Genomic DNA, 72089 nt, shown 5'->3' on the forward strand with positions numbered 1-72089 from the left:
ACTCTACAAATGATATAAGCCCATTAAATTGTGGTGACCTTTGAGTTAGAGGATCAAGTGGATAAATGCACCTATCAACCCAAAGATCGACATTTTCTTCTCTACATTTCTTTCTTGTTGCGTCCTATATCTTATTGCATCATCCCTTTCCACAATTCTTTTGAATAGTGATGCATATTCATCCTCTAATTGGAAGTGAATATCTCTCTTTCTTTTAATGTGTCTTGTACATGCATTATGCAAAGAAAAATGTTTGACAATTTTAATTTGGATTAGCATTCAAATCACACAATTATATCCCTTTGATTCACTATATCTATATTATTATTTACCCAATTGGATCTTGACTCTTTCTCTTGATTTTAGTTATGATGGACTCTAATAAATCCCTATTTAGTCTCTAATCTTAGCTTTAATCAACCCCTAATTAGCCTCTAATCTTATCTTCTATTCTATCCAAAATATGCTTTCTCTTTCTCTCTCTTTCAATAAGAATTGGTCAAAGATGATTAAGCACATTTATACAAAAGCTTGGATAGTGAAACACAATAACATCATCTTATCTTCTATCCAAATTTACTCTCTATCACTCTATTACTTAATTTTTGAGTTCATCTCACACAGTCAAATTCTCTCTCTCTCTCTCTCTCTCTCTCTCTCTCTCTCTCTCTCTCTCTCTAACCATCCCCATAATGGAGATTAATCCCACATGCATACCTAGGCCACTTAGACCTTTCGTAACCCACCCACCAATGAGCAATGCCCCATTCCACTACATGGAGGAGCCAAACGATGAGGAAGCATACGTGAGCCCTTGCGTCTGATATGATGAAGAGGGCAGTCCTATTATCATGGACTATCAACCAGTGCCAGTGATGGCATTAGGTAAGGTAGGGGTAGAAGCCTAGGAGGATAGCCCCAATAGTGATTACATGTTGGACTTGTGGTCACCCATGGCATATTTCTTCACATTGTCTCGAGAGGAGCAAGACAATTGAGAGAAGGTTGACCTTAGATGCCCAGAGTGCAGAATCACCCACCTATTTGCTGATTGCCCTAGAGGGAACCACCCTCTAGTTCAGCAATCATACCATCAGTACCATTGGGGTTGTTGAAAGTTGAGACACTCGATGAAGAGGCCATGTCTACGCGAAGGAGGAAGAGAATCAAAGCAAAGATCACACAGACAGCGCCACAATACTAACCATTGGGAAAAAGGTCACAAACACAAAAGCAGAAACATGTGCTCTCCGAAGACTGTGGAAAAGGGGAGTGCCAAGGTTGGGAGTATCCCAACACAAAGTGCCAACTTGAAGCCATAGATAAGATCAAGGAGTGGGTGAGAGAAGCCTGAGAGCACTTGAAGGATGTTGATCCAATCCTGGAAGATGAAATTGATGAGCTCTTTGGTGTGAGCATGTTGGTTTCACCTACGCAACTAAAGTCAAGAGACACATTTGCGCCTCGATTAGTCCCATATAGACAAAGCTTAAGTGCCTCGGACCATTGGTCAAGAGGCATGGAATTAGGAGGGAAGCAAGCAGCTGACGACCTTCTTGCAACACTAGTGACAACTCTTGTGACTTTGCACTTAGGATCTGCTTAGGTAGCTCCCGATGTTATGGCAAGAGTTGAAGCAGTGGGTGGAAGGACCAATCGAGCAAGGGTTAGGTGATCTGCATGACCAAGATGCAATGACTCAAATACCTAGCTTGACGTTGCACTCAATGCCCAAGTCCTTACATGTTAATGCCTTCTAGGAGGGCGCAGAGATACATGCAGTCATGCCAATCTTAGTGCTAGGAGACACCACGAGGAGAGGAATTGTGGACACAAGAGAGCTCGAGTCAGTGTACTTAGCCACATGGTCTTCCAAGCTTGGGGTAACCCTCCTATCGAAAATGCTAGGTTCAATGTCACACTAGCCAATGGGATGAAAGTTAGGTGTAGCTAAAAGATAATGTCAAAATTTCTTCACAACAAATACCATGGCCAGACCTTCTCTCTCAATTGTGGAATAGTTCATATTGGTGTCCGTGAGTTGTTTGCTAGCAAAGCTCACTGAATAGTCTAGGTTGTGTTCACCATGCTAGCACAAAATAGCTCCCATGGCAAACTTCAAGGCATCAATATGTACGTGGAAGGTTATGGTCCAGTTTGGGTCTCTTAAGATTGGTGTAGTTGACAGAGTCTTCTTTAACTCTTTGTATGCACATTATAATTCCTCGATCCATTTGAATACTATCAGCAATTTGTAGAGTGGTCTAGCGATTAGTGCATAGTTCAACATGAATCACTCATAGTACCATGTATGCCCTACGAAGCACTGAACTCCCTTGTAGTTGGTTGGTGATGGAAGGTCGACAATAACCTTGAATTTTGAGAAGTCGGTGGCAATGCCATTCTTGGACACCATGTGCCCGAGGATGCATCCATGTTTCACCTAGAACTGGCCTTAAGGGGGCTCAATGAGAGACGATACAATCTGCATCATTCAAAGACTGTGCGGAGTTTGTCTAGGTGCTCCCTCCAACTTGAGTGCACACACAGATCGTCAACAAACACTACTAGCTCACGCCTAAGCATGTCCTTGAAGACATCACACATGAGTCGTTGGAACGTGGCTAGTGCGTTTGTCAGCCCGAAGGGCATGACTATGTACACAAAGATGCCCCATTTGGTAGCGAATGCAATCTTATGGGTATTGGGATGCACTTGAACTTGATTTTGTAACCTGAGAAGCCGTCTAGGAAACTGCAGGTTTCTTTGCTAGCCACTCTCTTGAGCGTATTCTCCATGTACGATAGTGGATAGTTGTCTCTCTTTGTAGCAACATTGACTTTCTTATATTTGATGCACACTTTGATTTTTTTGTTCTTTTTTAGGATGATTATAATGGGCGAGACCCAGTCCATGTGCTCAATTTCATAGATGAATCTAGCTCTTAATAGAGTGTCTGGATTGCATGAGGATGCTTGGGATTCATTGGATAGGGCCGCTACTTGTTGACCAATGTTGCATTTGGTGTTATGGGGATATTATGAGTCACCACACTTGGATCTACTCCCTTCAGTTCATTGAGGGACCAAGCAAATATGTCTATGTACTCTCGTAGGAGTGGCCTACGAGATTTACTTCTTCTTGCTCGGTCAAGTCATCAGCTACGAAGACAAGTTGGGGCTTCTCCCCTTTCTCGACCAAGACTACCTCCTTGACTTTGAGAGGCCCTTCTATGGGTTCATTTACTTGTCCTTGCTTCTTGGCACCCAGCAAGATCACTACCCTATCACCCTTCTTAAACTTCATGAATCGCTTTGGTAGATCTTATGGTTTTTTGTGCTCCTCAGCTTTCAACTCCCTAGGTTGTCTCTTTCTCTCCCTCCTGATCCATTTGTGTCTTAGGTGGATTGGTAGGTCTCCCTTGGTGTGCTTGGTCTCAAGTGGTTGGGGTATTTTAGAATCGCTATCTGAGCTTACTTTCAACTCGGAATTGAACTCTCCATCTTCGCTAGAAGAGGGAGTTTCTCCTAGTGGTTGTAGCTCTAAAAGGTGATTTTGTTCTAAAAATTGGTGCGGCACTTGGTTGGGTGAGTCCTTCTCATTCGTGATCAATTTTCCCTAAGTGTTCCAACCACGTGGGATCACACTCCATTCTCATGATTTCTCTCTCAATTTTAAGGGTATTTCCCTTCCATGGGTTGGAATCTACTCGTATTTGCTCAATCATGTGTCCATTAGTGTTGTACGCTATTGTGTTAATCTCTCCTTTACTCTCTTCACTAAGGGAACAACAGTCTTTGTGCTCATGATCTGAATTGTCCTCCTCTGATTGCTCGTCATCTCCTAAGTTTCCATGTTATTTTTCTTTCTTGTTTGTGATTAAGGCCCAATTGTACATCAAGTTTAGATCGTGTACATTGTTCCACTTCCACTTGGGTTTGTCCATGAGATCGTTGAGGGGTTTAAGGTTAGTGGTTGGGTTGCCAGCTAGGTTTTTCATTAAGTATTCTAAGATCTTGTGGAGCTCTAGCTTGTTGTTCAGGACATGGAACATGGCAAGTGTGGTCCGGTTACAAGAGCTTCTGGTCAGCATGCATAATGGTACCAAGGGCTCATTCGTGGAATCACTAGCTATCTTGATAGCTTTCTTGTATTCCTCCTCGTCATCCAAGGATGGTAGATTGATGGTGGCTAGCATGTGTATCCAATCTCTTGCTAATCCTCAGGGCTAGGGATATACTTCATTAGCGACCCATAAGATTTCCTAACTTGAGCATCACCCTTCAACACAATGGAGATAGCATTCAGGTTGACATTGGTGTTGTCTTCTAGGTGTCCATCTCCACCCTCACTGCCTCCATTGGGCTGCTCAAGAAGATTAGACCATCACCCCAGTCTTCTATAACTTGTTGCATTCTGCATCCAGGGTCGGCCTAGCAGGATGTCATAATTTGGGCTTCTAGTTCGGCCATTGTAACGAAGTTTTCAAACCAACGTTTTTCAAATTGACTTTGACTCTCTGATTGTCGCTTTAGTTGCTCTATCTCTAAGAGATTTGGTTGGTAGAGCACATCATTGAATGTGTGACAGTTAAGTGTAGTTCGTCGACTTCCTCGTCAGAGATGAGTCGCATACGTTCACACAGGAGCCTGTCATAGTGCTCGTCAAGATATTCTTGCTCTTCCCAGGATAGGGAAAATTGCAAGTATTCCCCAAGCTGCTTCTTGGGGAATGCACCCATGTCCGCAAGGACATAGACATGTGCGAATACTTTGAGTTTAGCATCCAACTTAGTCAAGCATTCTGCGGCACTTCTATGTTCAACGAGGGCTTTCTCGGTTGCTATCTCATGCAAGGTTCTAGGAGTTTCCCTAGGCTTTAGCATAGCTGGGGGCTTAGGCCTAGATGAGCAAGATTGATCAATGCTAGGATTGCTTATGCTCTCAGGGTTTCCATGTTTCTCCTGAGGCCTTGCTGCTATTATGTCATGGTTGTCCTTAGATGTGACTGATATAGTCTTGTCACCCTGTTGTGGCAGTGTTGTATCTACTCTTGATTGGTCAATGCGAGTTCTGTTGTCGGTGGATTGAGTGTTGCAAGCAACCGTTGATGGTAATGGTTGCTTTGATTTTTCAGAGCACATGGATGTGTCTGAGGTTTGACCGATGTTAGGAGATATGGCAATGGGTTCATTTGTGGGTGGACTCGATACTTTATTCCTTAGCTCTTCGGCACTCTTGATCTCAATCTTCTTGGGGTCTACAACCGCTTGCAACTATCGTTGTTGTTTTCGTTGTTTTCTCTTCTCTTTCTTAGGCAATCAAGGTGTATCCCTGGAAGACTCGGGACCTTGAACTAGGTCAGTCGATGTACTTGGTTGGGCCTCAACATTCTCTTTCTCTAGTGTGTCCTCATGGGACATAGCTGCGGCCTGCTGAACAGCCCTGCTAGGTTGTGAGGGTACAATTGCTTCTCTTTTTGGAGAGTCTAGCTCTTCAACTAATTCCCCTCTGGTTAGCTCCTCAAGCCTAGGCTATAGGTGCTTTGGAAGTGCTGGAGTTGTCAAGGACGTTGGTTGCGACACCTCCTCCACAGGTGAATGGCTAAGGTCACGTTCCGCAATGGACATTGTCACAGCTAAGGGCTGTGACTGCTGTGATCCCTAATTGGAAGTAGTAGCAGCTAGTTCAGTGGACTTGCTACTATTGGTGAATTGCAGTATCAAGTCCTTAGGTCAATTAGAAGTGGTCATGTCTTTTGTTGCCCTTAGAGCATTTACTTGTGTAAATTGAGCATCAGTTGAGCTAGCCATGGTGGATTGCACATGCATATCCTTAGGCTGAGAGCTAAGGGTGGTGTCATGTCCCGCCTCTTGGACATTTGGAAGCTCAGATGTAGGTAGAGATTGGGATTGAGTAGCCATACTTCATGACTTATGTTGCGCTTCCTGTGTCTGTTTACGAAAAGAGGGTGTAGGAGATCTGGAACTCTTAAGTGGACTTGACACTGGCTGGAAGATTTGCTCGTGGCTATTAGATGATTCTGCCATTTGCCTTGTTGAGCATTTAGCCTTGCTCTAAGCAATGTTGTGCCTATGATGCTTGTTATCCACTTGGGAAATCATAGGCTCCTTGGGCACTTGCAACTTTTGCGTATCCTCAACGATTACATCTGATATCTGCTTGTCAAGCATGCTAGGCTAAGGATCTACCCTTCGATTAGTCTCGTTTGGTTTCTTGATCTCGATCGTGAGGGGCTTGGTCACTCCAATGTTTTTGACTCAAGACTTGGCTTTTCGTTTAGACTTCCTCCTACGCTTCTTTGCTCTTGATACGTTCTGGCCTTCGGCCGACAAAGGAGGTTTAACAGAGGGTTTTGGTACCCAAATCCATCGGTTACTTGCACAATACCCTTGTGCACATAGCAATGCTTTGGATATCCATCGTGGCATTGTGCTAGCTCTCCATCTATACCTTCGTCTATAAGGCTTGGGCTTCTTCTTTGATCTTCTACGATATTTGTAAGTCCAAAGCCTATCCTTGGCATTGTCTCTTGACCTTCTTATTTCAAGCACGGCCTCGCTCACCGGTTCCTCTGTTCAACATGCACTTGTATCAACTCTCTCAACAAGTGCTTGCTCTCATTACTAGGCTTGCTTGTTATGTCAGCACCTTCCTTGCCTTTCCCTCGAGGTTCGATGAGGTCACCCTTCCTAAAGGTTGTGATTATCCTCACACCCGATAGTGTCAGGTGTATCCTCTATGCTACATAGTTAGCCTGACACTTGGTTGCCCTTTTGAAAGGTCTTCCCAAGAGGGTTTCCTTTCCGCAATTAGCACTATTTGAAGGAACATGAAATAGGATAGGCAAGCTTTCACTTTCAATTTTGTGAGGATTTTGCACTTCCCTATAAGTGCTTGTGGGTGTCCCCCGTAAGGACTAAGAGTTGCATTAGTCGGTGTGAGCTCTGGTTGGCCTAGTGGGTCCATGCTTCATAGGTCAAGATATTAAAATCTACTCCTTCATCAATCAGAGCATCAATAGTGTGCTCTCTTTTCACGGTGAGTTTGACCCTAAGATAAGCATGCGATACTATGTCTTCATCTTCCCAGTCTTGGCTTATAAATTTAAGCCTTCCGACAAATGCCCTTGAGTCCCCAACTGCACAACCAGATATGGATTATCCCCTGATGTCTTAGATCGTCTATGTAGTACTATTCAAGGTGCATCTATCGTTAGGACTGTCATATCTAGTCATCCTCGCAGTTGTAGCTTGATGTTGTTGCTTTCTAATTCGACTAGATGCAGTCTGAATGCAAAAACGTACGTGTTTTTGCAGTGTGAACTTTTTACCCTTTTTGGCTAGATTGGCCCATTGAGGTTTTAGGGTCTCTATTTGTCTTTATTCGGGTATGGGCTTTTGGTTGCTCTTTTGCAAGTGAGAATCCATACTTGTGTAGAGCCATTACTATACTAGGATCTAATTTGGAGGACCTATCACGGCTCACGTCTTCTCTCCAACCTATTACTTGGGGTAGGTGTAGAGGAGGCAGAGCCCCCTCTCCGAGGGTCCCCCCCAGCCCGCAAGGCCATTACGATAAACACCATGTGCGATTTGAAGGACCGTTCGTAGCCAAGTTTTGAACTACTTGCTCTAGATTTCAATCTAGTGTTAGGTCTATGATGTGCTTTCAGCTCTATATGGTCTCTCGGTCAGTTTCAGGATCTACAGGTTAAGATTAAAAAAAATCCAAATTCGGACCTATTATGCCCAATTTGGCCCATCCGAATGGCCAAGGGCTGAATAAGAAAGGGCCAAATGTAACTAGGCCGAATGTCAAATTCGACCAGTCCGAGTGCGCTTGGCCGAGGGCCGAGTGGCCGAGTCAAGTGCGCCGAGGGCCGAATGGTAACTAGTCCGAGTGGGGTTGGGCCGAGGACCCAAGTGGCCGAGTCAGATGGGCTGAGTGAAAGGCGTCCAAGTGTAGTTGGTCGAGTGGGCCGAGTGGTCTGAAGGCCGATTTTGGGACTCAACCCAGAATCACCGTCACTCGGACGGCTGAGCATGACCCGTTTTTTCGCCGAACTTCAAAGAATTCATTGTGCCTAGCGATTGAGGTCTTCCTACTAGTTGAGCACCTCCAGACCCAAGCTACTCATGTAGGAGAAGGTGTGGAATTACCTGGGCTGGGCAAATAACTCCTAGATGACCAAATCAAAGCACGTCCACGCGATGAAGCTCTCTCCCTCTCTCCTACTCTCTTGAAACCCTACAATTTAAAATATGGCCTTTCTTGCCACTCCTGGCCCCTTATCACCCTGCCCAGGCATGTACTCAACTTAGTCTTGCTTCCCTTACTAAGATTTAACCCAAATTTTTATTTTTTACCCTTATTTTCCCTGTTTCAGCCTGTTATACATCAACAGAAAACCCTACTGTGTCCTCCAATGTTTTGCTCCTATCCTTTCTAAATGCAAGAAAAAATCATAAAGGAAATACCTACACTACTCCATCATGCTTTCCCAAGTCCAAAACAACAAAAACATACTTGCCAAGGAGATTGAATACCTCTTCAAACTCCCTTGCTTCCTACATATCTATCTCAAGCACCGGTTCAGGGAAAACCCTACTTCAATGCTCGATTCGAAGCGTGCAAGCACTCAAGGTTGAATCCGTTTGTCCCAGCAATGGAACCAAAATGTGGGAGCCCTCGCTCAACCACCAAGACCCAGGACCGCTTATTGCTTCAAGCATTCCAAGCCGAGCACTAATGGCTACCTCTCACATAACCGACACGCTATCTATCCATGAGTATAGTGAGTTTACCTCTATGCCCGATCAAGTTACCTCCTCTCCCGCGCACTTCGGTAGCTCCATGATCCAAGTGCAAGCTTCAAGCAAGCTCCATTCCCAAGCTCCACGCTCCAAGAGCAAGACAAGAGAAGCGAAGAGAAGAGAAGAAGAGAGAAGAAGATGGAGAGCTTCTCCCCCCCAGTCCCTCACCCTCACACACTCACTCTCTCACACTCACACTCCCTCTCTCAAACACAAGCTCAAGCAAGCAAGAACAAGAAGAAGAATAAAAAGAGGAGAGCCACTTTTGGCCACACACAAGAATGAGCTTCTCATTCACTTTTCAACTTTATATACAAAACGCTAAATCCCTTTTGGGCGGTCATCCCCTTATCCCTTTTTTTACATGGCCGGCTGTGGCCTAAGCTCTTTTTTCCATTGTCCTCCTATCTTCCTAGCTTCCTTCCTACCGCCCATCTACCTTTACAAATTGCACGGGTGAGAGCCTGACGTTCTTTAAATTAAATCATGATGTGCTTGCGCTCTTTTACAAAAGTATTGACTTGCGCTTTTTCTTATGCACCTTTTTTCTTTATTTAGGACTTTTCTGCACTTCTTGTGTTTCCATATTTTTCATGGCATGCCTTCCTCTTCCGTTTACTTTTGCCTTGGCCTTTGTTTTCTGCTTTAGATTTTTCAGATTTTCCACCTTGTTCGTCTGAGGGTTAACATGCTAAGAAATGGTTTATTTTTTTATCTTCTCTTAATTTTGGTTATATTAAGCGGGTATTGCAAAAAATCTACTAGTTTTGCAGTGCGGTTTGTTGATTTTTTATTACAGTCACTTAACAATTAGTTGTTGTTTTACACAAATGGCTTCATCACCTACAATAGATAGGGAATTGTGTGACATCAAGAGATTTAATGGTACTTAAGTTCAATTTGTGGAAGGAAAAGATCCAAGATCTCCTAATTCAAAAGAAGTAGCTAAGGCCCATAAGAGGCATAGATGAAAAATCAATAGACATTTTTGACGATGAGCTTGATGCAGTGGCCAAATCCACTATTAGGATGCAAATGGCAGAATGTGTGTTCACACCAGCTAGTCTTGTGGTTCTAACCCTTTTGCATTTCCTGTCATTGGGCATCTAGTTTTGTGGCTAGATTTGGGGGTGACCTTTTTTTTTGTGCACACTTCATTATCTTCTTCTACAAAAGTGGAAAGCACACTTCAACTTTGGCCTCTTCTCCATCTTCGTTAGATTCAATACAAAGTTATCACTCCATTCTCTTCTCTATGTGCAATCTTTCGCTTTGCTTCTCTCTTGTTGTTCATGTTTCTCTTTCTATTACACACTCTCATAGTAGCTTCTTGCACCTCAACTTCTCCTTTCCCTTCTCCTTCATGTCCTTCTTCTTCTGTCTCTGTGTCCTTTTTGGGTGTATGCTACAGCCCATGCATGCACTACATGCAATAGGCAAGGGAAAATGCAAGTGCTGGCAAAGATAGGGCAATGATGGTGTAAATATGTTGGGCAACCTTTCCCTTTCACAGAAGTGATGGCAAAAATAGGGAAGCCCTAGCTTTCCTTCTCACCTCCTTTCTGCCCAAACACTTACATGATTTGGCCATGGGTGCAAACGAAACCGTGCTCGTTACATGATGTGGCCCATGCCATGCAATGGGATGAAGCGGGTGGCGTGCAATGTGGCAAAATTGCAAGCAAGCTTTAGCATCATCCTTAGGGTAGAAAGCAAGAGACCCTTATGATTACATTATTGTAAATAGGTGGGCCAATCTTTTGTTGATTAAAGGCCAAGAGTTTAACTATGGGGGCAAAACATCATAGAAGTTTTTAAATTTGAGTCTCATTGGGCGAAATCTTGGTGAATGTATCTAAATATTTATATTTGGGTGCAGTGGATTGAGTTTTTAAGCCCCAACGATTAGCCTAGTAACCGAAAATGCCTCTACAAAAAAAAAAAAAAAAAAACATGGGGCTAAGAATTTGTGCTCCCCTAACTATCACATTGTGTGAGTAATCCCGCATCAACTTTCTAGCTCTCCCAGACTTATTGTTTTGGCACACCGTGCAAAGGGCTTTGGCAAAATAGGAGACGAATGTCGGAGTGAGATGTGCTCTCACCAAATCACCTCTCTACTACAAAGGGTGAGTGTGTGTCTAGGGTCTAGGGGAGCTCAAAAGTTTATGTGATGTCTGGTCATTTTGTGAGGACCGGACGTTTGTATTCTTATGCATCTAAGAGAATGGGAAAGAAGAGGGATGCGCTACTCAACCTCTGTAGCCGTAGGGCATAGTCCCATTCCGGCCTCAGAAAACGACATGCTGGTTCTTTCCTAGGTTGACTTTCACACCATTGGGTTTTACGACGCGGGATTTTTCTGAGAATCCATTTCTGGTCGCGTTAAGGGTCCGAGTCTTCTGCAGCCTCCATCCAGCCAACCAACCAGCCAGCAAGCGAGCATGGGCATCATCCATCGTAAGTTCATCGTATCCTAACTCAATCTCTGTGTCTTCTGCTTCTGTCTCCACAAATTCTATCACAGATGACTGCCGTTCCGTGCGTCCTGTCGATCCGCAAGACATACCGTGACCATTGCATCCATCCATGGCCCTGAAACAGTGCATCGAGGAGTAGTTTAAGATCTTTTGATAGAATTTTTTGCATCGGGCCAACGGTTTACTGTCACAATAGCAGGCACGGACTCTCCTTTTAGACATCGATTTGGCAAGAATGCAAATGAGAACCAGCAAAAGGCGTCTTCATTTTTGCCATCCCATTGAATCTCAAGAAAGAGAGCGTTTACTATCAGATTACCAGGTTCATACTTCTTTCTTTTTAGACATCGATTCGGCAAGAATGCAAATGAGGAACAGGAAAAGGCATCCTCATCTTTTGCCATTCCATTGAACCTCACGAAAGACACCATTGGTTCACTGAGTCACGCTCAAATATTTACCTTCTGTGTTATCTGACTGTAACGTGACCTTACTCCAAATCAAATGCATTAGTCTGTATCTAGGAGTGATTCCTGGCACCTGCTGTCTTTGCACCTTGTGCATCATGAAGATAATTTTTTCTGTGCTGTCTTTGCATCATGTCATGAATATGAACTTTTCTCGGAATCTGAGTTCAAAATGCTTCTGTGCTCTTTTTTGCAGCAAAAGAGACACGTGATAAACACATCAGGCTCATTGTCGATCGAGTTTTTGACTACTTCACTGGTCATAGTGGAAAAGATTACATGACATTTCAAGAACTGTACACAGCTGTCCTTCTGGTTTACAAGTAATGGATTTGTCATCCTTGTGTGCTTTATGTTGTCATTATGTGCACTCTTCTGAGGGTTTTCATGGTTCTTCTTTTGAATGGACTGCAAGGTATGTGACTAACTGTGTTGGTTTTGACTCCAAATTGGCAGTGACATCAACAAGCATTTTCCAGGTCCACATTATGATCCTCCTACAAGGGAAGAAGTACTTGAGATGTTAAAGGTTTTCTGGCTTCCACTCATTTGTCCATTGTTATTATGTCATGATTTTGTATCGGCAAATCACTTCTAATGTTGTGGATAATTATGTGTCACTTTGCTCTATCATCATGCGGGCAAAGTGTTGGCATATTTATTGACCTCTCAGTTCATCTCTTTCATAGGAAATTGGGAAACTGGGGTGTGGGTGTGTGTGAATCCGAGGTGGTGGGGATCTTAGGTTATGCATTGAACCTTTGCTATTAATGCCCAGGCTTTGCAATAATTTTTGAGGGTTGCGGGATAGGGGCACTCAAAATAATGTCTTTATAATGCTGCTCACACAATTACAGCTCCTTAAAGTTTGAGACTTTTGGAGGGTTGTTTTTGGATATTTGCAGTGCATGGCCATATAGTTGCATTATGAAGCTTCGAAGTGTCATTTCCCATTTCTAACCAACATTTTCTGTGCACACATTTCTCATAGTGTGGACAGCCTCTCCTGACACCTGGCTACTCTCCCTGATGTGACCTACATATCTCCTTGAAAAGTCACCTTCTTTTTCACCTTTCTATATCTTTGTCCTCTATATTCAGGTTCAAGGATTGGTGTCCAACTAATCCTGCAAAGTTCTGAGTCCGAGCACATGAGCCTTGCCACTCTTAGGGTTGACATTGACTTTTGAAAATTTAGAACATCTCCCATGATACAATCTTTTGGTAACATTTCCTTTGGTGCATCTTGCAAGTTCCAAACTAGGGTTCCTGATGAAGGATAATTTCTTCACCCTTAATTTCTTGTAGTGCTTCAAGGAACTCTTAACATTAGTTTTAGGCTCTTGAAGCGTCTAAACTCACTCTTTCAAGTAGTAGAACTACTTATCCAAAGTCTTATCAACAAAACCTAGATATTTTAGTGTTTTTGTGGTGATCAAAGAAAACTAAATCACCATCAACCTTTTGAAAAGGTGTGAAACACCAGTTGGGGTGGAGGTCAAGTAGCTTAAAATTTAAGGTCGGTCCTTCAAAAGTATCTATGAGCAAGCAGTTCAAGAGGATAAAATTTAAAAAGGAGCATGAGAAAGGGATATCTTGTGGCAGTATTCATCCTTGTTTTGCATGGATAAATCGACTACTTTCATGTTGATATTCTAGAAGATGCTGGGCCTGTTCACAACCTAATCTTGTGGCAGTATTCATCCTTGTTTTGCATGGATAAATCGACTACTTTCATGTTGATATTCTAGAAGATGCTGGGCCTGTTCACAACCTAATCTGGTGTCTTTTTCTTTCTCTTTCATTTCCAATTCTTAGTTGCTGTAATCAGTCTCTAGGATAGAAGATGTTCCAATTCTCAGTTGCTGTTATCAGTATCTAGCATAGAAGATGTGTTGTGTTGTCTCTCTTTGACTGCCTTAAAGCAGAGTGAGACACATTTGTTTGCATTTTATAACCAATAGCTATTCTGCCACATGGTGCATGGTCATGTGCATCTGAAGTTGCGACATGGAGGCTTATGACTTGTTCTCTGTCTTTTACCTGCAGAACTTTGATACAAACAGAGATGATGTTTTGGACCGAGAAGAGTTTGCTTCGTTCATCCATCATTTTACTTCTGGAGTAGCAAAGAAAGTTGGCCGGAATCTTCTCATATTTGCTATTGCTGCCCCGGCTCTGGCATTTGCCACAAAAAGAGCTACTGAAAACATACCTCATGTGGGGAAAGTTGTGCGCAGAGTCCCAAATGCACTCTATGCAACCGTTGTGACTTCTGTGGTATTGCTGATTGAAAGAACAAGCCAGAAACACCCATGATTAACCAGTGCTTTGGGCAGCTCTTCTGAAACTGGGAATGACCTCCAGATTGTGGTTGACATGTTAGTATGTACAAATTCTTGGGTCAGTGTGGAGGCTCTGTAATTTCACATGATATATAGTGAAGTAGTTGTGTCTATCTGCTTGTGCAGTTCAAGCAATGCTGGACTTTGCAGCTGGATCTTGGGATACCCTATATTGATAGGCAATGTTGATTTAACTTGTTCTGTTGCAACATACTACAGAGTAAAGCTGGCAAAGTGCTACTTGTATTAAACCTTGATACAATATCAGTTGTAATTATATATTTTCCCCCTTGTTATTCATGGTTCAATTTACGTTTACCTCATTGATGTATGTAGATAAACTACATGCTTAGGTGCTAGCATGTCAGTGTGCCATATCTAAAACAGAGTTCAGAGTAACGAGTTCCTTCTAAGGGTGGTCCTTATCAGATTGGTTATGCAGTGGGAATATCCTGGCTGAATTGGCAAACGTGCTGACTACCATAGGTTTTGGAAGGACCAAGCCTAGCAATCAGTGCTAAAGCCAGGCTTAGCCTGTAAAACACTCGAAGGCCAAAAGTGATCCAAACGTGGTATTAAGAATAGAGCAAGAGATGAAAGTTAGGACAATGTGTACCATAAAGAAGTACAGAGCTTTCCTCCCAAGGGTTGGACGGAGCACTTGAATTGCCTCTGTAATGACACAATAAGCTTTTAGTGTCAGAGAAAATTAAGGCTCGTTCAACGATATCTCAGGCTGTAGTCATGCAGCCAATAACGCAAATCGGGCGACAGCCATTGTAATGCTGTCTTGCAGGTTCTGTGAGGAGTAAGGAATCAACACTGGAATTCCGTCAATCTCCTTGAGCATACTTCTCAGTCTAGAGTGATGTAACTACACTAGAAAGCTTCCTCATTGAAAGAGTGTGGTGACAAGGGCTTTTGCCTGCAGGAAGGGTTCACCTTGCCATCACAACGGCCTACCGGAAGTTGAATGAGGGGCGAATCTAAAAGTTTCAATACCTGAAAGAGTTTTGTGATGAATATCAAAGCTTTAGGTTAAAACAAGCTCCATCTAGCGAATTCATATATTTAGCCAATGTCACCATTGTTACAAAGTGTTAAACCTAATGTGAGAAGTGTGTCGTGTGGATTTTCTGACTATGGTTCACAACACAATTTATTGTCTCAAAGCCTGGGTTAATGTTTTTTCCTTTTTCTTTAGATACAAAAAGAGACCTTGAGAGTAGTACATATGCTTCAACTCCAATTGTAAATGAATGGTTTAATTGCACGTAAAGTAGAGGAGCAAAGCTTTTGGGCTAACACGAGAGATGTGAGTGTGAATCTCTCATCAATCCCAAAGATTAATGGACAAGAGGGATGCATATGATTATGAGAACAATATGAGCGGCTGCGGCTCCATAATAAATGCTTTAAACATTTAGTCACTAAGAGCTTGGATATGTTCTTATTTTGCCTTAACCACTAAGATTTTGGATTTAGCTTTAGAAGAGGGATACACTTAGTTTTAAATAATCATAAGAATGATAAGTGCAAAAATGCACGATTACTCTATAATGAATGCTTTAACATTTAGCCACCAAGGTTTTGAATATATTCTCATTTTACTTTTTTCAACATAACAATTTCCCCTTAGGAGTATCTCACCAAAGATAATAAATGCAAAGCCCTACCCGAAGGAGGTCTATAAAGAGTGGTTAAGTGGCATGGACTTTTTTCTAGTGATGTATTACTTTGGTGCACTATCTTCTATGCTTCATACCAACTAAGTTTAGATACTAGGCATTTCACATTGAGAGATGCTTTATTTATGAAATATTGAAATTGGGAATTCCAACATAAGTGATTCCTTTGCACAAATGAGCTTTGACGATTGACCATTTTAAACTCATAAAATATGAAGGCAGGTTTTGGGTGGGTCCTTACATTAGGCATGACCAAGTTGTATCAGTGTGCACAAATGATGTGCCTTGAAAATAGGCATGTTGGAGCATTTTGATTTCATTTTGATATGAAACATCGTAGGTAATATTGATCCATCGATTGGTAGGTTACATTATAAGTTTGCCAAGTGGCGTATAGGGTGTTGTCTTAGACGATTCCATGCTATGTAGGCTACCTCACAATGTAGTTTCAAACAAGAGGGAGGACCAACACTATTGTACTATCTTTTGAGAGTTTTATAAATTAGAATGCAATTTATCATTTTGTTTTTCATGGAGAAAAAATTAGAATGCATATTTAGAATTTTGTTATCAAAAGGGGTGTGTGTGTGTGTGTGTGTGTGTGTGTACCCTTGCTACCTTGAGGAAGCCATATGTGAGCTGAAATCTGAGTGGGGTTATGTTCAATCCAAACTCCATTGCCTTTGACAAGAGAATGCCTAGCTCAACTAGCAAATGGAGGATGTCATCACTCAGTGGTCATTGAGCAAACTACCAGCAATGGTGTAGTCTGAGTGAATATGCTTGAAGTAACCATGAAGCAGTTGTCAAGAATGCAGTCAAGATGGTACAAGGGCATATTGAGAAACATGCATCCTCTCTAGTGACATCAAATTCCATGGCATAGTTCGTCAAAAAACGTGAGCTTCGAAACAAATGAGTCACACGTCCAAGTTGGAGGCCTTTCTATAGGATGGCATGTAAGGAGAAACACACCCAAACTTATCACCTTAATACCAATATCGATGATGCCATTCAAAAAGTATGTCTTATTGTGCATCTTAAAGCCACGGGAAACCCATAAGAGAGGGGTGGTGAAACCTCAACTTTTTTATGTAAGGTAGCAAACTCAAGGGCACCAAGATGTGGGTTATGAACAAGCTCAATAGTCCTAAGGTGACACCAAAAGATATCACTAAGATGAAGGGGGCCCAAAAAGAAGGAAAGTGGGTATTATATTATGCAAGCAAGACTTTAATCCAAGAGTGTAAATGACCCCCAAGAGAGGGTCTATTTTGCTAGGGTTTGGTTATTTTGATTTGAATGTAGTTTTTAAGTTAATCCTCTATTTTTAGCACCCCAAAGTGGATTAATTTTGGATATTCAATGATCCATGGTGCTAGTCCTATATGCCTATGAGGCATCTTAAAGGACTTTAATGAAGCTTTTCTTTCCACCTTTCTTTATGTCTCTCTTTGTAATCCATCGTATATATCTTATGATGCATGGTGCTAGTCGTATACACATGTGATGCATCTTAAAGGACTTAGAGCTTTTCTTTCTTTTTGTATGTTGTAATTCATCATAAAGAGTAAGGACTCAAAACTGAAAAGGAATTAAAGGAAGGGTTGCAATCCAAGGATCATCATGCTCCTTAGTGAAGGTAGTAGGCCTCGTGAGCATTAAATATACCCTTCACTCCACTAATGACTTGAAAAATAAAGGCCTTTTGCATGATCCAATCATGCCCAATCTCCATCATTAGAGTATATCAAAGAGTAACCTGAAATTTGATGGATGTGGAGCAATAGAGAGCTATCAAAGAGTAACCTAAAATTTGATGGATGTTGAGCAAGAGGACCATAGAGGGCTATCAAAGAGTAACCTAAAATTTGATGGATGTGGAGCAAGGGGACCATCCAAAAAAACTCCATGCATAATCATTACTAGAAATTTGAGGCCAAAAGATGGCCTCATAAGGAAGTTTGACCGAAAGATTTCTTCAAAAAATGGGGGCATAGTAAAATTGTTTTGCTCGAAATAACCATATATGATGTACTATTGAGCATGACATAAATCTATGATGAAGAGACTCAATTATGTGAAAAAGAAGCATGTACCATCTGTTTTTCTTCATCAATGAAGAGCATCCCGAATAGGGAGACCACCCAACATAAATCTCCATATAAAAACCTTAGCTTTGAATGGTAATGGGAAGTGTCAATATTGTTGCTTTCAACCATAAGGTTGATGAATGTAAATGCCATGTTTTCTTAGACTTTTCATCCACCTAGTTATTATAAATGCTATTATTTAAAGTTGTGTCAATGTCAAAGCAACCTAAATGATGTCAAGCTACCTTGAGTCCACACCCAAAGAGCTTTGTATAACCAAACAAAAAGATAGCAATTTGTTCCTTATAACCAACACAATTGAGAGACTAACATCAAGTCTTGCCATGTGATTGAATTGCATATGCATGGAATGACTATGGAATCATTTTGTAGAATGTCATAATGGTGAGTTTCCATCTTGCTAATTTTCATGTGGTTTCTAGGAAGCCATTTGTAGTTCTTATCATGACTTAACTGACTCATTGAGCTTACAAAGTCTGAGAGCCAAAGTTTCAAATAAGTATTAACAACATGCCATTAAGAAGCTTGAACATGTGATGAATACCTAACCTTTCAATAAAGTGAATCCACCTATGGTTCCTTACCCTTACATTGGCTTGGAGCAAGGCCTATCCTCTAGCAAGCTACAAATGTGCATGTCACAAATGACAACATTGCACTGATCTTGAAACATAGATTCCCAAGCTATTGAGGTCAAAACAAATTTTTGGTTATTCTTCTAGTGCATGAAGCGAATGGACACAATGGCCTTTGATTGTGCCGTTTGCAAGACCATTGAAGTGAAAACACAAAACATGCTAATATAGGAAGCATAACGGACTAAGCAACCTTAAGGTGAACATACAAAGGCCACGCTAGGATTTCCAATATACAAATTTACTTGCCACCCCACTACAAATCTAGGTGATCAATTGATACGGTCTAACATCAATTCAAAATGGATGCATCACCAACAGGAACAATTCCAACTTGTCAACCTAGGTATAGAGATCTTGCTTAAGCACAACTAATCAAGGTCAATTTGCACATATTAACATATAATGTTGAGGTTGAAGCAAATAAAGCCCTTGGATGTCAAACAATAGAGAGCCATCCAAACACACTTTTTCTAAGAATGTATGCATAGCTACAATGGAAAACCTAGCCTTAAATGCACAATTAGCACCTTTCTTTCTGCGAGGTAATTAAATAGTCAACACCATGTGCATATTCTTGCCAAGATGAGTTCCCCCGTCTTTGTTACATTAGATGGTTATACATGAAAAGCACTTGCTTTGCAATATTAATAAGAAAAGGAATATACCAGAGCACATTCCCCGTCTTGAGGATGACATTTGCATTTAGGTTGGGGTAAAAATATGACAAAGGTTTTAACTTACCCCGAAGTGCTTGGTATTTAGTAGTGAAACTAATGTCTGCTTAAATTTGTTTTTAGTTGGTGTGAAAGTTTGAGGAAGGTTCGATTGATCCTCAAGTGCATGGTAGCGATGAAACTGATAGTCTTCCAAAAAACTCCCACATACACTAGAAAGATTAAAAACTGCAATGCACTCAACAAATAAGCCTTGATAAATAAGAAACTTTGATAACCTTGAGGCCCATGCACATGCACACAACATGCATGTGCAGACAGAGAGAGAGAGAGAGAGAGAGAGAGAGAGAGAGAAGAATGGCACTTGCTGTAAAGCTATAGGAATTATAGAAAGCAGCTGCGTGCCTATTTGATACAAAATCGCTTGAAACTACTAGTGCTCTTATCTCCCCTTGGCCCAGCTCTTCCGCCAAAGCAACCAATCCAGAACTATAAATATCTATGAATGGAGCAAACTCTTGAGTCGCGAGGCCTTCAACTTAAAGACCTCAATGCAAAAGAATGTGCCAACTTGCTTTATCAATTAATGTACACTGAATTTGAGGGGTTAATATGAGACACCATTTGCTTCTCCTTTTGATGGTGCAACATCGTAGAAGCGCCGATACAGGGAATCGACCTCTGTCAAATAAAAAGTGCCCGGTCGCAAATTATTTTGGTCGCTAACAGGCTTGAAGCCTTTTGCTCCATAGCGAGTTTCCATTAGCTTCATGTTTTCTTCAAACTCTTTCGGAGCAACCTGAACAAGCATAAGCTTATGAGTTAAATTAAGTTGAATTAAGGAGGCAGGCACTGGGTAAGAAAAATAGAGAATGCTCAGCCAGAAGCATACAGTAATGAAGGAGCTGATTTTGTTTGAGATGTCAAGGGCCGATGCAATGTTTGACAGTGAAAAGAGTCCTTCATTCTCTCTGAACCGAATTGAGAAGAGCGTTGAAGCCAGCCCACTTCCATATGAAAACATCAGACATCGTTTTCCATCCTGTGAATCAGGAAGGATGAGATTAGAATTACATAATTGTCAATATAGAATATAGAATCAACTTGAGAATGATAAGTAAAAGATAAAGCAGATCATGTACCAGATTGCCTGCTTTTTCATGAAGAAGTGAGGTAAGTCCTGCGTAAAGAGATGCACAGTACATATTGCCAATTTGTTTAGGCAACAATGTACCAGGTACAACCTTTGATGAATAGAATGCCTTTCCTACCTGCTGTGAGATCTGGAAAGGCCACAGACAAAACAATCTACCATGCATTAGAGCTGAACTCCATCTGTGTCAACATCTAAACTATTGAATGATTACCATGTAATGATACATGGAACTCAAGCAAGAGATCACCTTTTCTAGATCACGATTGCTGTAGCTTTCTTCCTCCGACAAAGACCTGAATGACTCCAAGCTGGCTGCCATTTCTTTTCCAAGAGAACTAGAAAGCAGAGCAATATGTGCTACTTATAAGCTTAGGTAAAACTCCAATTGCATTTAGAAGAAAAATGCACACTGTATTAGCAATAGATTATTTAGAGGTAATTCGCAAAGAGTCCTATGAATGCAACTAAAATTTCTACATCCTTCTCAAATATAAAACCCAATGTTGCATCTATAGTGGTAAAATGAAAATCCAATGGTGAGATCCATGACAGCATCAGTTTCTATCCCTTTTAGCACTGTACTTCTCAGGTTTATAAGAACAGATTCTTGGGCCTAAACTCGAGGATTTTTGTGGGGCCTTGTGAAGGAAACTTTCCGATGTGTTGCTAGAAACTGAATGTAATTGACATGGCTCAAGTTGCGTTTGTAGCTCACGACTTCATCTGTCCTAACACGGACGGTTGATCATAACCCTGTTTTTTGAGGATCATCTGCAAATGTTCATCCCCCAATTACAATAAAGAGACCAGAAGCTTGAGGCAGGCGAGGGCAACTAACTAGATGTTCCCCCCAGCTTTGAGTTTCTCACAGAATCAAGAGTGTTTGCATATTCCACTCACTAGCTTGAAAGCCAATCTTGCTACTAATTGTACTTGTGATATGAAACATCATCATACTGGCTCTGGTTATATTATTCTCAGCAATCAATTACTCTGTTAGAACAGATGAAATCATGGACTCCGCACACAAGTCCAGTAATGTCCCACTCCCTTAATGTTATTCGACACAATTCATGCACAAAGGGGTCTCTCACAGCAGTCTGCCTCTCACACAAATCCCTGCTAATACCTAGTTGCCCAGTTCAGGTAAATGCACTTTCAGGCAGCGTCCCCAAGTAAGCTGTCATAATGCAACCTATTACACCGACCTGGTTGGAGCTTGAGTTCATTCAATGCTTTCAGATCTCCCTCAGAGAGCTACTAACACAACTATTAAGCTCACACACATGAAAGCAGCATAGATATATCTAAATCCTAGTGTTCACCAATTCAATGCCGATATCTAAGAATTTAGAAATAGATAAACATTCATACAGAAGACTTTCACACTATTTCACCATGAGTTGTATAAACCAGTTTCAGTGAAATGACACTAACCTAGCTTGTCTCAGAAAGTCATTGTATATAAGTCGGCCAAAGCTTTTCTGCACCAGCTGCACATGCATTGGCAAAACATGTGAGCTATAGAAACACTGCATGTTGTACCTTCTTACAAACAACGAAATGCAACCATGGGATTAGATCATACCTTGTTGTAGGGAGCATGGCAAACAATGAAATCTGCATCTAGCAGAGAAAAGGATTTTCCCTCCACTTTCTCGAACCTGGGTAGCAGTAAATGTCACTGAGATTAAAGAAGACATAAGAAAACTAAGGAGTGCAATACAAAGCTTGCTCTTCTTCATGATTTTACTAAGAATCTTCTCATCGATCACATGAATAGCTGAGAAATTTTAGAAGAGCCCAAGCTCAAACAAGGGATTCATCTGTAGTTTGACTCTCTAAACTTATTAATGGATCATCATCATTGTCTTTCAGAGTTGTGCAGAAAAAACCATTCAAAAGGACATGGTTCTTTATTGAGTTAATCCAGACTTACTTCTCACAAAGACACCTATAGCACAAATCCAATGCCTTCAGATAGCATGTCTGGGATAATTTTCCATCAACAACCTGTATTATGTCATAAAAAGATTATTTGAATTGAATTCCGTCGAAGTTGAACCTTATAAACAGACTCTAGATTACCAATGACATAAAGGAGAGAGACGATTTTCTTTGAAGATTTAGTGTTCCTCTATTTAAAGTTCACTCCAACTCTGACAAAAATATTGACATGGTACTATAACACTGACTATATCCTTAGAAGTGCTTGTGAAGCATTGAAGCACATAAATTTGCATTAACCAAAATGGATCATGTCCAATTGGATGTCTACACCTCACAGAGACAAAATCTGGAACACTCAAGAATCTGTACTTTCAGTGGAACAAGTCCCATATAAATATTTATTCCTTGGATCATCTTGTTGTTTGCAATTCCAAATACTTAAGAACACGTGTTTTCTCCAGCACTTAAGACCTAACAGTAATGAGTTCTCCATATAATTCAGAGTAAAAGAACTGAAACTTGGTATCACTCAAGCAAAAAAGTCATAGTGAAAAACAAACCGGATACTCGCTCGCCAAATTTGGTTTGTAGAAGTCATAGGCATGGGCCATATGTGTTCCACTAAACTTCCGCTCAAGTGCAATTGGTGCATTTGGTCCAATCAGCATGGCAACAGCTCCAGCCCCTCCAGTTGGTCGTGCAGGTCCTTCTGCATAGACCTGGACATTTGAAAAAGCAGGACAAACGAGACAAAATTAAAACAAATATTTTAAACTCAATTGTATAAATTTGTTTGTGCTTAAAGATAAACCAGTCATTAATGATTAATCTGATTGGGATAGAAACACTATTCAGGCAAACAGAAACTATCATACCAAAGCAGAAAACCACTCAATTGCAAAAGGACAAATATACACGTATGATGGTCAGATACTAGCAACAATTACTTACCGCACTGTCTGCAGCAACCACAATGCCATATCTTCCATCCCAAGCACTACTTTCAACCCAATTGATGCAATTCAGCAATGCCGCAGTACCCCCATAGCAGGCATTTGTCGAATCCACACCTTCAATGTCTGTATTACCAGCCTTCTGCGCTTCAAACATTGTACACAGTAAGGTGCTTTCATATAAATTCCATAAATGTCAATCAGGAAAGGATCTTTAGCAAGTTAAGAAATCGTATTGTAAAGGTCCTAATGAGAGGAATGCAACTCATAAATGCACAATGAAGAAGCATTGCAACCCTATTCAGCTTCCTGGTGCTTTCATTTAGCAGCACAGCCTAATCAAAATTATTGTCGCACATAAACAACCCCACACACAATGTCCTTTGAGAATGGAACATTATTGAGAGGATAACACCTAATAAAATCTCACTTCTCTAAAGAAGAACGAGAGGACAACCCATTTATGCTATCCCCCTTAAACCAACTACCATCAAGGAGTTTCAAACTCCAACAAGTGCGTAGCTCAGTTGACAACACTCAGTCCACATGCATCATAAAAAGAACACGAAAGAAAAAGGGCACTATGAAATTCTGCAATTCTATCAATAGTTTATACCTCAAATGATGACAAGAAGTACCTGGAAAAGCTGCATAATCCAAGTCTTTATCGACTTGCTCTTGTCAATTACAGTTTCGCTACCCACTTCCAGTCTTCCAACTGACTCAGGAGAGATTTTGTACTTTCTTAGGAGTGATTCTACAACTGTCAGACTGCAAAATACACATTCAAAGTGTTAAGACTTTAGAAACTTGGCCATGCAACTGTGAGGATGCACAATGTGAACACTAAAAAGATGGCCTCCGAGCTTGCTAGCACACTAGAAAGAACCTCTGCATCTAAATGGAGCAATTATCTCACGAGCACATGATAGTGACAACTAAGCAAGCAAGTATAAAAAGACATATCTATGCATGAAAATAGAAGAAGAATCAAGATCATTATGGCCTATGGTGGTCCACACTGACGTCCAAAAAAATAAGAATCCTTCAAGCATGAAAGCTAAGTTCTGACAAGCAAAATTTTTATCGTGGCACAGATTCCCACAAATAATGATAAAAGTATGTATTAGGATGTCATTCAACTGGAACAACGTTTTCTTTTCTCACTAGGATCCATCTGAAAACCCTTAAGACAAACAATGGTTTTGTCTACTTAAGCAACACATCAAACAAACTGAGCAAGGTTCTGACAATCCTGGTCTTATAACCAGGTTTCTGATCATTAACATTCACGCATGCAGAATAATGCAAAAGCATGTCTGGTGAAGGACAAATGTTAAGGCATCTTCAAAAAATCAAAAGGTGCTCTCTCACTAATATGCATATTGTAACACATTACAAAAAGGCTGTCTATTAAGCCCACAATCAAATAGCATGAGTAACCAAAAAGGCATTAACAATACCAAAACTTCGACACAGCCAATTCATCCAGCTTCAAATCATCCGGCACTCACCTCATTGAAATCACATCTTCAAGGTCTGTACAAAAGGCCATGCGATCTTGACCTAGCCCAATTGTGTACTTTCCTTTGCTGGCCCCATCAAAAGCTTCTAGTTCATCCTGTTCAAAGAGAGTATTGACATTCAGCAGACAATTGCAAACTTCCTTGAAATCAAGTGTCACCAAACTTAAACTTCTATGAACAGTCCAGAAAACCGGATACACATCCAGTAATCTTTTTTGGAGACAAAGCAGCATCCTATGTTGTATGATTTTGCCAGCTATTGCTGCAACAGGTAGGACCAGATAAATTGTAACGTAGAGCCTGGCAGTTAGAACTTGCCTAGCATAGCATCAATGTGGATTCGGGACACACAGCACACACAATTCTACGACCATGCACAGATCACCTGGCCTCCAAAGCGATGTCAATGTGCGAGTTACAAAATGGCCGTGATATTGACAACAGTCATGTGGCCTGCAGAGTGCCTATTATTGCTATGCACATCCGCAGGGATGCAAGGCCCTCAGATCTGTCTGTTAGAAAGCAGCTGTAATGGAATAGCAGTAAGAGCCCATTACTGCAAAGCCACAAGGCAGGTCCATATGATCATGAAGGTCATATATCACGGCCGTAACCAAGCTCTGCTGAGGGCAAAAAGCCAGGCAAACTTGAAACAGGTAAACAATGTAAGATCTGCGTTTGAGTGATTTTCCCATAAAATCATGTCACTCCAGACAATAAAAAAGCTCTGAAATTTGCGTTTCTTTGATATGTGTATGATGATCCATGGCAGCAAAGAAGCCAAGGACGAAGGAGGAAGCTTTGTATCTGCTCAATAGAGATGATGAAATTACACCCAAAAAGCAGATTAGATCAGGCAAATTTGTGTCAGGAGATGCACACCTGCAAGACCGAGGTGGCAGGGAAGTAGACCTCCATAGCCAGGATGCCAACATTTTGGGGCCGGGCTGCCATATCGAATTTCCCCTACTGCTCTTCTTCTTCCTCCTGCTTTTCCTCTGTTTCTGGTCTGACGAAGAGAGCCCTCCTTCTCTGTTTCTGGTCTGAGAGAGAGAGAGAGAGAGCCCTTACAATGCAGTAGTGAATGGATGAATGGATGGAACTATCTTCAGCACAAGAGGAGTTAACTACCACTTTGACGAAGCAGTGCCCACATGTCCATGTGCCATGGTTTATATAAAAAAGCCAAAGGGTATCTACAGATCTCTCAAACACATGGCTTTAGCACACCACCCTGCAGAGTCTCTTGGGGGTCCCCCTCCATTCAACCCCATGGGCTTTCAAAGTCCAAATCTAGCTTAGCCTTTTCAAAGTGCATATTTGAAATAAAAGGGCCAACCCACAAGACTCGATTGCCCACCTTGTGCCTTAAATGTTCAAAAGGCCTTTATACCAAGTCCAAGAGTGGGTTGGCAACCCTTGTGTTACCAAGTCCCTCCCATAGTCAAACACATGCCCATTACAAGCCCACCCACCAAATCAATGTCGCACTTGTCCCCACTGTCCTCTGATGAACCTACCACATCGCATCAACACCCGATGACCTCACATATGTCGCCTCGTACAGGCAAAACATTATTTTTTCAAGGTTTGTATTGTTTCACACATAGAGCTATTGTGTTGGTGATAAGAACCGTGTCATTTTAACCTACCCTCTAGATTGATGGTTCCCTTCAAGTCAAGCTTCGAATGTTCATGTAACTCTCTAAGTATATCAGAGATTATCACATTATATACTGCATATAAGCATTATGATGCTCCCTTTGAAATGCATTGTTTTTTTTTCCCTTTTACGTGGGATGCCATAAGTAAACATCTTTGTACACTTTTGTAAACTTTGTTTCTCTACCTTACATAACTTTGATTTCCATCAAAACCTAAACCTTTCAAAGGACACTCCTTTTTAAGTGGGGGGGAAATGATCATCTAATGAAGATTTTACTCTAGACACGAAGCATCATGTCATTTTTGGTGATTTAACTTAGCTCAATTGTAGGAAAACTATGTAATTTTCACAAATGCATTGAGGTTTCATAAAGTATTGGGCATCCAGAATGCACTTGATTCACACCATTCCCACAATCTAAAGCTAAGACTTATCACTCAAGATACAAATTGTGTAGTTTATAAACTTCTCTTAGGAGATTTTCTAACCTCAAAACTCGAGTACAACCTATCCCAATCTTTGTGCTAAAGAAAGTTCGCACTTAGAGGTCACATGGTGACCAACCACTTGTCATAGTATGCTTTCAAGAGCTTTTATGTCATGTTATTCAAATTGTTTCCTTGCTCTCTTTTCCAAGTCATGTTGTCTCGCATTGTCTTAAAGGGCAATTTTTGCTAAAGCTTTATTCAATAGCTTACAATACAACTTTGAAGTACCTTTCCCTTTTTTCAGTGGATGTTCTACATACACTCCCAAGTATTGAGCTTGCAATAGATGTGCACTCTTTACATTCTCTCTCTCTCTCTCTCTCTCTCTCTCTCTCTCTCTCTCTCTCTCTCTCTCTCTCTCTCTCTCATATACAAGGGCAATGACAACAAACACATGATGACAACAATAACAACAACCACCCAAAGAGTATGCAAAAGTCCTCGTCTACAAAATTAAAGCATAAGTGATTGTGTGTTCATGCATAAAGACACAAAAGGGAGAGATTATTCAACACTCCAACTGTCATATCACCTTCAAATTTCACAAACTCCAATCATTATTTATGAATTTATGTCAAACCATAGTATCTCTAAACTTTTTATCTCAATCAAAGTTCTTGTTAGATTTGGATTGATCCTTACAAGTTTATACTAGTCTATCATTACTTGTAACAATTGAGTAGTTTACTTATTGTCATTTGTGGGGCATAGCATAGATGTGCTTAGAATCATGTTTATTGAAAACATTTTTTGAGTTCCTTAAGCTACCCCATGGTCCCCCTTTCTTAGTTGTGTTAGAAATGTTTTGTCCTTATCAACATGTTGCTTCAAGGGAGTATGACATGCATTGCTTCATGGGCTTATCACATGGTGGTAGTTTTATGGTTTATTTATTCCAACCATGGGTAGGTGATCATCTTATGTGGCATGCTTGAGATCTCGATCAACCCATCCAATACTTTGACTTTGGAGAGATTGTGGAAATTGGTGAAGCCAATATCACTTGATTTTCCATTCTGACATTTTATGACATGCATCTTAGGAAACGTATATAAGAGTGTATAAAGTTACGCTTCCCCAATGTTCCCCATTGTTTTGATTTAATTGTCCCACTTGTAGTATTGCTCAAGCTTTTTTCCTTACAAAAAGCTTACTCATTTCCCCTAACTTGTGCAAAGTTGTGTAGACTCGTAGTAATAGAAAAAACGTTTCTCAACATACAAATTTAATTAGACCTTAGGACTTTTAAAGTTGCAAAAAATCATATAATTAATCTACATAGATAGAATGACACCTTTCTTATCTAGGGTAGCTTTTTTGCATTAGTGACATTTGGTATAACTATTAAAAAGACTACACCACCATATCCCTTATGATCCTACATGGTAGCCTCCAAAATTTTCTCCCAAAAAGAAAGTTAAAATTCTCAAAAATTTAGCGGTGAATAAATATCTATATTTTCACACCACATGGCACCTCATGCCTCTTAGAACCTCTCTCTAGCTTTAAAAAGCTCTCTCTCCTAGTATCATATGGCATCCCTTTTTTTAAAAAATTTTGTAAACACATATTGGTGCACAGATTGGATGTTGTAAGCGCACGTAGTGAGCGTCAGAAGGTCCCCAAGAACAAAATAACTCTACTTTTTGCACACAAATCAATGTAGAAAGCTTGCACGACATCAACAAGAGACTAATTGGGTGCAATCTCCCCCCATGCCTTGTGTGAGCGCTCCACAAAGCATGTATTTTATATATTAATCATCTTCAAGCTCAAATAATAGTCCAAATTACAAAATAGCACGCTTTTGGCTTTTTTAGTTTGCTTTTGTGCCAAATAGAAATAAAGCTAATGGGCGCCCAAGAAGTCAGGCGTACCGAATACAATGTCCAAATACAAATATCTAAATCGTGCAGCCATGCGCATACAAAAATAATAAATAAATAACAAAACACCTTGATAAATAAGCACGGCAAAATATAGGCGCCATGCCTAAGGTATGTGCCCATCAAAATATTGACAATAACTCGAATACACGCTATCCTCCAATGCTTTCCACTGCCACCGCTGCTATCCCTACACATCAACAAATAAAGCATTCACAATCGTTAGTAAAATAATACAATTAAACCGACAAAAGTGAATACTTAGCAGTCTTCAGCTACATAAATAAATTGGTTAGAAATCAATCCTAACCTTAATTTATCAAGAGTGCGCACTCTAAACTCATAAACGTTTATTAATTTAAATATGTATTTTGCGGAATCACCCGCTATGGAATCACCCATGTACACACTAAATTAACAAAACGCCCGAAAAGGATAAGCGTCCCCATCGACTTCTCGCACAAAGAATCCACTTTATGTATGAGCCCCGGTAATAAAAGTTTACGGAATCCAACGTAAAACCTCACGGAATCCACCGTGGCACGGAATCCACCATGTAATATGCCTCCTGGCATCACATATGCACACACATGTGCACACACACACACACACACTCTCTCTCTCTCTCTCTCTCTCTCTCTCTCTCTCTCTCTCTCTATGTACACACACACACACACACCACTATGTGCATGGGTGCATGCGTGTGCATGTGTGTCTGTGTAATTGTCATGGCTTCCATCATGGAGAGGTCTAATATCTACTTAGGCCACATGAAGATCTTACACCCTTTATCATATATATGAGAGAGAGGATAACAATAGTCACCTATTAGGAAATGGCACATCCACTTAGATTATGATTGGAATGCACAATGTTTAAAGTAGAGTTCGTGTTTTAGAGTTAGAATGGTGACATTATGGTGATTTGTGTGGGTGTTTTGGGAGCAAGTGAAAGAGGGCATGATGAAGTATTTTTCGTGTGATGTGAAGTTTTGAACAACACAAGGGGTAAGATTCACATGTATATCTATATATGTATGCACTTGCATACTTGAGCTAAAGGGATGTAGCAATGCTTGAATGAGATTATGGTTTAATTACTATCAAATGTATGGTGCTAGATGAGACTTACTAAATTGACGTTTGTATGATAGCAAGCTTTGTAATTACACATGCTTAGGAGTTGTGCACATGCACATATATTCGATATAAGAGTGTGCATATATACAAACAAGTGAGATTACAGTGAATCCCTCCCCCCCCCCCCCCCCCAAAAAAAAAAACGCACACATGAAAAACAAAACCTTACACACACACACACACACACACACACACACACACACACACACACACACACACACACACACATGTGAGATGCACAAATGCAAGTGTGCATGTGTATGCATGAACACACACACAGACACATAGAGTCTATGTCTATGCACAAGTCAAGGTCTACAAAGAGAGAAAGAGAGAGGATAAAATTGCCTTAATTACACCTCTTCTTTGTTTTCATTAACAAAAGGTGCTCATATATTACTAAGGTACTCATAAAAAGGTGGCTCCACAAGCTAACATTGCTACTTATCACACTGCAAAGAAATTGGTCTTGATATGCACATCAATTGCTACTTACTAAGGTTACTATATTAATGCATATCTTATTGATATGCACAGGTCAAACTTGATGGAGTATAGATTACACTTGAGAAATGTGTCATCATATGGGGGTACCACTTCTATATTAGTGATGACCACCATCACAATGTACCATTATGAGAGTAGTGTATAGGGGCACCATCAATCCTTTTAGGCTAGACATTATTGAGACCATTCCTTTGGGAGTGGTTGTATCCCTTGTGTACTTCTTGGAGAACTATGCCTTTACGCTATAGTAAGAGATTTAATTAGAGTACTACACCTCCAAGCAAGAAAGCTAATTAATTGTATAGAAGCATTTTATTAATTATTTTTATTGACATGTCATATTCACTAATTTGACGTTCTTACTATGTGTTTATCCTCAAACGAACAAAGGTGGGAAATTTGGAAAACCTGAAGCAGAAGGCAAGGCCAAGGCAAAAGCAAAACGAAAGGTGAAGCCACGCCAAGAAGAATTTGGAAACACAAGAAGTGCAGAAAAGTCCTAAATCAAGGAAAAAGGCATACGAGAAAAAGTGCGAGTCCATACTTTTGTAAAAAAGCGCAAGGCACACCATGATTTTAAGAGCACCGGGGCTCTCACCCGTGCAATTTGTAAAGGTAGATGGGCGGTAGGAAGGAAGCTAGGAAGATATGAGGACAATGGGAAAAAGGGCCTAGGCCACGGCCGGCCATGTAAAAAAGGGGATAAAGGGATGACTGCCCAAAAGAGATTTAGGGTTTTGTATATAAAGTTGAAAAGTGAATGAGAAGCTCATTCTTGTGTGTGGCCAAAAGTGGCTCTCCTCTTCTTCTTCTTCTTTTTCTTGTTCTTGCTAGCTTCAGCTTGTGCTTGAGAGAGGGAGTGTGAGAGTGTGAGGGAGTGAGTGTGTGAGAGTGAGGGACCGGGGAGGAGAAGCTCTCCATCTTCTCCTCTCTTCTTCTCTTCTCTTCTTTTCTCTTGCCTCACTTGCGGCAATGGAGCATGGAGCGTGGAGCTTGAGGATGGAGCTTGCTTGAAGATTGCACTTAGATCATGGAGCTACCGGAGTGCGCGGGATCGAGGGATCGGCATTGAGGTAAGCTCACTACACCCGTAGATAGAAAGCGCATCGGTTATGTGAGAGGTAGCCATTAGTGCTCTGCTTGGAACACTTGAAACAATAAGCAATTCGTGGGGCCGTTGAGCGAGAGCTCCCGCATTTTGGTTCCATTGCCGAGACAACAGATTCAAGCCTTGAGCGCTTGCGTGCTTTGAATCGAGCATTGAAGTAGGGTTTTCCTCGAACTGGTGCTTGAGGTTGGTAGGTAGGAAGCGAGGGAGTTTGAAGAGGTATTCTATCTCCTTAGTAAGTAGGTTTTTGGTTTTCTGGATTTGGAAAATCATGTTGGAGTAGTGTAGGTGTTTTCTTTTTTATTTTTGTTGTATTAGGATAGGATTAGAACCAAGGAAACAGGGAAAACAGAAGGGTTTCTGTTGTTGAAAACAGACTGAAAACAAGGAGAAAGGGGCATAAAATTTAAATATTGAGTAGATGGGTGCAAGAGTGTAACGTATCCGCTTGTCCACTTGTGGGACACGTCTTAGCAGCCCATCGGGAGGGGAGTCTAGAAAGCGCCACCTGGCACTTGCAAGGAATGTCACAGGGTTTGCGATCTAGGTCTTCCCAAGTCTGGCCCGAAGCGGAAGTATCCGGCCGTTCTCGCTTAGGACCGACCTGAAGTCAAGGTTTCTTTCCTATCAGCCAAGTCTTTAGGAAGTAGCTAGCGTCGAGCTCCAGATGAACCACCTTTTTGCGTAGGAACAACAGAGTCGAAGCGGATTTATGCTGCACTTGGTTCATGGAGAATGGGAAACGAGAGGTATGCGAAGCTCAACCTTTCTACCCATAAGGCATAGTCCCATTCCGCTCCCCTAAAACAACATAAATCAGGATTCTAACTCTACTGACTCTAGGTCTTCACAGTTTCGTTATTACGTCTTTTGAGAAAAGTTCCCAACTAACCAGGACCACCCTTCCGTAGGACGAACCCAAGTCACATCCACCGCACTTTCCTCAATAGCTTTAGTTGTCTAATTAGGTCCTACCACATTTATGTACGACATTTAAAATCAGCTTCATTAATTAAGCCTTTTAGGGTACAGAGTTCGTTCACGTAACTTATAGCACATACACAAAAACAAAACAAGCAGTCCTTTTATCAAACAAGTTCCTTAACTTATCTTTAAGTTAATCTTTGTCACCTGCCCATATAGGAGAATTATGTATCCCTTCTGTCCAACAAAAATACCCGATCCAAATCTCATGGCATCGAAATTTCCATCCTTTATCTAGAATAGGATCTTCCAACGTCCCGGACATTGGGCTCATGGGGATCTCCAACTTCATTTTGGACAGGCAAGGGGTGTCCAGAGCTCCACCTGACCCACAAGCGGTCTAGGAGTGAGATGCCATTTTCGTGATTGGCCTTTTTACCACTCGAACATTGGCCTGTGAATCGAGCAGTGCCCTCTCGGGATAATCCGCGATGTGATCTTGGAGATGATCCACGTGTGCAAAATATCATTCCTTAACTAGTCCAATTGAAATTTAAGCACAATCAAAGCAATCAGCCCTAATATCATCTTCTAGAAAAATATTCCTTTATTCCCATGGCAACTTGTCATTACAGACCCTTGCCATTCATTTGTCATCAACACAAGCCTTGGAATATTTATCCAAATCACAATGTAACAATCCCTTGATTGAAAGAAAAACATTTAGGGTGCTGTTCAATCAACCAACAAAACTAATTATATTTTTTTCAAAAAATACAATAATTGACGTGACAATAATTCCATCGCATATTCACTCTTCCCCTTGGGGCCAAAGAGTAGAATTTACTTAATATTCCCTCCTTTAGCCTAAGGCATATGCTAAAGGTTCCAATACTATATATGACGTAAGTCCTATCATTCCAATGCAAATTAATCAATCTAGCAAGAGCATTTATGCCTCTTCTCTAAGTGACAATTATATTTTAGCATTTTTCTACTATGCAACATTTTTTCTTGGCTTTATCTTCCTTTCTCCTAAGGCAAGGAGTCGCATGTCATCGATGTAAAGTTTACATAATCTCTCCCATGTATGTACCGTGTATATGCATTTGCCAACTTTAAACAATATTATCCTTGGTAAAGATTAATCAAAGACTCATCGATGCTTAAAACATTAGTGCCCCATATGTTGCTTATGCTATTCATGGATTCATCACATAGCAACTAGGTGCAATTTAACTCCCTTTGATACAAGTACTTCACAAACTTCATCTTTGAATATTTGAGATGCGATTTATTCTTTTCAATGACCTATTCTAGCACCACAAGGTATGGAGCCTAATGTATCTCTTGCGAGCATTAAAATAAGCATCTATCAATTTGAAAATACATTACTTACGACCGATACCGCAATTGGATTGATAGTGATGCCTTTTCCCAAAGCTCTATTGCTGGTTATAGGATTGTCATCCGCACGCGACATTTTTCGCTTGGAGGCCATCGTCCACAAGTAGACTCAAGAGATTAAGAAGGTGGAATAGATTCGAGATGGGAGAGCAAAAGAGAAGATGGTTAAATCGAGGATCGAGATAGAGGAAAATTGTGCAGCCTTTCGTGGTAACTCTTCTCTTTCTCTCTCTCTCAAGCTCTCTCTCACAATCTCTTGGAGGGGTATACTCTCTCTCTCCCTCTCTCTTGCAGCCTTTCGAGGTCTCCTTATGCTCCCTTGTACCTCCCCATGCCTCATATTTATAATGAATTAGAGAGGAGGGGATAAGTCTGAGAACAAGAGTGGAGGGGTTTTTAGAAGACTCAGTGATTTGATGCCCAGATCATAAATCTGACGGTTGCATTGGCTCCAAAAGGGGGGTAAAACTCCAAGACACTTGCTTAGAAAGCTCTTAGTTCACTCCTTCTTCTTTTCTTTGTTCGAAGTGTTGTCTACTACCTATAGATTGAGATAGCGGCGCGCGCAATTTTGCCAGTCACTTTTCTTTATTTCTCTTTTTAACTAAAACATCACTTGTCTATTCTTTTAAATGAATTTTAGTTCTACCTTTTTACACATTAATACTAGTGATTAATATGGCTCATAAATCCCATTCACATTGTACTTTTCATGAAGGATGGCTACGGTCCTTATATCAATCCGAGAAAAATATCAGATTTATGACTCGATTTTTTTAAATATATTTTTAATTGAATAAAAATTATTAGCTATTAATACTAGTCAATTTTTACCTTAGTTAGTCTTTAGTTAGTAATCTTACTAACTTATTAATTGACTAACTAACTTTCGAACTAACTAACTAACTAACTATTATTGTGTGGAAATATTACATCCTCTCCCGCTTAGAGAAATCGAGATGTCCTCATCTCGAGAGAAACTGGGGAAGACAAGCACTAATGGGGCTTATGACCTGTGGGTTAAAAACCATGCATCCACTGCGCTACTCTTAATGTTTCAAGTAGTGCACTCATATTATTCGAATTAACCATAGGTACATGAGTAGGATTTATTCTCAATTGTGCAACATGTCGATTAAGCTTCTAGGAATTTTAGTCCTCCTAATAAGGTTTAGTGGGTCTAGATCTTCGTCTTCATCTGATTTGTCTATATATCCATAGACTGCACCTGTGTAGGTTCATTTTCTTGGAGGCTCAATGTCTTCTGGACTTAGATCAGGCAGTCTGCTTGGATGTGTCCTAGCTTATTACAATGGAAGCATTGACAGTAGGGACATCTCCTACGGATGTTCCCTATCTCTCCACACATATGGCATCTCTTATCCTGATCTCCATAGTCATCTTTGCTACAATTGCCCGATTTAAGTTCTTGGATGATTGGATTTGCTCGGAGGAATGCGTATTGCAAGTCGGTTGGATGCATTGCTTCAAGACGGTGGTTCAGAGGAGTATTCAGGCCATGGCAAAACTTGGATACTTGCATATTTTAGTAGAATTACAAACTTTGAGTAGTAAGCTTCCAGGGTTAATTCCAACTGCTTGAGCTTGAAGAATTCATTCATCTTCAAGGTCTGGTAGGTTGGCGGAAGGTATTATCCGTGTAGAGTATCTTTCAACCAAGTCCACGTAACAGCGGCTTCAGAAATACCTTGATCTTTGCACCATTACTTCCACCATAACCGAGCCTAGCCAACTAACTTCAATTTTCCAGTCATTGCTTGATTCATGGAGGCAATTCGTGAAGCAGAAAAATAGTCATCCATCGTCTCAATCCATATGTATGGGCAGGAGACAAAGATTAACTTAAAGATAAGTTAAGGAACTTGTTTGATAAAAGGACTGCTTGTTTTGTTTTTGTGTATGTGTTGTAAGTTATGTGAACGAACTCTGTGCCCTAAAAGACTTAATTAATGAAGCTGATTTTAAATGTCGCACATAAATGTGGTAGGACCTAATTATAAAACTAAAGCTATCGAGAAAAGTGCAGTGGACGTGACTTGGGTCCATCCTATGGAAGGGTGGTCCCGGTTAGCTGGGAACTTTTCTCAAAAGACATAATAACGAAACTCTAAAGACCTAGAGTCAGTAGAGTTAGAATCCTGATTTATGTTGTTTTAGGGGAGCGGAATGGGACTATGCCTTATGGGAAGAAAAGTTGAACTTCGCATCCCTCTCGTTTTTCATTCTCCATGAACCAAGTGCAGCATAAATCCGCTTCGACTCTATTATTCCTATGCAAAGTGGTTCATCTGGAGCTCGACGCTAGCTATTTCCTAGAGACTTGGCTGATAGGAAAGAAACCCTGACTTCAAGCGGGAAAGGCCGGATACTTACACTTCGGGGCAGACTCGGGAATACCTAGACCGCAAACCCTGTGACATTCCTTGCAAGTGCTAGGTGGCGCTTTCTAGACTCCCCTTCCGATGGGCTACTAAGATGTGTCCCACAAGCGGACAAGCGGACACGTTATAGTTGGTATCATAGCAAAACTTCATGATGATACATGATTGATTAATGTTCGGTTCATAGACATATCCTAAACAGAAATAACCTGAGTGGTATGGCTTGATTGTCAGGCACCTTCTGCACCCACGAATGCTGACATGTAAGAGAAGAAATTTATTCTCAAGCAAATTAAGGCACCCGAGTTTGATGGAGAATGGTTAGACGTTGCAGCAAGCATCTATCAATTTGAAAATACATTACTTACGACTGGTACTGCAATTGGATTGATAGTGTTGCCTTCGCCCGAAGCTCTATTACTGGTTGTAGGATTGTCATCCGCATGCGACATTCTTCGCTTAGAGGCCATCATCCGCAAGTAGACTCAAGAGATTAAGAAGGTGGAATAGATTAAAGATGGGAGAGCGAAAGTGAAGATGGTTAAATCGAGGATCGAGATAGAGGAAAATTGTGCAGCCTCTCGGGGTAACTCTTCTCTCTCTCTCTCTCTCAAGCTCTCTCTCACAATCTCTTGGAGGGGTATACTCTCTCTCTCCCTCTCTCTTGCAGCCTTTCGACGTCTCCTTATGCTCCCTTGTGCCTCCCCATGCCTCATATTTATAATGAATTAGAGAGGAGGGGATAAGTTTAAGAACAAAAGTAGGGGCGCTCTTAGAAAACTCAGTGATTTGATGCTCAGATCATAAATCCGACGGTTGCATTGGCTCCAAAAGGGGGGTAAAACTCCAAGACACTTGTTTAGAAAGCTCTTAGTTCACTCCTTATTCTTTTCTCTGTTCCAAGTGCTGTCTACTATCTATAGACTACGATGCAGCACACGCGATTTTGCCAGTCACTTTTCTTTATTTCTCTTTTTAACTACAACATTACTTGTCTTTTCTTTTAAATGACTTTTAATTTTATCTTTTTAGGATAATATCTAAAATATAATAGTTCTGCCCCTCCCCCCCCCAAGAATCTAATATTTTTGGACCATTCAAACTATACACATTAATACTAGTGATTAATATGGCTCATAAGTCCTGTTCACATTGTACTTTTTGTGAAGGATGGCTACGGTCCTTATCAATCCAAAAAAAAAGGCAGATTTATGACTCTTGATTTTTTTAATATATTTTTAATTGAATGAAAATTATTAGCTATTAATGCTAGTCAGTTTTTACCTTAGTTAGTCTTTAGTCAGTAATCTTACTAACTTATTAATTGACTAACTAACTTTTGAACTAACCAACTAACTTTTGTTGTGTGGAAATATTACATCCTTCCCCCTTAGAGAAATCGAGATGTCCTCATCTTGAGAGAAACTGGGGAAGACAAGCACTAATGGGGCTTATGACCTGTGGGTTAAGACCCACCATGCATCCACTGCGCTACTCTTAATAATTCAAGTAGTGCACTCATATTATTTGAATTAACCATAGATACATGAGTAGGATTTATTCTCAATTGTGTTACATGTCGATTAAGCTTCTAGGACTTTTAGTCCTCGTAATAAGGTTTAGTGGGCTCTAGATCTTCGTCTTCATCTGATTCGTCTATATATCCATAGACTGTACCTGTGTAGTTTCGTTTTCTTGGAGGTTCAATGTCTTTTGGACTTAGATCAGGGTAGTCTGCTTGGATGTGTCCTAGCTTATTACAATGGAAGCATTGATAGTAGGGACATCTCCTACGGATGTGCCCTATCTCTCTGCACGTATGGCATCTCTTATCCTGATCTCCATAGTCATCTTTGCTACAATTGCCCGATTTAAGTTCTTGGATGATTGGATTCGCTCAGAGTAATGCGTCTTGCAAGTCCGTACGATGCATTGCTTCAAGACGGTGGTTCAGAGGAGTGTTCAGGCCATGGCAAAACCTGGATACTTGTTGTGCAATATCCATAGGTGGCGCACATTTTAGTAGGATTACAAACTTTGAGTAGTAAGCTTCCAGGGTTAATTTCAGCTGCTTGAGCTTGAAGAATTCATTCATCTTCAAGGTTTGGTAGGTTGGCGAAAGGTATCATCCACGTACAGCATCTTTCAACCGAGTCCACGTAATAGCGGCTTCAGAAATACCTTGATCTTTGCACCATTGCTTCCACCATAACTGAGCCTTGCCAACTAACTTCAGTTTTCCAATCATTGCTTGATTCATGGAGGCAGTTCCCGAAGTAGAAAAATAGTCATCCATCGTCTCAATCCATATCTCTGCTTCTGCTGCGACGTCTAACCCTTCTCCATCAAACTGGGGTGCCTTAATTTACTTGAGAAGAAATTTCTTCTCTTGCATGTCAGCATTCGTGGGTGCAGAAGGTGCCTGACAATCAAGCCATACCACTCAGGTTATTTCTGTTTAGGATATGTCTATGAACCGAAGAATAATCAATCATGTATCATCATGAATTTTTGCTCTGATACCAACTGTAACGTGTCCACTTGTCCACTTGTGGGACACGTCTTAGTAGCCCATCGGAAGGGGAGTCTAGAAAGCACCACTTAGCACTCGCAAGGAATGTCACAGGGTTTGCGACCTAGGTCTTCTCGAGTCTGTCCCGAAGCAGAAGTATTTGGCCGTTCCCACTTGAAGTCAGGGTTTCTTTCCTATCAGCCAAGTCTCTAGGAAGTAGCTAGCATCGAGCTCCAGATGAACCACTTTGCGTAGGAACAACAGAGTCGAAGTGGATTTATACTGCACTTGGTTCATGGAGAATGGGAAACCAGAGGGATGTGAAGCTCAACCTTTCTCCCCATAGGGCATAGTCCCATTCCACTCCCCTAAAACAACATAAATCTGGATTCTAACTCTCTTGACTCTAGGTCTTTACAGTTTCGTTATTACTTCTTTTGAGAAATGTTCCTAGCTAACTGGGACCACCTTTCTGTAGAATGGACCCAAGTCACATCCACTACACTTTCCTCGATAGCTTTAGTTGTCTAATTAGGTCCTACCACATTTATGTGCGACATTTAAAATCAGCTTCATTAATTAAGCCTTTTAGGGCACAAAGTTCGTTCATGTAACTTAGAGCAGATACACAAAAACAAAATAAGCAATCCTTTTATCAAACAAGTTCCTTAACTTATCTTTAAGTTAATCTTTGTTTCATGCCCATACAGGAGAATTATGTATCCGTTCTGTCGAATAGAAGTACCCGGTCCAAATCTCATGGCACCGAAATTTCCATCGTTTATCTAGAATAGGATTTTCCAACGTCCCAGACGTTGGGCTCACGGGGATCTCCAACTCCATTCTGGACAGGCAAGGGGTGTCCAGAGCTCCACCTGACCCACAAGCAGTCTAGGAGTGAGATGCCATTTCCGTGGTTGGCCTTTTCACCACTTGACCATTGGCCTGTGAATCGAGCAGTCCCTCTTGGGATAATCCGCGATGTGATCTTGGAGATGATCTACGCGTGCAAAATATCCTTCCTTAATTAATCCAATTAAAATTCAAGCACAATCAAAGCAATCAGCCCTAATATCATCTTCTAGAAAAACATTCCTTTATTCCCATGGCAACTTGTCATTACAAACCCTTGCCATTTATTTACCATCAACACAGGCCTTGGAATATTTATCCAAATCACAATGCAACAATCCCTTGACTGAAAGAAAAACATTTAGGGTGTTGTTCAGTCAACTAACAAAACTAATTGTATTTTTTCCAAATAATACAATAATAGATGCGATAATAATTCCATCGCACATTCACTCTCCCCCTTGGGGGCAAAGAGTAGAATTTACTTAATATTCCCTCCTTTAGCCTAAGGCATATGCTAAAGGTTCCAATACTATATATGACGTAAGTCCTATCATTCCAATGCAAATTAATCAATCTAGCAAGAGCATTTATGCCTCTTCTCTAAGTGACAATTATCTTTTAGCATTTTTCTGCTATGCAACATTTTTTCTTGGCTTTATCTTCCTTTCTCCTAAGGCAAGGAGTCGCATGTCATCGATGTAAAGTTTACATAATCTCTCCCATGTATGTACCATGTATATGCATTTGCGAACTTTAAACAATATTATCCTCAGTAAAGATTAATCAAAGACTCATCGATGCTCAAAACTTTAGTGCCCCATATGTTGCTTATGCTATGCATGGATTCATCACATAGCAACTAGGTGCAATTTAACTCCCTTTGATACAAGCACTTCACAAACTTCATATTTGAAGATTTGAGATGTGATTTATCCTTTTCAATGACCTATTCTAGCACCACAAGGTACGGAGCCTAATGTATCTCTTGCGAGCATTAAAACAAGCATCTATCAATTTGAAAATACATTACTTACGACTAGTACCGCAATTGGATTGATAATGATGCCTTTGCTCGAAGCTCTATTGCTGGTTGTAGGATTGTCATCCGCACGCGACATTCTTCGCTTGGAGGCCATCGTCCGCAAGTAGACTCAAGAGATTAAGAAGGTGGAATAGATTCAAGATGGGAGAGCGAAAGAGAAGATGACTAAATCGAGGATCGAGATAGAGGAAAATTGTGCAGCCTCTCGAGGTAACTCTTCTCTCTCTCTCTCAAGCTCTCTCTCACAATCTCTTGGAGGGGTATACTCTCTCTCTCTCCCTCTCTCTTGCAGCCTTTCGAGGTCTCCTTATGCTCCCTTGTGCCTCCCCATGCCTCATATTTATAATGAATTAGAGAGGAGGGGATAAATTTGAGAACAAAAGTGGAGGCGCTCTTAGAAGACTCAGTGATTTGATGCTCGGATCATAAATATGACGGTTGCATTGGCTCCAAAAGGGGGGTAAAACTCCAAGACACTTGCTTAGATAGCTTTTAGTTCACTCCTTCTTCTTTTCTTTGTTCGAAGAGCTGTCTACTACTTGTAGACTACGATGCGGCGCGCGCGATTTTTCCTGTCACTTTTCTTTATTTCTCTTTTTAACTAAAACATCACTTGTCTTTTCTTTTAAATGACTTTTAGTTCTACCTTTTTAGGATAATATCTAAAATATAATAGTTCCCCCCCTTCCCCCCCCTCCCCTCCCCCCCCAACAATGTAATATTTTTGGACCATTCAAACTATACACATTAATACTAGTGATTAATATGGCTCATAAGTCCCGTTCACATTGTACTTTTTGTTAAGGATGGCTACGGTCCTTATCAATCCCAAAAAAATGTCAGATTTATGATTCTTGATTTTTTAAATATATTTTCAATTAAATGGAAATTATTAGCTATTAATGCTAGTTAGTTTTTACCTTAGTTAGTCTTTAGTTAGTAATCTTACTAACTTATTAGTTGACTAACTAACTTTCGAACTAACCAACTAACTTTTATTGCGTGGAAATATTACATCCTCCCCCCCTTAGAGAAATCGAGATGTCCTTATCTCGAGAGAAACTGGGAAAGACAAGCACTAATGGGGCTTATGACCTGTGGGTTAAGACTCACCATGCATCCACTGCGCTACTCTTAATGTTTCAAGTAGTGCACTCGTATTATTCGAATTAACCATAAGTACATGAGTAGGATTTATTCTCAATTGTGTTACATGTCGATTAAGCTTCTAGGAATTTTAGTCCTCCTAATAAGGTTTAGTGGGCTCTAGATCTTCATCTTTATCTGATTCGTCTATATATCCATAGACTGCACCTGTGTAGCTTTGTTTTCTTGGAGGTTCAATGTCTTCTGGACTTAGATCAGGGCAATCTGCTTGGATGTGTACAGTGTCCAGAAGTAATGCATTGTTTTTTTTACCCTTTTACGTGGGATGCCATAAGTAAACATCTTTGTACACTTTTGTAAACTTTGTTTCTCTACCTTGCATAACTTTGATTTCCATCAAAACCCAAACCTTTCAAAGGACACTCCTTTTTAAGGGGGGGAATGATCATCTAATGAAGATGGCTGTTTTACTCTAGACACAAAGCATCATGTCATTTTTGGTGATTTAACTTAGCTCAATTGTAGGAAAACTATGTAATTTTCACAAATGCATTGAGGTTTCATAAAGTATTGGGCATCCATAATGCACTTGATTCACACCATTCTCACAATCCAAAGTTAAGACTTATCACACTCAAGATGCAAATTGTGTAGTTTATAAACTTCTCTTAGGAGATTTTCTAACCTCAAAACTCAAGTACAACCTATCCCAATCTTTGTGCTAAAGAAAGTTCACACTTAGAAGTCACATGGTGACCAACCACTTGTCATAGTATGCTTTCAAGAGCTTTTATGTCATGTTATTCAATTTGTTTCCTTGCTCTCTTTTCCAAGTCATGTTGTCTCACATTGTCTTAAAGGGAAATTTTTGCTAAAGCTTTATTCAATAGCTTACAATACAACTTTGAAGTACCTTTCCCTTTTTTCAGTGGATATTCTACATACACTCCCAAGTATTGAGCATGCAATAGATGCACACACACACACACACACACACACACACACACACACACACACACACACACACACACACACTCTCTCTCTCTCTCTCTCTCTCTCTCTCTCTCTCTCTCTCTCTCTCTCTCTCTCTCTCTCTCTCTCTCTCTCTCTCTCTCTCTCTCTCTCTCATATACAAGGGCAATGACAACAAACACATGATGACAACAATAACAACAACCACCCAAAGAGTATGCAAAAGTCCTCGTCTACAAAATTAAAGCATAAGTGATTGTGTGTTCATGCATAAAGACACAAAAGGGAGAGATCATTCCACACTCCAACTGTCATATCACCTTCAAATTTCACCAACTCAAATCATTATTTATGAATTTATGTCAAACCATAGTATCTCTAAACTTTTTATCTCAATCAAAGTTCTTGTTAGATTCGGGTTGATCCTTACAAGTTTATACTAGTCTATCATTACTTGTAACAATTGAGTAGTCTACTTATTGTCATTTGTGGGGCATAGCATAGATGTGCTTAGTATCATGTTTATTGAAAACATTTTTTGAGTTCCTTAAGCTGCCCCATGGTCCCCCTTTCTTAGTTGTGTTAGAAATGTTTTGTCCTTATCAACATGTTGCTTCAAGGGAGTATGACATGCATTGCTTCATGGGCTTATCACATGGTGGTAGTTTTATGGTTTATTTATTCCAACCATGGGTAGGTGATCATCTTATGTGGCATGCTTGAGATCTCGATCAACCCACCCAATACTTTGACTTTGGAGAGATTGTGGAAATTGGTGAAGCCAATATCACTTGATTCTCCATTCTGACATTTTATGACATGCATCTTAGGAAACTTATATAAGAGTGTATAAAGTTACCCTTCCCTAATGTTCCCCATTGTTTTGAACATATTTGAACCTTTAATTGTCCCACTTGTAGTACTGCTCAAGCTTTTTTCCTTACAAAAAGCATACTCATTTCCCCTAACTTGTGGAAAGTTGTGTAGACTCGTAGTAATAGAAAAAATGTTTCTCAACATACAAATTCAATTAGACCTTAAGACTTTTAAAGTTGCAAAAAGTCATATAATTAATCTACATAGATAGAATGACACCTTTCTTATCTAGGGTACCTTTTTTGCATTAGTGACATTTGGTATAACTATTAAAAAGACTACACCAAAGCAGACATCCATACCTCCATATCCCTTATGATCCTACATGGTAGCCTCCAAAATTTTCTCCCAAAAAGAAAGTTAAAAATCTCAAAAATTTAGAGCTAAATAAATATCTATATTTGCACACCACATGGTGCCTTGTGTCTCTTAGAACCCCTCCCTAGCTTAAAAAAGCTCTCTCTCCTAGTATCATATGGCGTCCCTTTTTTTTAAAATTTTGTAAACACATATGCACACACACACACACACACACACACACACACACACACACACACACACACACTCTCTCTCTCTCTCTCTCTCTCTCTCTCTCTCTCTCTCTCTCTCTCTCTCTCTCTCTCTCTCTCTCTCTCTCTCTCTCTCTCTCACCACTATGTACACACACACACCACTATGTGCATGCGTGCGTGTGTGTGTGTGTGTAATTATCATGGCTTGCATCATGGAGAGGTCCAATATCTACTTAGGCCAAATGAATCCCTTACACCCTTTATCATATATATGAGAGAGAGGATAACAATAGTCACCTATTAGGAAATGGCACATCCACTTAGATTATGATTGGAATGCACAATGTCTAAAGTAGAGTTCATGTTTTAGAGTTAGAATGGTGACATTATGGTGACTTGTGTGGATGTTTTGGGAGCAAGTGAAAGAGGGCATGATGAAGTATTTTTCGTGTGATGTGAAGTTTTGAACAACACAAGGGGTAAGATTCACATGTATATCTATATGTGTATGCACTTGCGTACTTGAGCTAAAGGGATGTAGCAATGTTTGAATGAGATTATGGTTTAAGTACTATCAAATGTATGGTGCTAGATGAGACTTACTAAATTGATGTTTGTATGATAGCAAGCTTTGTAATCACACATGCTTAGGAGTTGTGCACATATGCACATATATTTGATATAAGAGTGTGCGTATATACAAACAAGTGAGATTATGGTGAATCCCTTCCCCCCCCCCCCCCAAAAAAAAACGCACGCATGAAAAACAAAACCTCACACACACACACACACACACACACACACACACACACACACACACACACACACACACACACACACACACACACACACACACACACACACACACACACACACACACACACACACACACACACACACACACACACACACACACACACACACACACACACACACACACACACACACACACACACACACACACACACACACACACACACACACACACACACACACACACACACACACACGTACATGTGAGATGCACAAATGCAAGTGTGCATGTGTATGCATGAACACACACAGACACATAGAGTCTATGTCTATGCACAAGTCAAGGTCTACAAAGAGAGAAAGAGAGAGGATAAAATTGCCTTGAGTTTACACCTCTTCTTTGTTTTCATTAACAAAAGGTGCTCATATATTACTAAGGTACTCATAAAAAGGTGGCTCCACAAGCTAACATTGCTACTTATCACACTGCAAAGAAATTGGTCTTGATATGCACATTAATTGCTACTTACTAAGGTTACTATATTAATGCATATTCTTATTGATATGCACAGGTCAAACTTGATGGAGTATAGATTACACTTGAGAAATGTGTCATCATATGGGAGTACCACTTCTATATTAGTGATGACCACCATCACAATGTACCATTATGAGAGTAGTGTATAGGGGCACCATCAATCCTTTTAGGCTAGACATTATTGAGACCATTCCTTTGGGAGTGGTTGTATCCCTTGTGGACTTCTTGGAGAACTATGCCTTTATGCTATAGCAAGAGATTTCATTAGAGTACTACACCTCCAAGCAAGAAAGCTAATTAATTGTATAGAAGCATTTTATTAATTATTTTTATTGACATGTCATATTCACTAATTTGACATTCTTACTATGTGTTAACCCTCAAACGAACAAAGGTGGAAAATCCGGAAAATCTGAAGCAGAAGGCAAGGCCAAGGCAAAAGTGAAACGGAAGGTGAAGGCGCGCCAAGAAGAATTTGGAAACACAAGAAGTGCAGAAAAGTCCTAAATCAAGGAAAAAGGCATACGAGAAAAAGTGCGAGTCTATACTTTTGTAAAAAAGCGCAAGGCACACCATGATTGTAAGAGCACCGGGCTCTCACCCGTGCAATTTGTAAAGGTAGATGGGTGGTAGGAAGGAAGCTAGGAAGATATGAGGACAATGGGAAAAAGGGCCTAGGCCACGGCCGGCCATGTAAAAAAGGGGATAAAGGGATGATTGCCCAAAAGAGATTTAGGGTTTTGTATATAAAGTTGAAAAGTGAATGAGAAGCTCATTCTTGTGTGTGGCCAAAAGTGGCTCTCCTCTTCTTCTTCTTCTTCTTCTTGTTCTTGCTAGCTTGAGCTTGTGCTTGAGAGAGGGAGTGTGAGAGTATGAGGGAGTGAGTGTGTGAGGGTGAGGGACCGGGGAGGAGAAGCTCTCCATCTTCTCCTCTCTTCTTCTCTTCTCTTCTTTTCTCTTGTCTCGCTTGCGGCAATGGAGCATGGAGCGTGGAGCTTGAGGATGGAGCTTGCTTGAAGCTTGCACTTGCATCATGGAGCTACCGAAGTGCGCGGGAGAGGAGGTAACTCGATTGGCATGGAGATAAGCTCACTACAACCGTAGATAGAAAGCGCATCGGCTATGTAAGAGGTAGCCATTAGTGCTCGGCTTGGAACACTTGAAACAATAAGCAGTCCGTAGGTCTTGGCCATTGAGCGAGAGCTCCCACATTTTGGTTCTGTTGTCGAGACAATGGATTCAAGCCTTGAGCGCTTGCGTGCTTTGAATCGAGCATTGAAGTAGGGTTTTCCCCGAACCGGTGCTTGAGGTAGGTAGGTAGGAAGCGAGGGAGTTTGAAGAGGTATTTGATCTCCTTAATAAGTAGGTTTTTAGTTTTCTAGATTTGGAAAAGCATGTTGGAGTAGTGTAGGTGCTTTTTTTAAATTTTTGTTGCATTAGGATAGGATTAGAACCAAGGAAGATGGAAAACATAAGGGTTTTTGTTGTTGAAAACAGGCTGAAAACAAGGAGAAAGGGGCATAAAATCTAAATCTTGAGTAGATGGGTGCAAGAGGGGCAACCATAAGGTTGAAGGAGACTTGAGCAGGGCAATAAGAGGCTCAAAAGGTCAGGGGAAGCCTCATTTTGTAGTCAGACATTGAGAGAGAGAGAGCTTGAGAGAGAGACTGTGAGTGCAGGTACAAAAGAGATTCGATTCAGTTATTTAATTGTCGCCTAGCCATTTCAGATATTCCTTGACCTTCTCTGTATGGTACTTGTTTGATCTAGAAAGTTGGAGCTTGTACCAGGACCTACAAGCATGGCATTCGCCATTCGCACCCTCGTGACTGTGCCACGGCAAACGTAGATAGACTAGGTGGTAGGTGTTCGAGTCCCAAAATCGGACTCTCGGACCGTCTAACACCACCTAGTCTGACCACTTGTCCAATCGGACCACCCGGTCTGAACGGACCAACTACACGATCGAACCGTCCAACTCTGCCAGTCGGACCCTGCCACATGGTAATAGGACCCACCTTTAGACTCGGACCCACCTATCTGATCGGCAGACATTTGGACCCCCAAGACTAGGATCGGACCACCCGATCCAATCGAATAGTCCGACTTGGATTGTCGAACCACCCAGAATCGGACGCTTCGATTTTGATAATCGGACCTACTAGGTTGAATTTGGATTTTTCTAGATATTTGACCTATAGACCCCAAAACCGACATAGAGGCCATATAAAGCCAAAAGCACATCATAGATCTATCACTAGACTGAAATCTTGAGTAAGTAATTCAAAACTTGGATATGAACGGTCCTTCAAATTACTCATGGTGTTTACCATAACAGCCTTGCAGGCCGGGGGGACTGCCCCCCCTAGGACCCTCGCAGAGGGGGCTCTGCCCCCTCCGCACCTCCCTCAAGTAGGTTGGAGAGAAAACGTGCACCGTGGCAAGTCCTCCAAATTAGATCCTAGTGGGGTACTGGCTCTACACAAGCATCAATTCTCACTTGCAAAACAGCAATGAAAAGCCCATACTCGAGCAAAGACAAATAGAGACCCTAGAACCTCAAATGGCCAATCTAGCCAGTAAGGGCAAAAAGGCCACATTGCAAAAACACATATGTGTTTCATTCGGACTGCATCTAGTCAAGGCGGAAATCAACAACCTCAAGCTACAACTGTGAGGATGACTAGACATGACAATCTTAATGATAGATGCACCTTGAACAACACTGCACAGATGACCCAAGACATTAATGGAGAATCCACATCTGGTCGTGTAATTGGGGACTCAAGGGCATTTGTCAAAAGGCTTAAATTTATAAGCCAAGACCCAGAAGATGAAGACATAGTACCGCCAGCTTATCTTAGGGTCAAACTCACCGCGAAAAGAGAGCACGTTGTCGATGCTCTGATTGATAAAGGAGCAGATTTTAATATCTTGACCTATGAAGCATGGACCCTACTAAGCCAACCAGAGCTCACACCAACTAATGCAAATCTTAGTCCTTACGGGGGACACTCCCAAGCACTTATGGGGAAGTGCAAAATCCTTGTAACTATTGAAACTGAAAGCTTGCTTATCGTATTCCATGTTCCTCTAAAGAGTGTTAGTTGTGGAAAGGAAACCCTCCTTGGAAAACCCTTCAAAGGGCGACCAAGTATGAGGCCGACTATGTAGCACAAAGGATACACTTGACACTACCGGGTGTGAGGATAGTCACAACCTTTAGTAAGGGTGACCTCATTAAACCTCGAGGGAAAGATAAGGAATATTCTGACATACCAGGCAAGCCTAGTAATGAGAGCAAGGACTTGTTGAAAGAGTTGATAGAAGTGCAGGTTGAACAGAGAGAACTAGTGAGTAAGGCCAAGCTTGAAACAAGAAGGTCAGGAGGCAATGCCAAGGACAGGCTTTGGACTTACAAATATTGTAGAAGACCACAAGAAAAGCCCAGGCCTTATAGACGAAGGCATTGATGGAGAGCCAGCACAATGCCGAGATAAGTATCCAAAGCGTTGCTACGTACTCAAGAGTATTACATAGATAATCGATGGATTCGGGTGCCAAAACCCCATGCTAAACCACCTCTGATAGCTGAAGGCTAGGATGTATCAAGAGTGAAGAAGCACAGGAGGAAGTCTAAATGAGAAAACAAGTCTCTAGTAAAAAACATTGGAGTGGCCAAGCCCCTCATGATTGAAATCAAGAAACCAAATGGAACTATTCAAAAGGTAGATCCTTAGCCTAGCATGCTTAACAAGCGGACATCAGATGTAACTGTTGAGTGTGCACAAAGACCATTAGTGCCCAAGGAGCCTTTGACTTTCCAAGAGGATAATGAGCATCACAGGCACAACGGTGCTCATGATAAGGCCAATTGCTCAATGAAGCAAATGGTAGAACTATCTAACAGCCATGAGCAAATTGTCTAGCCAGTGTCCAAGCCACTTAGGAGTCCCAAGTCTCCTACACCCTCTTTCCCTAAATGGACACAGGAAGCACAACAATAGTCGTCAAGTGCAGCTACTCAATCCCAATCTCTATCAAAGCTTCCAAATGTCCAAGAGGTGGGACATGACACCACTCGTAGCTCTCGACCCAAGGATATCCCTGTGCAATCTAACGTGACTAGATCAACTGAGGCTCGATCTACACAAGTGAATGCTCAAAGGGCAACAAAAGACACAACCACTTTCAATCTGCCTAAGGACATGATGCCGCAATCTACTAACAGTAGCCAGTCTACTGAACTAGCCATTACTACTTCCAATCAGGAATCACAACAGTCACAGCCTTTGGCCGTGATGACACCTCTGGTGGAAGGTGCCCTTGGCCATCCACCTGTGAAAGAGGTGTCACAAACAACATCTTTGACACCCTTGGCACTGCCAAAGCACTTGAAGCCTAGACTTGAGGAGAAACCTCTCAAAGATGGGGCCAAGGAGAGGGCGCATCTGACCAATCAACCTAGCAAGGCTATTCAACAAGCCGCAGCCATGCCCCATAAGGATACACTAGAGAAAGAGAATGTTGAGGCCCAATCAAACACATCAACAGTTGACCTGGTTCAAGGTCCGGAGTCCTTAAAGGATGCACCGCAATTACCCAAGAAAAAGAGGAGAAAACAACGGTAGTTGCAAGTGGCTGTAGAAACCAAGAAGATTGAGATCAAGAGCGTTGATGAGTTGAGGAATAAAGTGTCGAGTCCATCTACCAATGAGCCCGTTGCCATCTCTCCTAATAGCAGTGAAACCTCAGACACATCTGCGTGCTCTGAAAAATCAAAGCAATCATTATCATCAATGGTTGCTGGCAACACTCAATCCACCGACAACAGAACTTGCATTGACCAATCAAGAGTGGATACAACACTATCACAACAGGGTGAGAGGACTATACCGGTCACATCCAAGGAGAACCATGGCACAATAGCAGCAAGGCCTCAGGAGAAACATGGAAACCCCAAGAGCAGAAGCAATCCTAGCATTGACCAAACTTTCTCATCTAGGCCTGAGCCCCCAGCTATGCTAAAGCCTAGGGAAACTCCTAGAACCTTACATGAGATAGCAACCGAGCAAGCCCTCACTGAACATAGAAGTGTTGCAGAATGCTTAACTGAGTTGAATGCTAAGCTCAAAGTATTTGCACATGTCTATGTCCTTGTAGACATGGGTGCATTCCCTAGGGAGCAGCTTGAAGAATACTTGCCATTTTCCCTATCCTGGGAAGAGCAAGAACACCTTTATGAGCACTATGGCAGGCTCCTGCATGAACGCATGCGACTCATTTCTGATGAGGAAGCCGACGAACTACGCTTAACTGTGACATTCAATGATGTGCTTTGCCAACCAAATCCCTTAGAGATAGAGTAACTAAAATGACAATTAGAGGGTCGAAGTCAATTTGAAAAGCATTGGTTTGAAAACCACCTTACAATTGCCAAATTGGGAGCCCAGATTATGATAGTCTCAGAGGAGCGATTGGCCAAATGGTGGTCTCAAAGAGACCCAACCTATGTGGCGCCAACTTCCTTTCGAGTACCGACTACCATTTGTGGTATGGACTTAGCCGGAACTAGCCAAGAGAACTCTCTTGCTGATAGGGTTCTCACTGAGGAGGAGCTACATGTTGCCAATAGACTCGGACAAGGTACCATGCTACTCGATGTTGCAAAATATGTATTGTTATTGAGTAAGCTGCCATGAGTACTGGATGCATGTGCCACACTTTAGTACAATCCTGAGTTCTATAATTGGTTTTTATCCTTACGAAAGTGACATGGGTTCGTGAATATGTACATAAATAAATAATGAGTTTTGTGACCATGTATAGATAATACCAACATACACAAGCAATGATAGTCAAGCGCAGGGAGAAGAGTTGGGTTTGATAGGATGAGCTCCTCAGGTCCTCCTCTCACCGTACGTCTAGAAGTCGTGTGACCATTCTTGCCTCCAAGTGGAGGGCATGCAACCCTCATTACTACCATAGGAAGCCCTGACCAACAATCTTTGACGATGTAGACAGGGCGCTGCCCCTTCTATACACCTTTTCTCTTTTTTGTTTATCTTTCCGGGGACGAGCCCTGCTCCACTCCATCATAACCAGTCTATGCAACTTAGCATAAGCCAAGATCTGCTAATGGCTGGAATGTGCTCCGCAGTTGAAGCAGTACAAATATCATCACAGGGGCTGTCCCTCTACAACAAATGCTGCATATTCCCCCACAATAGCCATCATGGAGCACACAATGCAGCTGGCATGTAAGAAAGCTCTCCACCGTAGGAGGGGGGATAAGGCACTAGCGCCTCCACCCGAATGCTATGTGCCTACTCTAAAGAGGTACGTGCCGAAAAGAGGCCCCAAGAGACACTGCCCAGGACGCAAGCCGAAAACTCCCTAAGCCAAGAAGACGAAGGCTCAAGGGAGCACCCGGGGTGTAGCAACACCGGCCGTGTAAGCCCCCACCAGATGCTCGGGCACTAGGTGCTTGAAAGAGGAGAAGGTATCTAGAGACAAGTGGGAATTTGATGAATTGTTTAAAAGCATTCTTGAAACAGCTGTGGCTAGGGAGTACACCATTCGGGTCCTGACCGATATCTTCCTCGCCTAGCCTGATAGGAGCCCACCACCGGCAGAGCCCCAGTCGTCTGATCACCCAAATTCACCACGCCTCATACAAATAGAATAGGCCCTATGTTGTATAAGCTGCTTGCCAAGTGCCATTTTGTCATAACTTTTTGTCCTTAAGTGGTTAAAGGGGCAGGCTCCCCAACTGTATAAACCTCCCTTACATACTACTAATATATGTCATGTCTTGAACAAGCACTGATGATATGCATCGCAGTTAGCACCATAGGATTTTGATAAAGTAATCTCTTTTTGTATTGCATTTGTCATTATAATTGATGCATGTGACTTGCATATACTCTCACGAAGTGTCAAGTGGATGCAAGATTGACACATGTCTTTGTACGAAAGTGTTCAATGCCCAAGTCACCGCAAGACCACCAACATCACAAAGGGCCATGATGAAGCCACACCACCAAAAGCGAAAATCACCCTTGCCGATCGCCCACATCGCATAGCCCAAAGCATGATCAGTGAGACCGCTTTCTCTTTCTGGGTCAAACTCTACACCTGGCACTCACGACAGTTGTTACCTCAATTGTACCAACATTCCACATTACAAAGAGATTTTGCAAGATCTCTAGTGTATCTCCCCATCTCAAACAACTGTTCCTCTAGCAATGAAGCTGGGACACAATCATCGTTGTAATATCCAGTTTTGCAGCCTTTGAATCTCGACATCTCTCGATCCAATTGGAAGGCTGATAGCCTCAATGTATTGCAGTGGTTGTACTCATGTTATTCTAAAAAATAAAAGGAAAAAGAAAAGAAAAGAAAAAAAACACTCACAATCACAACCCGACACCTAGGGGTCCTCAACTTAGGTATGCCCAGTGACCTTGGTCAACTGGCTGTGTCCCTAGTCCCCTAGCCCTCTACACATCCCCCACAATTGTTCAGGGCACATCAAGGGCACGACATACCTAGGGAGCTTGTCTCGCCTATGGTTAGACATGTCATTCTGACCCATTTGCACGATTTCTTTTTGCAGTCTGCCTTAGTATCATTGCAATCGATCGTGGTAAGCACCGCACAAATGGCCATGAAAAGTACACCATACTCGTCGAGCAAACCCAATAGCTACCAACTACTGAAAGTTCGGTGTCAATGTGTTCAATTATGCTACATTGTGTTGTCAGAACGCAAAGAATGTCTCATACACCTTCCTGTGTACTTCTCCTCAACATGGACAACTTTCCTTCATCCACACATTGTTTCGAGGAACCAGACCCGCAGTCTTCTAACTACGTAATATCTAAGTATGCACGAGCACTCACATCATATCTACACCAAAATATATACACAGTTTGGGTCCTCAAGTTCAGGACAATACTCTCAGCTTGCTTAGAGTTCGACCTATCTCGTAAACTAATCAAACTACGTCTTGTGCACGATAAGAAGAATAACACTATCCCCAGGGAGACACCACATATGAGAGGTTTTCAATTGTAGGTATTGAAGACTCCAACGAAAGTGTCATTCGCTCTTCATCAATACTCAACTCTGAATTCTTATCTTGTATCATCATGCAAGTCCACCAAGAATCGTTGGCCGCAGAATCCCTAAAACATCAACACCTTTGCCAACCCATGAGTGCAACTCCCAGCCCTATCACCAACAACGTGCCCCCAACGACCTTCATCTGCACCACCACCAAAACTCCTCCACAGCAAACCACAGATGTCCCTTCCACCCATGTCTTTGGTGCATGCCAAAGCCTGCTACCTACGACGGGGAGTGCCATGGGACTGGCACTCGTCTAGGAGGGGGGTAATGTTAACCCTCAAATGAACAAAGGTGGAAAATCTGAAACAGAAGGCAAGGCCAAGGCAAAAGCGAAACGGAAGGTGAAGGCGCACCAAGAAGAACTTGGAAACACAAGAAGTGAAGAAAATTCCTAAATCAATGAAAAAGGTGCACGAGAAAAAGTGCGAGTCTACTGTTTTGTAAAAAAGCGCAAGGTACAACATGATTTTAAGAGCATCGGGCTCTCACCCGTGCAATTTGTAAATGTAGATGGGCGATAGGAAGGAAGCTAGGAAGATAGGAGGACAATGGGAAAAAGGGCCTAGACCATGGCCAACCATGTAAAAAAGGGGATAAGGGGATGACCATCCAAAAGGGATTTAGGGTTTTGTATATAAAGTTGAAAAGTGAATGAGAAGCTCATTCTTGTGTGTGGCCAAAAGTGGCTCTCCTCTTCTCCTTCTTCTTTTTGTTTTTGCTAGCTTGAGCTTGTGCTTGAGATAGGGAGTGTGAGGGAGTGAGTGTGTGAGGGTGAGGGACCAAGGAGGAGAAGCTCTCCATCTTCTCTTCTCTTCTTTTCTCTTGTCTCACTTGTGGCAATGGAACATGGGGCATGGAGCTTGAGGATGGAGCTTGCTTTAAGCTTGCACTTAGATCGTGGAGCTACAGGAGTGTGCAGGAGAGGAGGTAACTCGATCGGCATGGAGGTAAGCTCACTACACCCGTAGATAGAAAGCGCATCGGCTATGTAAGAGGTAACCATTAGTGCTCGGCTTGGAACACTTGAAAGTGCATCGGCTATGTAAGAGGTAGCCATTAGTGCTCGGCTTGGAACACTTGAAACAATAAGCAATTCGTGGGTCTTGGCAGTTGAGTGAGAGATCCCACACTATCAAAGATTGCTATAATAATGCACATTACTTATTGGCATACACACATTGAGCTTGATGGAGTATAAAGCACACTTGAGGAATGTGTCATCATTTGGGAGTGCCACTTCTATATTGATTGCCATCATGATGCATAGTTTGTGTAGCATTGCTTCTCTCATCATGATACTTCTTGAATGAGAGAGGAATTTCCATGCGATTGTTAGAATATAGGCATAGGAATCCACTGTAAGCAAGGGTGTATGAGGGCAGATGGGTGTGAATAGCCTTAGGGACTTTTAACCATAGCTTGACAGAGGCTATATAAATAGCCTATGGGTCACTATCAAGTGTGGGAGAGTGTACCCAAGTTGTACTTGTAAACAACTTAGTAAACAAGATATTGTTCTTGTATTTTGAGCTCTCTTCTCCCTCATGTGCACACATTCCAATGCTGCAACTCTGCTTCTCTACATGGTATCAGAGCCTCCTTTGATCCCTTTAGCTTCCTCAAACCTCATCTCCACTAAGTGCACAAAAAGAACTCCATCTTTCATCCATCTTCTTCACCTCCATAGCCTATTTTTTGAACCCCCCGACCTTGGTGGACTTGTTGCATGCAAAGGAGGGCATTTCAGCTCCTACCATCTTCTACAAACCTTCTCTCCACCTTAGGGCACAGTTGCGTGGCACTTTAAAACACGACATTGGACATCATCGAGCACGACATTGCATTCTGTGTCAGAACGGCATAGTTTTGGATAGGCGGGCAATTCATATAGTAGCGTGGGCTGTGGGAACTGCAATGATGGTGGCCACCATAGGGCTTTTATAGCCCCCCCTAGTGGGCCATCTCCCCCTAAGAGGGCTTTGGGAATTTTGATCTCTATTGGCTACTAGAAGCCAAACCCTAACTGACAATTTCCTCGCAGCCATAGCCAGGAAGCTTCAAGCTTCTTCAACTTTCATATTTCTCAATATTTGGCCATTGATAGTGATTTTAATCACTGAGTTAACTCCTTATAAGTCAATTACTAATATGGGAACCTAATCTCAGAGGTTGATGCACTTGAAAAGTCATCATCAAGCTTATCAAGACTGACATTTACCATATCTAGTAACATGAGCTACGGATGAGTGCTTGTAAGCACTAAGGCACATTGCTTAATCATCATTGCTGCTAATACTTACACAACCTGAATGTTTTCATCAGGAAATTAAAACAACTAAGTACCTTGCTTCAAGTTGTAAGGCTATGTGTACAATTATAAACACATAGACCATCATACACTAGAATTGTATTGCATATCTTGAAGTGATTTTTTCTTAAGTACATTGGTCAATGAATATTAGAGGGATGAGTGTCATTGTACTCTCTTCGTAATCATTAGCAAGCATTGAAATCATAGACCATCCTTGTCCAACACAAGAGTCATCCACTGAGCCATACCACAAGGAGGAGCCCGAAGTCCAGTCTAGGTTCAGATCATTGAAGCCTAAAAAGACCATTAAACCTCGGAAAAAGATTGCTCATAAGAAAGGACCACCAAAGTCATATTTTGAAATATTACATATGTATGATTTTCAGCCTTTCTCGTCATTACAACTTTGATATCAAGTGTTTGATTTGCTTTCACATTTAGTGGCAAGCTTGTAAGGGACTAGACACTGCCCTTGTTCTAGCAAGTGGTAAGACCTTCCCAATGGCCACAACATATGCTAATGTCCGTCCTCAAATTTGAAAATTTGATGGCAAAGATTTCCACCCATGGCAGGTACTTGTCAAGTACAAGATGATGGCGAGATGGTATTGGCCTCTCATTCAAGGCATTAGAGCTACAAACTTTGCAAATTTGGTTGGTATAGAGGATGGCCAACATGCCTAGGCAATCATCATGTTACACTTAGATGAGTCAACGATTCATCATGTTGATCAACTAAATACTGCTAAAGAAAAATGGGATGAGCTTGAAAAGCTCTATGGAACCACTGGTCAAAATACTAAAATCTTCCTTAAAATTGATTTCTTTACCTTGGAATATGGATCAGGAGAAGACTTGGGAAAATTCCTCTCTCACATGAAGGGACTTATGGCATAGCTTGCCTTAGTACAAGCTCCAATACATGAAGAAGATGCTATTGCTATTCTCCTAAAAGTTATAAAAAAGGTGTTTCCTATCCTTATAACCACTCTTACCAACATTCCAGATCCTACATTGGCAAGTACCATCCAATCTTGTTTGGATGAAGAAAAGAGGAACCACAAAGAAGGCAGCACCAGTCAAGCATCTTCAACTTCCCGTGATCAAGTATTGGTACATACAGTTCTCACTAGATGTTCTTTCTGTAAGAAAAAAGGACATCTTGTAAACAACTGTTGGAAGAAGTATCCCGAAAAAATGAAATGTAACAAATGCAAGAAGGCAAGGCATATCACTAGTAAATGCCCCAACACTCCTGATGTAACCAAAGAACTGGTGGCCAATTATGCCTCCAATCCATGTGAAGATTGAATTTTTTGAGTCTTTAAACCATCTACCTAAAAACACTATTGTAGTCTGAATTATAAAGGCATCCCGGTTGTTTAAAAGGGGGGGGGACATCTTACATACCTTGTAATCCAATGCCACCCTGGTATTGAGGGAGGTGTTAGAAGATAGGCATAGGAACCCACTGTAAGTAAGGGTATATGAGGGAAGATGGGTGTGAATAGCCTTAGGGGCAAGGAAAACCCTAACCCTAGCTTGATGGAGGCTATATAAATAGCCTATGGGTCACTATCAAGTGTGGGAGAGTGTACCCAAGTTGTACTTGTAAACAAGATATTGTTCTTGTATTTTGAGCTCTCTTCTCCCTCTTGTGCACACATTCCAATGCTGTAACTCTGCTTCTCCACAGCAATAGCATTGGATATGGTTGGATAGTCATGGGGCACATTTGAATTTTGTTCAATGGCTTTATTGGATATGGAGGAAGTATGCCAAAACCAAGGTTCTAGCTATATGCAAGTGTCTTGATATTTGGCATGGTAATGGTGAACATGATGTCACCAATACATGTGTAAAGCATGTGATGTGACATCACCAACATCGACACACTACAAAGTGCTTCATAGTAGATACTCAAGGCATTGTGTGTAGTGGTGCACACAACATATTTCTATCATTGCATATACCACTTATTGATGATATGTAGAGGGAGTGCTGCATCATTTCTTTAAATGCAATGATGGTATCAATCAATCTATAGGACATGATTGCCATATAATAGTAAGTACATAGCATTTAAACTTAATGCATTTGAATAATGCAAATCCTATGTGAGTTTGCAAGTACATAGCATTTAAAATTAATGCATTTGAATAATGCTAATCCTATGTGAGTGTTGGTGACATCATTATTTACTTGCAAGTACAATGTGTCTCCACTCCATTAGAAGTACTAATTATCATGCATTGCCCATTTACACATGATGATGGACCTGCTTCTATGTGTCATGTCATGGATGGTGATTGGATAAATTGCATGATGTGCACTTGGGGTTGAGATCCTTGGACATTGCATCTATTGGCTCCTCTCAATGACTCTATGAGTGCTCTACATAATGCTCAAGAGGTCCATGTGCATAGTGAGGAGTACGATGCTCTCACTAACATACTATTGGTTGGAGATATTATTGTTGCAATTGTTGAGGATGATAGCTAGAAGGGAGTGGAGTACTACTTACAATGGTAATTGACTATTAATTAGTTCTTCCTCGATCACTAACCTCCATTACTTTTTAATGGAAACTTAAATATCTAACATCAATCCCCAAAACATGATAGGTGACAATAGGGATATTAATCTCATATTAGGTAAATAGCATACTTAGCCACATGCTTAGATAAGCATTCATATATGGAAAATCAGACCACCTTATCAAATCAAAGTCATTTTAGCGTAAGGCACGTGCAATATTCTAAAGGATATAAAATAAATTATGTTCAAATGTCCATCTAGTGGGTACATGAAAAGGAGGAGTGGAGTAGAGGGTTCACCTTGAGGATATAGAGAGGGATTACATGTAGTACCGTGGATAGCCATAACAGTGCTCCACTTGATAATATGAAATACTTGTATGTCTCAATTATGCTCACACTACTACAATCGAACCTAAAGGTGCTAGACGTATGCATCTTAATCATGTCACAACGTTGCAATTGATCATGAACATGTTGGACTTCCACATAGAACATACAATTAGCTTTTAATAAGAAAAATACAACTTAAATGATAAATATGCATCATAATGTGCAATGAATTAATACATGATTTAATTACTTCATTCAATTTACTCTCTAATCACCTGCACATGTGACTTAATCAATTGTCGTTGCTCCTCATCCAAAGTCTTTTAATAATCTATTGCTAAGTAGGATCCTCATATCATCTATGCTCCATGAAGGAAGAGAAATTTGCAAAAGAAATTGAGGGTTTGGAGTGAACACAATCTACAAACATATACATATAGTGCATAATGCAAGCATTGTAATCACTAGCAAATGCAACTCTATTGACTAGTGTTTCTTCTCATCCAAAGTAGCCCAAAGTCTCTCAATATCCTTCTATTAACTAAGATTTTTGTGTTATATGATGTATTCCAAAGACTGATAAATAAGATCAATTATTGAAAAGGAACTTGTTTGACATTGTTTTTCTATGTCAGTGCTAAGATTACATGAAGGAACCAGTGATTAATTGGCTAATTAAGGAAGCTGTTTTTGCGTGTCAAACTAAATGTGATAGGTAATTAGACAACTAAAGCAACGCCGAGGAAAGTGCGGTGGATGCGACCATGGGTCCCGTCCTACGGAAGGGTGGTCTCAGTTGGCCGGGAACTTTTCTCAAAGAAGTTGACAGCAAGGTAACGATGACTTAGAATCTAGGAAGCTAGAGTCCTGATTTGTGCTATTTTAGGGGAACGGAATGGGACTATGCCTTATGGACAGAGAGGTCGAGCTTTGCATCCCTCTCGTTTCCCATTCTCCTTGAACCAAGTGCAGCATGGATCCGCTTCGACCTTGACATTTCTACGTAAAGTAGTTCGTCGGGGGTTCGATGCTAGCTGCCGTTCTAGGAATTTGACCACTAGGAAAACCCTGATTCAGGTCGGTCCTAAGTGGGAACGGCCGGAATGCTTCCGCTTCGTGGCAGACTCGGGAACACCTAGATCGCAAACCCCATGACATTCCATGGGAGTGCTGGGTGGCGCTTTCTGGACCCTCTTCTTGATGGGTTGCTAAGACGTGTCCTATGAGTGAACAGGTGGACACATTACAAAACTTGAGTCCAAGTTTTTCCAGATGATATTCTAGCTCCAAGATCCTAAATTCTAAACCATAAACCCTAAACCACATGCCATATGCCTTATGCTCTACACCTTATATTGTAAATCCTAATCCCTAAACTCTACACCCCAAACCCTAAACCTAGACCCTAACTAGTTATAGAAGTTATCAAATCCTAAATGCTAAACTCTAAACACCATACCTAAGCCCTAAACCTTACACCCAACCTCCAAAACCTAGTCGCCAAATCTAAAATCATAAACCATAGACCTAGGCTAGTACACCCTAGTTAACAAACTCTAAATTCCAAACCATAGAATTAATATCTAAAAACCTTATATCCCAAACCCTAAACCAAGATGCCAAATCTCAAATACTAAACTCTAGACCCTCACTCATGCACCTAGTCACCAAGCTAAAAAATAGAAACCCATAGATTATAAAGCTATGCCTTGAACACTAAAACTTATGACTAAAAAGAAGCTACTAGGATTATAAAAAATACAAATATTTATATGATATTCATGTCATTTCAATTGCCACCTCTATGTGTTTAGGGAGCCATAAGATGTTGCCAAGCCAAGAAGTCCTATTACCTTGTAGTATCGGATTAAGATCTTGAGTGTAGAGATTTCATCACTATTGTAATATCCCTCCTCGCCCGTATAGGAACCGCCCCCCACCTTTTAATAAAATTAATTGAAAATTTTTAGTGCCCCCCCTATCGACGTTGCCAGCTAGTGGAGGGAGGGGGAGCTACAGTAATAGTCAGTGTGAAGGGGAAAGCTGCTTATGATATCGAGGAACAATGAGGAGTCGACGAAGATCACAATGATGGAGGAGAGGACGGTGTCGATCAAGTCGATGGGGGGAGGAGCACACGTATGCTACCCCCCAATAATAAACCTCCCTCCCCATTATACCCCCCCTCCCCCCCCCCCCCCAATCGCAAGGTAGAGAGAAGGCCTAGAAGGGCTTGACTTGCTATTGCACGAGCATGGAGAGAGAGAGAGAGAGAGAGAGAGAGAGAGAGAGAGAGAGAGAGAGAGAGAGAGAGAGAGAGAGAGAGAGAGAGAGAGAGAGAGAGAGAGAGAGAGAGAGAGAGAGAGAGAGAGGTGAGAAGATAGAGAGACAAAGTATAAGAAGAAGAGAGAGAGAGAGAAGAAGAAGAAGAAGAAGAAGAGAGAGAGAGAAGAAGAAGACGAAGAAGAAGAAGAAGAAAAAGAGGGAGAGAGAGTGAGAGAGAGAGAGAGAGAGGAAGAGAGAGAGAGAGAAAGAGGAGAGAGAGAGAGAGAGAGAGAGAGAGAGAGAGAGAGAGAGAGAGAGAGAGAGAGAGAGAGAGAGAGAGAGAGAGAATAATCTAAGGAGTATTCTTCTTCTCTTCCTCTCCTTAGAGGATGACCACATGTGGCGCTCTTCTCCCCATCTCCCCACGAGTTTAACCCCCATCGCAATTGAGAAGAGTCACCCCAACATACTATCTCTCCAACGAGATACAGAGAGGGAGAGAGAGATTCACAAGCCGAAAGTATGGCCCCTAAACGGAGGGAGACACATACCAATGGTAATATCGCATCCAACAGTGGAGCCCCCGAGCCAGGACATTATTGCTAATACAATTACAACATCAGGTATGAATAATTCATATCTGAATATCCAAGTACTATTTTCCATCTTCTCTATTCATGAGTCATAGGCTATAATGCTTCGGCATGCGCATAAATTCATGTAAAGGGGTAGATTGAATTTATTCCTATTGTTATGATTTTGGCATTTTGATCATTCCTTTTAACCTAACTTAGTTGATACGGCCTATTTGCTGATAGCACAATTACAAGGAGGAACTAGTCAAGGGTTATAAATGGTATAGTCGCTAAAAGAACGACATTAGAAGATTGTGCATACAAGTGCTAGGTTAAAGCATAGTCAAGGGTTACAACTAGCATAATTTCCAAAAGAATATGATATTAAGAATCGGGAATAGAAAGTTCTAGTTTAAAGTTTGGATACTTCAAAAGTACTTAGCCTAAGAGCCCAAATATTAAGAAAAACTAGATTCTAGCTCAATGCAAGGCTTGTGAGAGTCTAGTTACTTGAAATCATCTCGCACTTATCAAGTATTTACATGTTAGGCCTATAGCATGCTTGATATATGAAAACAATTTCATGTTTGCTTCATGGCTTGGCTAAGAGCTAGTATAAGAAATTAATCATAAGGATTAAAACTAGAATGTTTTGAGATCCCTCTAATAACTATAACTTTCACCAATCCAATTCAGGGTTGGATTATTAACCAACGTAAGTGACCTATAGAACTTACGTCATGTAGAGTGTTTGAAACCTTAACATATGCCTTAGTCGAAAGAAGGGTGTGTTAAGCAAAAATTTACATAGAATCGCTCCTAATCCCAAGGGAGAGAGCAAATACGAGATGGAAAGGTTATCGCAATTATTATTGCGACGTTTGGGAAAGAATACCATTGTTTTTGTTGATCGATCAAACAACATCCTAAATGTTTTTGCATTAAACTAATTGTTGGGATGTGATTTGGATGATTATTCCAAGTGGTTATGTTTGATGGTAAATGCATGGCAGGGGTCTATGATGACAAGTTGCCATGGGAATAAAGGAATGTTCTCTTGGAAGATGATATTAGGCCGATTGCCTTGATTGTGCTTGATTCTTAATTGGATTAATTAAGGAAAGATATTTTGCGCGGGTGGATCATCTCCAAGGTCATACCGTGTTTCAACGCAAGAGGGCACTGCTCGATTCATGGGCCAAAGGTCGAGTGGTGAAAAGGCCAATCACGGAAGTTGTGTCTCACTCCTAGGGTGCTTGGGGTTAGTGGAGCTCTGGACACCCCTTGCCTAGTCCGGAACAAAGTTATAGACTGCCATGAGTCCAACATCTAGGGCGTTGGAAGATCCTATTCTAGATAATGGAAGGAAATTAAAGTGTTATGTGATTTGGATAGGGTACTTTTGTTGGATAGAAGGGAATATATAATTTCTCCTGTCTAGGTAGGAGACAAAGATTAAAATGAAGATAAGTTAAGGAATTTGTTTGAACTTGCTTGTCAAACAATTGCTTACTCTATATTCGTGTCTGTGCCATAAATGATGCAAATGAACCTTGTTTCCTAAAATGCCTTATTAAGGAAGTTGAATTTGAATGTCACACATAAATGTGATAGGACCTAATTAGAAAACTAAAGCTATCAAGGGAAGCAGGTGAACGGAACTGGGAGGCTTCTCACAAGGTTTTACCGTCATTCGACTTTTAGGCAGTGCTAGTAGGATGTCCAAGATCTGATGCCAGAATAATGTCAGGAGACCTTGACCCCTAGAAATCTAGATTCCAAGTCGATCCTAGTGGGTTCCGGCCGTGAACGTTCCATTGTGAGGCGGACTTGAGAAACATTGGGTGACAAACCTTGGAACATTCCATGGGAGTGCCTGGCAGTGACACTTAGATTCGTTTCTCAATGGACCGCTAAAACATGCTCGGACAGTTGGCACATTACAGTTGGTATCAGAGCAAAAATTCGTAATGACATGCAATTGATTAATGTATGGTTCATAGACATATCCTAAATGGAATAAACCTTACTCTTGTAACTACAGTTAAACCGAGTAATATGAGTTGCATCTATTCAGGGCCTAGAACTTGCAAATGATTAGAGATACTCTAGCAAGGAATGGCAGTTATAACTTGCAATGAATTTTCCTTAAGTGTTCTTCTCAACTAATATAGATTGGGTCTTGCCATAATGTATTCGTTAATATTACAAGCAAAGCCAATTGACTATGGACCTCAGTCCAGATCTAAAAAGAGGAAAATTCAAAAACAAAGTTTCCGCAATAAAGGATCACTTCAGTCTATTGAAAGGATCGTAGGACAATTTGGTTTAAAGAAGAAAATATTGCCAAAGATGACTAGGAAACTTGTGACTCCAAGTGATAAAGCTTTGCGCTATTTCTATTGCAAGGAGTTAGATCATTTCAAAAGGGAATGTTCAATGCACCCTAAACACTAATGCTGTGAGTGCCACAACATTGGACTATCCACGCCAATTGTCCCAACAAGACTCAAGGAGAAACTGAACTTACAAGGAATACAATTGTACAAGCTCCAATGATCCAAAATATACCAGACACTTAGGAAAAACCTAGAAGATATTCATGAGATATAACTACAATAAACTTTTCTCTTGTAATCCAGACTCGGATATATCTGATACATTAAGTGGTTGTTTTAAAAAGACCATATGCTTATGAGTGAGCAACGAAAGAGTGATGGGTCCTATGTAAAAACATGAATCTAGAACATGCTTATGGGATTCTAGTCCTAATAAGCCCTCACTGCTCTTTGTCCTTCTCTTGGTGGTCTTCTTCTTCTTCTTCTTCTTTAACAGCAACTAGATAGGACTTTTGGGACCTCTTTTTGGCATGGCAAAACTTCTTGATGTGTCCAGTCCTTTTGCAAAAATCACAAAAAAGCTAGTCCTTCTTGGCTTTGTACTTGTTGCCAACATATAATGCTTGCTCATCTATAGAGGTTCTTGGTTCTTCCTTAGTTTTAAGCTTCTCTTCCTCCTCTAATAATGATGCCTGGATATCAACAAGCTCAGGGTTTGGCATATTGATTAGAGTTGTTGATACATTATTATATTCAGGAGGCAAAATTTTAAGTAGAACACCAATGCAAACATCTTCTTCCATTTTAATGTTGATTCCTACAAGCTGGGTTGGAAGTCCTTCCATGTAATTTAGATGTATGGCAAGTGATGTGTTGGACTTCATTTCAAGCCAGAGACCATAATTTGATGACTTAGACTGTGCACCAAACAAAGTGTCAAGTGTCTTCCATGTATCCTGTGAAGTATCACTGTTATCCACATGGTCGATATAGCTTCATCTAGCTCCAGTTTGATAATGGCCTGAGCTTTATCGTCATTCTTTTGCCAAGTGACTGCAAGTTCCGCATCATAAGGCTTCTTCTCTTTGCCACTAGTGATGGCCCAAAGACCCTTCTTCATCAGGATGAGCTTTATGCAGGTCTACCAAGTGTGAAACCTGACCCCTTTGAAGCGAACTGTTGGAGAGTCCTTTCCCATGCTGGAGTTGGAGGATTAATAGAAAATCAGCTTCAAAATTCTCAAATTTAAGCAAACAAAAGACTTGATCTTGAGTATACTTGATAAGCACAAGTGCCAAAAGACACTAGATGAATAATATCAAGAGATATTGATGCTTGTGGCTCGAAGCTTAAGACTTTCAGAATCTCCTCTCCTTGATTTGATGCTGAACAAAGTGTTGGACAACTTCACATTCAGTGGATCAGAGTGGTAGGCATATGATTTGAGTGGCAACAGAGAGAAAATGAAGAATTTCAAGAGCTTGATGTTGAAGACGGCTATGGTTGGAATTAGGGTTTCTATAGTAGTCTGATTTTTGCAACAGATGATAGGTGCAAATATTTGGAGTGATACTTGGTGGGGAATTAGCTTATACTTAGGGCTTCAAAATCCCCATATGTGTAGGAAGAATGGCAGGATGTGGCAGTGACGCTAGCTGTACGAATAGGGATATGGCGCAGTTATGACAGGGACGACAAATTCGTGTAATGTCAGCTTATAGAGAGGTTAGTATCGAGATGTAACGTGATGAATCATTGTGCCCTAACTTGTAGAACAGATCTCTAGAAGAAATTGTGGAAAGATATGGCCTGTAATGAAAAATTTGAAAGCTCCAAGTGCTGCAGGTCCAATTTGGCTTGGCTGCCAAACAAGGCAAGTGAAGATTGGGTTGAGAAATTAGGTCATGGATTGATAGTGAGCTGGACTAAGGTTGAGACAAACCAAGAGAGGCTAGAGAGGTAGTGCCATGCCCGACTGGGCTCTAGGACCATGTAAAAACATGGATCTAGAACATGGCTTGAGGCAGAAGCTATGGAGGTTGGAAGAGAAATAGTGAGTTCATGAAGACACTAACATTACTTACTTTTACACAAGTGAATAAGGTTCCAAGATGGAAGCTTGGACTCATAAACACAATCTTGTGTATAGAATGACAATGACACAGAGACTTTATTGAAGGACAAAAGTACTATGACATTGCATTAGAAAAGAGAGCAAGTACAATGCTTCATAGGAAACTGAATGGTAGCACTTCTCCTACTGTGCTTATGGGATTCTAGTCCCTAAAGCGCTAGTGCTAATTTTCATGGGAAATCAAATGATGGCGGATGGCCTAGCTGGAGTTTTCCTAGCTGTAAAATGATGTCAGGAATCCAACGCAAGTCTCAGATCTCAATTCTGAGGTCGTTTGATCCCCCATTTAATCCCCGCAAGGTTCGAGGTTGTGAAGTGGCTACTAGGTCTGGAAGTTGAGAAGAGCATGACGGAGCCCAACTTTGTAGATTTCGATGCCACGGAGAGAACCGTCCAATCGGATCGCGAATCGGAGTCACTTTCCACCCCCAAACATGCTAAAAACCCTTCCATAGTAGTGTGAAAGTGGTTTTTTTTGAAGTGGATATTTTATAAATGAAATGAAACTCTTAATGAAGAAAACATGCAAAAACATGTCGTGATGCAGGGAGGGGCGATTTTTGATTGATACCCCATTTTATGGGGATGTATGTGCCTCTTGGATACTCAATCATGTAGAGAGAGAAGGGAAGATCCCTGATCCATGCAGAGAGGGCAAGATTTTGATGGTAACCACGTCCAACATGATGAAGGGAATGAAATTCTTGTTTTTAGCATTTCTCTCTCCTCCCTCTCTCTCCTGCATAGAGACAATTCCCGTGCAAGAAATCAAGAAGAAGAGGGGCTAAAGAATGCTTGTCCGGCTGTGATCGGATTGCTTCAAGATGAAGAGGAGGCTGAGGAAAGAGGTTCAACACTGAAGAATGGTTGCTGGTTGGTTTGTGGGATGCCCAGAATAATCATTAAAAAACCCGCAACACGCAAAACACGCGGTATGCTCCAATTTTACAAAGAAATTTAATTATTTTTGTTGTTTCATGGTCCAAATGTTGTTCATATGCGATGAATTTTTGTTTGAACCTTGTATGCATCATGATTGAGGGCTATAACTATAGAAATATAGAATTGGTAATGATTTAGAGCATTTATTAATTCTTTAAAATCCACAAAATGGCATTTTTAATGGAAATTAGTGGTTTTTTTCGATTTTGAGTTGGAGAAAAGGGATGAAAATGGAATAAAATCAGAGAAAATATTAAGTTTCAGTCAAAATAATAAGCCAATACAAATAAATCAGAAAATACCTATTTTCCATGAATAATAAATTGGAAAAAATAGTGAAAAATAGAAAAAATGGGAGTTTTGTCCGCTAAAAAAAATGGAAAAATAAGATTTATGTGCGTGAATGTTTGGCGAGCTTAAGGCATGAGGTCAAGCCTCAGTTTGGCCTCATCCTTTGTGTTATAGTACGTGTTTATTGTTTTTTACATACAAAAATTATACAAAACAACCATTTACACCTATGCACTGCAGCAACACCTAAACGGTGAGGGGGGAGTGAAGTTTGTGCGATGATTTAATTTCTTAAAATTTACAAATTTTGATTTTCCTCTTTGTGCATAGCATTTAGGGATCGTGTTATAATTAAATAGAGGTGACTAGTAGCACGGAAGTTTCGGTGCTAGTCTCTAAAGTAGTGCAGCATGTAATGCTTCGTTAAAATTCATGAAAGGGCTATTTTCCGCACCTCACATGCTGGTTTTTTTAATCATAAAATGGTTGTGCACAATTGTCATACACCTTGCATCAAGTATGCCATGTGGTATCTCTTGGAATGTATTGCACTTGATTGATAAACTTTGACCAACGCTGAGAGGACAAGAAACCTGAGCTGTAGGTTAGATGGGTGCTTCCGTTGGGGAAAGTTTTGTGAGGTAAATCAAAATCTCCTAGAACGCTAAATTTTGATAGAGTGGAGTTTGTGCGAATGTTATATGTGTTAGCGACGCATCTTAGGGCCAATCCCCGAGTTGTAGGAGAGTCGCAGTGGAGCCGCGGCAATCAACCGCCGCGAGAGGTGCTTCCCTATGTGTGTATTACGAGGCATTATGCCTATATGTTATGGGATCTCCCTCTGAGGAGAAGGGAAGGTGAACGTTGGACTACATATTGGATACAAACGCAAAATCTTCATAAGCATTTAGTGTAAAGAGAGTTTTAGATGCTCCTGGCCCGCGAGGCCGTGTGGTGGGGTTGTTTGTCGTATGCATGAGGTCCGGCTAGTGCCATAGCCAGTACCGACCCATTTTAGGTCCCATCACATGCAAGCCACTGATTCAGATAATGATTACATAGTTGCAGCTTCTTCATGCAATGCCTTACAGGTTTCTAAGATACATTCTATGTATGCGCAGTGTTGACTCTTGGATTCAGATGTGTCCTTTCATGTGACACCCGGTCAAGATTGGCTTCATACCTATCGTACCATATTTGGTTCTATGCGTCTTGGTGATGACATGTCTCTTGATGTTGTGGGCATTGGAGATGTTAGACTGCAGTTTCCTTCTGGCAGTTCTTCTGTTTTGCATGATGTACGCCATGTACCTACGTTGACTCACAGCCTTATGTCAGTTAGACAGCTTGATGATGTAGGTTATTTTGTGTCTTTTGGAGACTCTACATGGAAGATTACTCGTGGCAGGCTTGTGCTTGCAAGAGGTGCCAAGTCTGGCAGCCTCTATCCCTTACTTGTATATGCAGCTACATTGGATCATGTTTTGTCTGTGGGTTCTATCCCTCATGTATCCCTTTGGCATGCTCGTTTGGGGCATATGTCTCTTAAAGGAATGAAAATGCTCCATTCTTTGTAGTATCTTCTGCCTTTTGACTCTTCGCATTTTGATTCTTGTGATCATTGCTTGTATGGCAGGCAGACTAGAAATATGCATAAAAAGTCTGGTAAGAAACGCATGGGTGAGCCCTTGGCTCTTGCGCACTTAGATGTATGTGGGCCCATGCCTTGTCAGTCACTCGGTGGGGCAAAGTACTTTGTTACTTTCATAGATAATTACTTACGTAAGGTTTGGGCTTATCCCATAAAGAGAAAATTTGATGTCTTAGACACATTTCAGCATTGGCTTGCATTGGCAGAGAACCAATCTGGGAAAAGGCTAAAATGCCTAAGGTCAGATAATGGGGGTGAGTATGTATCACGTGCTTTTGAGCAGTTTTGTGATGAGTGGGGTATTAAGCATTAGTTGACCGCCCCTTACACCCCTCCCTAGAATGGTATGGCTGAACACATGAATAAGAGCATTCAGGAAAGGGTCCATAGTATGCCTAGCTAGGCTGAATAAGAGTATTCAGGAAAGGGTCCGTAGCACGCTTAGCTAGGCTGGCTTACCACAACACTTTTGGGTTGAGGAAGTTACTATTGCAGTGCATCTCATTAACAGGTCGCCTAGTAGTGGCATTGACTTTCAAGTCGGTATGGGCAAGCAAGCCCCCCTCTTATGATCATTTGCATGTCTTTGGATGTGAGGCATTCTGCCATGTGCCCAAGGACAAAAGAAATAAACTAGATCCTAAAAGTATCAAATGCATTTTCATTGGCTATGGAGATGCAGGAGAGATGGGCTATCATCTATGGGATCCATAGGCGTGGAAAGTGATTCGTAGCCATGATGTCATCTTTCATGAGGACAAAATGCATATGCAGCCTGAGAAAGTGATTGAGGTACACAGAGTTAGCTTTCAGGAGAAGCCACCTGCTCCCGTTTAGCCCACTCCACGGCCAACTAGACGGTGTGCAACATCACCTGAAGCTCATGGCCCAGATGCTAGACATGTTGATGTTAAATAGGATGTCGGTCAAGCAACAGAGCCTAGGTTGAGGCGTTCTACTAGAAATAGACAACCTCCTGTCCGTTTTGCACCCTCTATGGATTATGTACTGGTTACAGATGTAGGAGAGTCTCTCATTTATGATGAGGCTATGCACAGGGGTGATTGTCACTCTTGGGAGAGGGCTATGTAGTCTGAACTTGACTCATTGCATAAGAATCAGACTTGGGATTTGGTTTCCTTGTCTCAAGGTAAGAAGGCTTTGCCATGCAAGTGGGTGTACAAGCTGAAAAGTACCCTTGGACACCCCAAGCCGGCATAAAGGCTCGATTGGTTGCTAAGGGTTTTAAGCAGGAGCATGGTGTTGAATTTAATGAAGTCTTTTCTCTTGTGGTCAAGATGACCACCCTACGCTTAATCTTGGCCTTGGTTGCACAGCTTGACCTGGACTTGTACTAGATGGATGTCAAGACCCCTTTTTTACATGGGGACTTGCATGATGAGATTTACATGGAGCAACCTAAGGGCTTTGTAGACCCTGGTAGGGAACACCTAGTGTGCAAGCTAAAGAAAAGTCTATATGGCTTGAAGCAGGCACCTAGGGAATGGTATCGTAAGTTTGATGCATTCATGTAGTCACAGGGTTATACCTGCAATGCTATGGATCCGTGCTTGTACACAAAGAAAGCCTGTGACGGTTCTTTACTGATTTTGGTACTCTATGTGGATGACATGATTTTAGCAGGAATAGCTCATGAGGAGCTAGATGCTCTAAAGGCTCAGCTCAAGAAGAGCTTTGAGATGAAAGATCTGGGACAGGCCTCTCATATACTTGGTATGCACACTACGTGCGATAGATCTCAGGGACTACTCTATATATCATAGAGGGAGTACATTCATAAAGTCCTTGAGCGCTTCCGTATGCAAGATGTTAAGCCTATTGGCTGTCCATTACCTTCTCATGTGAAGGTTTCACAGGCCGATTGTCCGCAGACAGATGAGCAGAGGGCCGAGATGGCCAAGATTCCCTATGCATTAGCCATGGACAGTCTCATATATTCCATGATAGCCACCCATCTAGATATTGCTTTTGCAGTTGGGATTGTGGCACGTTATATGGCTACATCTAGCAAGAAACATTGGGATGCCGTGAAGGGTCTCATGAGGTACTTGAAGGGGCAGGATGTTAAGCCTATTGGCTGTTCATTACCTTCTCATGTGAAGGTTTCATAGGCCGATTGTCCACAGACAGATGAGCAGAGGGTCGAGATGGCCAAGATTCCCTATGCATTAGCTATGGGCAGTCTTATGTATGCCATGATAGCCACCCGTCTAGATATTGCTTTTGCAGTTGGGATTGTGGCACGTTATATGGCTACACCTGGCAAGAAATATTGGGATACCGTGAAGGGTGTCATGAGGTACCTGAAGGGCACAACAAATATGTGTCTTTGTTATGTCAGCCAGGATACAGGAGTCATGCGGTACACTAACTCAGATTATGCAGGACATGCAGATAGTAGGAAGTCCACTTCTGGCTATGTGTTCACTTATGTTGGAGGGGCTATCTCTTGGATGTCCAGGACGCAGAAGTGTATGGCCCTTTCCACTATAGAGGCCGAATATATTGCAGTCACAGAGGCTTGCAAGGAGGCTATCTGGTTAGGCCGTTTGATTTTTGCAGACCTTGGTATGATAGATGATATGCCTACACTACATTTGGATTCTATGAGTGCCATTCAGTTAGCCAAGAATCTGGTCTTCCATTCTAAGATGAAACATATTGAGGTGAGGTATCACTTCATTCGTGAGGTCATTGAGGGTAGGTCTGTTGACCTTGTCAAGATTCCGACTGAGCAAAATCCTGCAAACTTGCTCATGAAGAGCCTCACTATAGAGCGCTTTGCCTTCCTCAGGAGATTGATGGGCATTGGATGAGATAATGTTTTTTTCCTCATCCTGTTGTACATGTGTACATGTATTGTCTTTTCTTTTTTCTCTCTCCTGGGGCCTATTCACCTTTAAGTGGGAGGTTGTTGGGGTTAAAGGCTCCTCCGCCTAGCCGCCCGTGTATTACTACACTGATAGTACCCGCCGTTGCACACTGCAGGTGGCGGGTGCTCGTCACAATTACTTATTATTTATTCTTTTAGTGATA

The 72089-nt window shown here is 41.2% G+C and overlaps 2 protein-coding genes across 2 annotated transcripts; one reads left to right on the forward strand and one right to left on the reverse strand.

Moving 5' to 3' along the window:
- Positions 1-11045: 11045 nt before the first annotated feature.
- On the forward strand, positions 11046-14426 carry LOC148041924 (uncharacterized). Its single transcript, XM_087684077.1, has 4 exons — positions 11046-11296; positions 11980-12106; positions 12240-12312; positions 13833-14426. Exons 1-4 carry the CDS (start codon positions 11281-11283, stop codon positions 14100-14102), a joined length of 486 nt encoding a protein of 161 aa, XP_087540203.1. The 5' UTR covers positions 11046-11280; the 3' UTR covers positions 14103-14426.
- Positions 14427-19476: 5050 nt separating this feature from the next.
- HMGS (hydroxymethylglutaryl-CoA synthase / HMG-CoA synthase / 3-hydroxy-3-methylglutaryl coenzyme A synthase) lies at positions 19477-26107 on the reverse strand. Its single transcript, XM_087684087.1, has 12 exons — positions 25710-26107; positions 24816-24922; positions 23940-24072; positions 23300-23443; positions 22909-23067; positions 22338-22411; positions 21987-22062; positions 21836-21891; positions 20646-20733; positions 20385-20525; positions 20135-20284; positions 19477-20041 (listed from the first exon to the last, which is right to left on the reverse strand). Exons 1-12 carry the CDS (start codon positions 25779-25781, stop codon positions 19850-19852), a joined length of 1392 nt encoding a protein of 463 aa, XP_087540213.1. The 5' UTR covers positions 25782-26107; the 3' UTR covers positions 19477-19849.
- Between the last annotated feature and the right edge of the window lie 45982 nt (positions 26108-72089).

Source organism: Lygodium microphyllum, chromosome 1 (assembly GCF_053477565.2).
Source record: "Lygodium microphyllum isolate KBCC chromosome 1, Lygodium_microphyllum_v1.1.10, whole genome shotgun sequence".
Lineage (NCBI taxonomy): Eukaryota > Viridiplantae > Streptophyta > Polypodiopsida > Schizaeales > Lygodiaceae > Lygodium > Lygodium microphyllum.

Coding starts and splice junctions, on each gene's coding strand:
- LOC148041924 (XM_087684077.1), top strand. Junction 12,107..12,239: donor GCTGTCCTTCTGGTTTACAA/GTAATGGATTTG, acceptor CCAAATTGGCAG/TGACATCAACAAGCATTTTC. Junction 12,313..13,832: donor AAGTACTTGAGATGTTAAAG/GTTTTCTGGCTT, acceptor TTTTACCTGCAG/AACTTTGATACAAACAGAGA.
- HMGS (XM_087684087.1), bottom strand. CDS start 25,781: ATGGCAGCCCGGCCCCAAAATGTTGGCATCCTGGCTATGGAGGTCTAC. Junction 22,412..22,908: donor ATTTGGCGAGCGAGTATCCG/GTTTGTTTTTCA, acceptor GACATAATACAG/GTTGTTGATGGAAAATTATC. Junction 20,285..20,384: donor ATGAAAAAGCAGGCAATCTG/GTACATGATCTG, acceptor CCTGATTCACAG/GATGGAAAACGATGTCTGAT.